At 36.0% G+C, this 72,089-nt stretch overlaps 1 protein-coding gene across 3 annotated transcripts; it reads left to right on the top strand.

Annotated features, from left to right (window-relative positions):
- The first annotated feature begins 18,198 nt into the window (after positions 1-18,198).
- ZC2HC1A (zinc finger C2HC-type containing 1A) lies at positions 18,199-71,801 on the top strand. 3 transcript variants are annotated; one of them, XM_044928662.2, is made up of 11 exons: positions 18,303-18,333; positions 32,409-32,495; positions 33,388-33,461; positions 35,515-35,631; positions 42,456-42,597; positions 44,892-45,040; positions 50,266-50,365; positions 50,984-51,083; positions 62,598-62,666; positions 65,634-65,741; positions 69,287-71,801. In XM_044928662.2, exons 1-11 carry the CDS (start codon positions 18,318-18,320, stop codon positions 69,450-69,452), a joined length of 1,128 nt encoding a protein of 375 aa, XP_044784597.2. In that variant the 5' UTR covers positions 18,303-18,317; the 3' UTR covers positions 69,453-71,801. The 3 variants fall into 3 exon arrangements, with proteins under 3 accessions (XP_025120992.3, XP_044784597.2, XP_044784598.2); XM_025265207.3 differs by lacking the exon at positions 32,409-32,495 and having other exon boundaries at positions 18,199-18,333; XM_044928663.2 differs by lacking the exon at positions 62,598-62,666.
- The last annotated feature ends 288 nt before the right edge of the window (positions 71,802-72,089 follow it).

The raw sequence follows: 72,089 nt of genomic DNA, 5'->3' as shown, positions 1-72,089 counted from the left end.
ATGGGGTCGCTAGAGTCGGACACGACGGAGCAACTTCACTTTCACTTTTCACCTTCATGCATTGGAGAGGGAAATGGCAATCCACTCCAGTTGTTCTTGCCTGGAGAATCCCAGGGACGGGGAAGCCTGGTGGGCTTCCGTCTGTGGGGTCACACAGAGTTGGACACAACTGAAGTGACTTAGCAGCAGCAGCAGCAGCAAGATTGTGTAGTGGTATTTAATCATGGTTTGATTTTGCATTTGCCCCATGGGCTATTCAGAAATGTATTATTTAATTTCCAGGTATCGGGGGATTTTCCATATAACTTAAAAAAATTAATTTCTACTTTAATCTCTTTAAGGCAAAGATATGCTTTGATTTCTTTAATTCTTTCAAGATTCATAATGTTATCATCTATTATAGTAAATACTCCATTTACCCTGAAAAGAATTATTGTATCTGCTATTCTTGACAGAGAAGGCAATGGCACCCCACTCCAGTACTCTTGCCTGGAAAATCCCATGGACGGAGGAGCCTGGAAGGCTGCAGTCCATGGGGTAACTGAGAGTGGGACACAACTGAGCGACTTCACTTTCACTTTTCACATTCATGCATCGGAGAAGGAAATGGCAACCCACTCCGGTGTTCCTGCCTGGAGAATCCCAGAGTAGGGGGAGCCTGGTGGGCTGCCGTCTATAGGGTCGCATAGAGTTGGACCCCACTGAAGCGACTTAGCAGCAGCAGCAGCTATTCTTGAATGGAGTATCTACAAATGTCAATTAGTTCCAGCTGATTGCTTGTTAGCATTCTTGATGACTGTTTTGTCTATCTGTTCTATGAAATTAACAGAAGTTGAAATCTCCAACCCTAATTTTGAATATATCTATTTTTCCTTTCAGTGTATTAATGTTTGTTTCATGCATTTTGAAGTGCTTCTATTAGTTACATAATCTAATTATCATGTGTTCTGGATGAACTGACCCTTTAAATAATTAGGTAATGACACTCAATTTCTTGTACTTTTCCTTGCTGTGAAGTCTACTTTGCTTGTTGTCAATATAATACTCAAGTTTTTTGTGATTAGTGTTTGCTGGTTTACCTTTTCCCATCCTTTTACTTTTAAACTAACAATCGTTCTATTTAAAGTGGATTTCCTGTAAGATTTTCAGTGGATTTTCAGTGGTTTCATTATGATTTATTTTGCTTCTCTCTTCTAAAATGTCTATTTGACTCTTTTTTATAGCTTCTATTTCTCTCCTGTGATTTTCTATTGTTTCTTTTTCAATAGTACTTTTCCTTATTTCTTGGGACATGGTTAGCTGCTTTAAAGTCTTCAATTATTTTCAGCATCTAGTTCCTCTCAGAGTTGGTGTCTGTTAAGTGACATTTTCCTTATAATTTCTCAAAATGTCCTGTGTTTTTTATGTTGAGTAATTTTGAACTTTAGTCTCTCCATTCTACCATCCACTTCTGGTGGCTAAACTGGTGGCAGGTGGATAGAGAGGAAAAAACACGAAAGCAATAAAGATTCTCTTCACACTCTTTCAACCACAGTCCCTCTAGTCAGAGATCAGGATTCTCCTCCTTGAGAGGTATAAGTGCTTTCCAGGCCTCTGCTACTGCCCTGCCCCCACGGGCTGTAGTTTTAGGACTGGGGCTCACCTGAAGGCAAGATTAAGACAGAAAAAGTGTCCCTACCCTCTCTATCCTATTTCATGATAGTTTCCCCTTCTTACCTCTCAAACCAGAAAGATAATATTTCTCTTTGCTATTTTTTTGGACCATGCTGGTATGCTCTGCTGATATTTGGGCTCCTTCAGCTTCAGGTCAGAAAGTGAAAAAACAAAAATGAAACCAGGAAACCCACCACCAAGTTGTTCATACTTCAAGCATACTCCAAGTAGTACCTTTCTTTTTTATTCTTCCTGGCAGCCATAAAGTTTTCTTTGTCATCAGATAGATGTTCCATGCCTTCAGTCCAGAGCTTTTAGTTGCATTCAGTGGCAAAGTCAGGGTGGACTATCCTTACTCTATCTTAATCAGTATTAGAGGCTCTTCAAAATGTATTAAATCAGAATAAAGCTACATGGTAAGAGAGATGACCATGTATGATATATTAAATTTTATGAATGAATATGAATTTTTTTGTTTTAAGACATTCCATTTAAGTTAACAACTCATTACTTAAAACATTAGTGAAGATTATGAACTGTGTTGGCCAACAACTAAAGTATCTATAAACAAATCTATGAGATAATACAGAACAAAGTGTGCCTTGATTCAAGTTCATAATTTCATCTAACGCTTATTAACACTAGGATTAATAAGCCACTAGGAAGTGGTGGCTTAGACAGTAAAGCATCTGTCTACAACACAAGAGACTGGGGTTCGATCCCTGGTCGGGAAGATCCCCTGGAGAAGGAAATGGCAACCCACTCTACTATCCTTCCCTGGAAAATGCCATGAACGGAGGAGCCTGGTAGGCTACAGTCCATGGGGTCACAAAGAGTCGGACACGACTGAGCGACTTCATGACTTCACTTTCACTTCACTGTGTGTGTACTAAGGGCTTTACCTAAACTTCCACATTCAATCTGCATGATAATTCATGAGTTAGCTACTATTATCCATATCTTGTAAGTGAGAAATGAGTGGCTTAGAGGAACTTAATGTATTTTTCAAGGAAACAAAGGTACAAATCCAGGTTTGTGGTGCAGGAGTAGATAGGAAAACTTTTTCTTCCAGAGCGAGGTAGTAAATATTTTAGGCTGGTCAGGCCATGTAATCTCTATTGTAAATACTCAACTCTGACACTGTTGAGTGTCAGCCAGAAAATATTATCCAGAAACGGTCACTGACTTTATTACCTTCTGAACTTTCAAATAATGCTCTTTAATATCAGTACAAAGTTCCATTGAAAGTTGATATCTAGTGAGCAGCCAAATAAAATTTCTGCCTTAAGAAACTGAGAAATAGTAAAGACAATGTAAAGAAGAGAAAAAAGTGAATTCAACCTGTCTTTCCATAGAGAAAACATTTAACCTAATTCTCTTATAGTTTTCCTAAGTCCTATTATTTTCAGTAGAATTCATATCTAATCCTATCAATTTATACATTTTAAGTGTCCTGCAACTCATAAAATATATTAAACTTTGCCATATTACTGTGTCTTCTCCTGTGTTTATCCTTTTACTTAGAAAACAATGTATTATATTTCATTCAATTTTCTATTGCATATTTCTATAAGTTAATGTAAAATGTCTAGGTAGGTGATGACACTGCTGTTTAAGAGTGAACAATTACACTGAAAGGTAAAATGTCTTATAGATCATTTGGATATTTTGAAGGTTATACCCAGATGTACATCTACAACAATAAAGAGTAGATACTTATCCTTTTGTTTTTAAAATTTTAAGAAATTAATTATTTTATTTAAAATAGAAATTTCCAATGATAAAAATGCTATAAATTTACAATGTGGCTCAGATATCTGTTTTAATTTCACTTGGTTAGTCACTCAGTTTAGTCCCTCAATCGTGTCCGACTCTTGCAACCCCATGGATTGCAGCACACCAGGCTTTTCTGTCCATCAGGAACTCCTGGAGCTTGCTCAACTCATGTCCATCATATCAGTAATGCCATCGAACCATCTCATCCTCTGTCGTCCCCTTCTTGCCCCGCCTTCAATCTTTCCCAGCATCAGGGACTTTTCCAATGAGTCGGTTCTTTGCATCAGGTGGCCAAAGTACTGGAGTTTCAGCATCAGTCCTTCCAATGAATATTCAGGAGTGATTTCCTTTAGACTTGACTGGTTTGACCTGCTTGCAGTCCAAGGGACTCTCAAGAGTCTTCTCCAACACCACAGTTCAAAAGCATCAATTCTTCTGCACTTAGCTTTCCTTATAGTCCAACTCTCACATCCATACAGGACTACTGGAAAAACCATAGCTTTGACTAGACAGACCTTTGTTGGCAAAGTAATGTCTCTGCTTTTTAATATGATGTCTATGTTGATCATAGCTTTTCTTTCAAGGAGCGAGTGTCTTTTAATTTCATGGCTGCAATCACCATATGCAGTGATTTTGGAGCCCCCACCCCCAAATAAAGCTTGTCACTGTTTCCATTGTTTCCCCATCTATTTGCCATGAAGTGATGGGACCAGATGCCATGATCTTAGTTTTCTGAATGTTGAGTTTTAAGCCAGCTTTTTCACTCTCCTCTTTCACTTTCATCAAGAGACTCTTCAGTTCCTCTTCACTTTCTGCCATAAGGGTGGTGTCATTTGCATATCTGAGATTATTGATATTTCTCCCAGAAATCTTGATTCCAGCTTGTTTAGTAAGTTTGCTAAAAATTGTTATTTAAAAACCAAACTTTAATAGTTACTGTATATCTAAATTGGAGAGACTTGGAGAAGAGTCTTCAACTATACCTTTAATATTTTAGTTTCTAAATTTTCTAACAAAACCTTGTGAGTTCAGTATTATTTTCTTTTTTAGTGCTTATGAAAATTAAAAATAATTTATTATAGTATGCTTGATTTATAATGTTGTAAAAAAGTTCAGGTATACAGTAAAGTAATTCAGTTATTCATATATATAAATGTTTATTTTTTAAACATTCTCTTCTATTATAGGTTATTATTACAAGATGTTGAGTATATCTCCCTGTGCTATACAGTAGGTCCATTTTGGTTATCTAGTTTATATATAGTAATATGTGTATTTTAATGCCAAACTCAAATTATCATACTAAGAAAGTCAGAGAAAGACAAATTTGTGGAATCTAAAAAAAAAAAAAAAGGATACAAATGAACTTATTTACAAAATAGAAACAGACTCATAGATGTAGAAAATGAACAAGATTACCAAGTGGGGGAAGAGGGATAAATTAGAGATAAATTCAGTGTATTATTCTTAAGACTATGTATATGTGCTCAGTCATGTCTGAATCTGTGACTGTAGCCTGACAGACTCCTATGTCCATGGAATTTTCCAAGCAAGAATACTGGAGTGGGTGGCCATTTCCTACTCCAGGCAATCTTCCCGACCCAGGGATTGAACCCACATCCCCTGCATTGGCAAGCAGATTTTCTTTACCACTGTGCCAAATCTACCATATTATATGTGCAGATGTTTGGAATGGGAATGGAATACAGCGATTCAAAGGAAAGAGTCTGACTTCCACAAAGTACCAAGGATAAAGTTAATTTCAGCAGAACTAGGTCCATAAAGTCAATATGACCAAGAAAATATACAATCTATAAATTGGCAATAGTCTTGGCCTTCCCACAAAAAAAGAAAAAAAAATTCAATTTAAGTAAACTTCCAAAGGACAGAATGACCTTGAATAAATCAATTCTTTTCTAAAGCTGTGTAGTAAACACTGTGATGCTGCTGCAGTTTTTAGCCAGATTTCACAGAATTCCTGAGCAAAGTGCTCATTATTCAGTTAGGGCACAAGAAGTAATTTTGAAATTTCTTCCTGTTTTGATCTCTAAGGAAATGCTATAAAGTATTTGCTGTAAAGATGCTAAATCGTGTGTTAAGGAAACAAATTTTAAAAATTATAAAAAAATTAAATGCCTCTTTTCATTTTTGCATTTCTAAGATTCATCTGTAAGTATTTAAACTTCATTTTAAATTTTGAAATATATTTTACTTTACTTTAAATGTCTTAGCTACATTGTTACTACTAGGGTATTTTTGGAAGTGTGCATTTTAATGTGTGTTAAGGTTGAATCTTGTGTTTTAAAAAGGTGATGAAATTTACCCACCAATCTTGTGATAATTAACTCAGTAAGACCTTATTATCTTTATTCTATAAACCCCCAAATACACATGGTTTGACTTGTTAGTTAATAAGCACCAACACTTTTACGATTTCATATCTTGCCACAGAAACATCTGCAAAAAATTCAATGACTTTAACAATTCATTTCTAAACATCAATACAAACTGAAGTTTACTTTGACAAATACATCTTGTATATTATAGAAAATGTCATATTTAGTTTTATTTTTCATTTTGTAAAACTTCTCATCATTATAAATTACCAAATGTATATTTTTGTTTCCAATTGACCTCTGCCAATTTCCCTTTTCTTTCATTAGAATTTTTATTCTTCTAATCCTCCAAATTAGTTATCTTTATTTTCTGATTTGAGTTTTGTTCTCATGTCCTACCATAAATTCAATTTTAGGAGAAAGTTTCCTGAAGGATCAAAATATATCTTAGTATCTGATAAAGAGATCATGTGATTCAGTTTATTTCTTCTCAGTTGGCATTAACCTTTACTATTAGAAAGTCATGGAGTTTATAGTGCCATACATACTGTATGTCACATTTTATTTTTTAATATTAAATAGCACGTTGGAAAATATGCTGCTATAGACTGAACCGTGTCTCTCTCTCATTCCCAAATTCACGTATTGAGCCCGAACCCCACAGTGTAACTATATTTTGGATGTAGGAGGCAATTACGGTTAAATGAAGTCCTAAGTGTTGGGCCCTACCCCAATATTATTGGTGGCCTTCTAAGAAGAGGAATAAAGAGATCTTTTTCTTTCTGCCATATAAGAACACAGCAAGAAGCTGGCATTTGTCAGCCATGAAAAGTGTCTTCACCTGAATTCTCCAGCTATCCCGATCTCAAACTCCAGCCTCCAAAACTGTGAGAAAATTATGGTATTTGGTTGCAGCAGCCTGAGATAACTGACATAATACTTATACTATAAAGTCCTACCAAGCTTTATTATAGCTCTACAATGGAGTTATTGGACATTAGCCCAGCTAATAATAAAGTGACACTTTGTTTTATATTTTGCTACTATTTTTCATGTATAATCTACTTCAGGTAGCCCAGTGGTGGCTGGAATAATGGATGAGGGAAGATTCATAAACTTGTGTCCTATAGAGTGATAATATCAAATGTCATAAAACCACATCCTTGAATCTACCAACTCTGTTACCAGCAATATGTGGAACTATTATCATATTACGCTTAGGTCATTTCAGTGTCCTTCCAAGAGATCACCTTGCTCACTGTCTTTACCAGATATACTCTTCTTAATTACACTTTAAAAAATGTTTAATCCTGTTCAAAAATCATCAAGGCTGAAGATTCTTCACTGTCCATGAAGTAAATTTTAATCTGAGACCCTAGCACTCATGATCCTCTGTAATCTGGGCTCAATTTAAGTTTCCTACATATAATATTAATAAATGCTCAGTAAATACTTGTCTAATAAATTTTCCATCCTCAACAGGTTCTCACTCTCCCCTGAACTTGCATTGTCATTCCTGCTTTTATGACCTTGGCTCATCCTGTAATTAACTGCCTACCCAAAATACCTGTCATAATCCTACCCATCTTAAAAGAACAAATACAAAATCCATTTACTATGATCCATTTTCCAATTCCAAACCATAGGAATATTCTTTTCCTATAACTCCTCTGCCTTTTTGACCTAAATTTTTAATTCTAGCATAGTACATATTCTGTATGTAAGCATATATTCCTAGCATTTAAAAAAAATATTATTGCCTCATCTAGATTGTAAACTTCTGTAGGACTTTAATTCTTAGTACCTCAGTTCAGTTCAGTTCAGTTCAGTTGCTCAGATGTGTCTGACGCTTGGTGACCCCATGGACTGCAGCACGCCAGGCCTCCCCTTCCATCACCAACTCCTGGAGTTTACTCAAATTCATATTCATTGAGTCTGTGATGCCATCCAACCATCTCATTCTCTGTTGTCCCCTTCTCCTCCTGCCCTCAATCTTTCCCAGCATCAGGGTCTTTTCCAATGAGTCAGTTCTTTGCATCAGGTGGCCAAAGTATTTTTGCAGTTTCAGCATCAGTCCTTTCAATGAATATTCAGGAGTGATCTCCTTTAGGATAGACTGGTTGGATCTCCTTGCAGTCCAAGGGACTCTCAAGAGTCTTCTCCAACACCACAGTTCAAAAGCATCAATTCTTCAGCACTCAGCTTTCTTTGTAGTCCAACTCTCACATCCATACATGACTACTGGAAAAACCATAGCTTCGACTAGACAGAACTTTGTTGGCAAAGTAATGTCTCCACTTTTTAATATGCTGTCTAGGTTGGTCATAACTTTTCTTCCAAGCAAGCAAGCATTTTTTAATTTCATGGCTATAGTCACCATCTGCAGTGATTTTGGAGCCCAAGAAAATAAAAGTCTGTCACTGTTTCCACTGTTTCCCCATCTACTTGCCATGAAGTGATGGGACCAGATGCCATGATTTTAGTTTTTTGAATGTTGAGTTTTAAGCCAGCTTTTTCACTCTCCTCTTTCACTTTCATCAAGAGACTCTTTAGTTCTTCTTCACTTTCTGCCATAAGGGTGGTGTCATCTGTATATCTGAGGTTATTGTTATTTCTCCCAGAAATCTTGATTTCAGCTTGTGCTTCCTCCAGCCCAGCGTTTCTCATGATGTATTCTGCATATAAGTTAAATAAAGCAGAGTGACAATATACAGCCTTGACATACTCCTTTCCCTATTTGGAACCAGTCTGTCGTTCCATGTCCAGTTCTAACTGTTGCTTCCTGACATGCATATAGATTTCTCAAGAGGCAGGTCAGGTGGTCTGGTATTCCCATCTCTTGAATAATTTTCCAGAGTTTGTTGTGATCCACACAGTCAAAGGCTTTTGCATAGTCAATAAAGCAGAAATAGATGTTTCTCTGGAACTCTCTTGCCTTTTTGATGATCCAACGGATGTTGACAATTTGATCTCTGGCTTCTCTGCCTTTTCTAAATCCAGCTTGAGCGTCTAGAAGTTCACAGTTGATGTACTATTGAAGCCTGGAGAATTTTAAGCATTGCTTTACTAGCATGTGAGATGAGAGGAATTGTGCAGTAGTTTGAGCATTCTTTGGCATTGCCTTTCTTTGGGGTTGGAATAAAAACTGATCTTTTTCAGTCCTGTGGCCATTGCTAAGTTTTCCAAATTTGCTGGCATATTGAGTGCAGCACTTTCACAGCATCATCTTAGTACCTAGAATTCTTCATTAATCTTTCCCTGGAAACTCAGCCTGAAATAAGCTGTCTACTTTGACTAGTTCTTATTTTCTATAGACTTCATTTATCCCTAGATTATATCCAATATGTTATTTGCTATTTGTCATATATTATTATTATTACTATAGCCTTCATAGGTTCTTGCTCAGTGAAATAGAACTTAAGTTCTTTGAAGTCACAAGCTTTTATTCTTACAATGTCTAGAACTGCAGTATGTAAAAATTTGTATATAAAGAGACACAAAGGGCAAAGGACCAGAAGTCAGAAGACCTGGGTTCTAGTCCATGGTTTAGTTAACCAACCATCCATGTTGGGCAGTCTTTTAATAAACCTTTCTGGGTTTTTTTTAGAGTAAGGTTGTTGTGGGAGATTGTTAAGATATTTTATAGATTTATTTTCTGATATTTGGGCCATAGTTTGCCTCTTTCTATGGTGTCCAAATTGAGACACAAAGAGAAGCATCTACCTCTGAAAAGAGGATAGGAACAAAGGAGAATTCTGACATTTGGAAGGTGTCAGTGGGATATCTGAATTGAGTCAGGGTTATATAAATGTTTGAATTCTTCCAGAGCATATTTTTGGTTTTACTTTGCTGCTTTCCAGGTGTTGATTACTCAACTACCTGGGCAAGCCTAGTATATTAATTAGGGTTCTCCAGAGAACAGAGCCAATAGGATTATATCTATATCTCTAGAAAGGGAGAAAGAGATAGAGACTGATTGATTTTTAGTAACTGGCTCCTGTGATTGCACAAGCTTGGCAAGTTTAAAATTTTTAGGTCCTTTATTGCACAAGCTTGGCAAGTTTAAAAATTTTAGGTCCTTCTAGGCTGGAGACCCAGGGTAGAATTGCAGGTTGGATCCAACAGCACTCTGCTGCCAGATTCCTTCTAAGGGGAGGTAAACTTTCAACCGATGGGATTGAAGCCCACCCACATTATGGAGCTGTTGTTGCTAAGTCCTGTCCAACTCTTTGCAACCCCATGAACTGCAGCACTCCAAGCTACCCTGTCCTTCTTTGTCTCCCAGAGTCTGCTCAAATTCATGTTCTTTGAGTCAGAGAGCAATTATGGAGGGCAATTTGCTTTACTCAAAAATCACCAATTTAAATGTTAATTTCATCCAGAAAACACCTTTGTAGTACATCTAGAATAATATTTGACCTCGCCAAATTGACACATTAAACTAACCATCACACATGGATCCTGTCATTGAAGAAAATAAAGAATAATTCAGATGACTTCCACTTATTTCATTCCATGGACAGTTTATCAGTCCTCTCTTTCATGATTTGAGAGAGAACATAAATCTAGTGCTTTCCCTTTTGTCATTCTCATCAGACTTAGTGTCCTTGCTTAGAAAAAGCAGTTATGCTACAGTCATGTACCTCAAGTTACAGAATCTATTTACATATTCTAATCCTGCCACTTCCCTGGTGGCTCAGTGGTAAAGAATCTGCTTGCAATGCAGGAGATGCAGGTTCAATTCATGGGTCAGGGAGATCCCTTGGAGAAGGAAATGGCAACCTACTCCAGTATTCTTGCCTGGAAAATCCTATGGATAGAGGAGCCTGGTAGGCTGCAGTCCATGGGGTCTCAAACAGTCGGACATGACAATGACTAAACAGCAAGAATCACCACGACCTGCCACTTACTCACTATAAATTTTAAAAAGTCACTTACTCTAATTGACTCTCCATTTCTTTGAAATGAAAATCAAAAGGATAAGGCAGGTTATGAGGATCACATGAAACTATATGGGAAATGGTTTTCATATTATAAATGGTATTCATATTATATATTAAATGGTCTTCATATTAACTATAACCATTGTGTATTAAATAAATACTCTCTGCCCACCTTGAGTCAAAGGTTAACTTGTGTTACCCCAGAGTCAGTCAGTCACTGGCTGTGGGCTGCCTCCCTAATGGTGAGACCATAGCCTCTCAGGGGAAGAAAGTAGTCATGGGTTATCAGCTTACATAATTAACAAGTGGGGCTGGGTACACCTTCCGGTATAAAGGGAATCTGAGAACAGGGCAACAATAACCTTTAGTACAAAGGGCCAGTGATGTTCATAAAAAGAACAGAAGCATTGCAAAGGTGTTCAGGGCTTTCTGACTCCTCAAGTCAGACTTACTAACATCTATATAGTCTTTTACATAATTCAAATGCTCTGAAATCTGCTTCTCCTTAATATATAAAAATTAAATTCCTATGAATACTAATATCTTGTTATATGGAATTTCTCTTTCTTATATAAGTTTTATTATGTTTTGAAAACAGAACCAGAAGAGATTCTTATTTCTGTTTTGTTGATTATCTGTCAGCTGCTAAGAAACATAAATGTGAATCAGATCAGATCAGTTGCTCAGTTGTGTCTCACTCTTTGCGACCCCATGAATCGCAGCACGCCAGGCCTCCCTGTCCATCACCAACTCCCGGAGCTCACTGAGACTCACATCCATCGAGTCAGTGATGCCATCCAGCCATCTCATCCTCTGTCGGAATAGGCTTAAGCAATTCTGTTTCTTGGAAACAGCAAGCAAACAATTGTTGGATTTATATGATAAAATTAGGTCAACAATATACTCAACTTATACTTTTGAAATGCATTCTAAGGAAAAAGTAAGTAAACAGAATAATGTACTTTCATTGTAAAACTGTAAAAAGCAACTTTTCTAGAAACATAGGTCTGCACAAGTGGGCATTTGTATAAATAGCTAAAGGCAGATAATTCTAATAACAAGTGTATCCACAATGAAAATTAGAGCTTTAGTTTTTTACTTTTACCTGTTAATTCTTAAGGCAAAACCAAGTGATCAATTATATTAATAATTAGCATGTTTTTATAGGGTGAATTCGTAAATAGTTGTTTCCATTAAAAGGCAGCTGCGGAAACTAGAGGATCTAATAATTGTTTTAAGAAACAGAGCTTTTAAAATAGTAAAGGAGTGCCAAGGTATTCATTTAGGTGATTTAAAAATTTTCCTTCTTTGTTCTTAGTATAAATACTCTGACATCATCATCATCATTAAATAATATTTATTTGTAATACTTTACAACACTTAAAGGAAACTGTTTTAAAAGTTGTGAGAAGCTGCTATGATTAATAATAAAGCAAGGGGGAAAGGACTCAATATTTTTCTTTTTCTTCTGTTTTTCTTCCTTTAGGTGGGAAAAGGAGCATCTAAAAATACTTTGCTTTCCTGGCAACAAAGGGCAAAACTGGATAAAGCTGAAATTCACAAAGTCTCAAAATGTTCTGGGCATTGGTTCCTATTTGAATTTTTAGAGTTACCTCATAACTTAAAAGACACTAGAAAAAAATGTTGTTGTCCTCTCTACTCTGAATTTAAATTGTCTCCATGTTCTTAGGATTAGGTTTGGCTACACTCAGAAAATCATGTAAACAAATACCCTCATAATCTAGAGGTGAAGAGAACTTTCATAAAACCTCAAGTGCACATTTCATAAAGAAAATATATTGATGGACTTGACAAAATTAAAGTTAAGGATTTCTATTCAAATGACAGGCATCATAGACAAAGATATCCAATATTTGACAACCTAGAAAAATATTTTTGAACTAATCAAAATTAGCAAGAGCTTAAAATCTAAAATATACAAAGAAACTTACAAATCCGTAACAAAAAGATAAGAATCACTACATAAAATAGGGATGCATGTGTGCATGCTCAGTGAATAAGTCATGTCCAACTCTTTGGGAGCTCATGCACTGTAACCTACCAGGCTCCTCTGTCCATGGGCTTTCCCAGGCAAGAATACTGGAGTGGGTTGCCATTTCCCATTCCAGAGGATCTTCCTGACCAGGATTTGAACCCTTGTCTCCTGCATTGCCATGTGGATTCTTTACCACTGAGCCACCAGGGAAACCTCATAAAACAGTGATTAAATTAGACAATTCCTTGAAAATCAAATATGAATTACAAATATATGAATACAAATTATTCATATATTTATATAATTGTATAATATTCATATATTTGTAAGACAAATATTTGTTACAAATATAGGAATACAATTACAAATATATGAATACAATTACAAATATATGAATTACAAATATATGAAGAGATTCCCAATTCTTGATTCTCAGTAGACTGGCAAAAATTAGACCTAAGCCAGTATTAAATAGACACAGGAAGATGGGTACTCTAAACAGTGCTGGTGGCAGGATACACTGGTACAGACATTGCAGAGAACAATCTGGGCATACTTACTGGAAATGAAGGTGATCCAGCAATCCATTATTCCAGGGATGCATCCCAGAGGAACTTGATCCCAGGTTCATAAGGGGACAGTCACAAAGATGTTCATTGTAACTGCAAGTTAGAGGAAGCTGGGTGCCTATCACTGCTGGAAGGAGTAAATAAAATGTGGTATATGTATTCAGTAAAATACATTTCAGCACTTGGAAGCAATAAACTAGTGTTTTATACAGTAGCATAGGCGAATCTCTAAATGAATGTTTATTTAGAACCAATTACTTTTATAAGTTGGACCTCAACTTAATAGTCCATTGAATATATTGTCCTCTATTGCTCTGTATTATGTCTTGCTCAGGCTTCCTCTACTAGATGTTATCTTCCTGGAAACCAAAGAGACTTCTTCGGAGCTCCCTGTTGTGCCTAGAACAGTGTTACACATGTAGGAGTATCTCAATATGAATTTGAATTAATAGATTTTAATTTCAGATTTGGAATGATGGTGGCCGGAGATGGAGAGATGTGATCATAATTGAAGGTTTAAAAAAATTCATTCTTTTGCAGCTAGGAATTAGTTTTGAAAGTGGAGGACAGCAGAGAATCCTGAAAGAAATGGAGTTCTTTATAGAACTAGAGGAGAAAGAAGTAGAATAATCACTTTCACACTGTGAATGGAGTAACCCTCCAATCAATGAAGGCAATAAAGTCTGCCTTAGGATCTTCTTTTCTCCTTTTCTTAATGTTTTCTTGTTCAGTACTATAACTATGTCCCTGAACATAGAACATAAAACTTTTTGTTTCACTTCAGTCTAAACATATAACTATGTCCCTGAACATAGAACATTAAACTTTTTGTTTTACTTCAGTCTAAAAATAAAACTAAATAAGCTAATAAGAGCTAACTCAGAATATGGTTCTTCAATCTAGCCATTTCTCCCCAGATTTAAGAAAAAATACGTCCCTTTTGTTTTTGATGAAAAGTTATCATTTTCGTTATGGTTGCTAAATGTATAAATAAATTTTTATTTATTAAATTGTGGTGGGTCATTTCCTTGGAGACTGTGGAGGGTATACATAGTGGGTATATAAATTGAGATTCAGAATCTCATTCAGCTGTATTCTGAAAAGGATTTGAATGAGGGCCAAAGGATATCTCTGAAAGGGAAATTGATCTTTGTGTTAGATCCAACAGGAAGTTGGAGCTTTGAAACAAGAAGATATATGTAGCTTGCTCAGCTCTTTGGAAGGTGCAAATGAGATGTGGATGGACTCCAGGGAATGGTGGTTGAAGGGAAAGTAATGTGAAGTGTAAAGAATCAGGGATATGATGTAATCAGACAAGGGTGCAGTATCTATTTCAGCTACTTAGTAGTTTTGTAATCTGGATAGAGTCAGTAAACATCTCTGAACCTTTGTTTTCTTTTTTTTATGATAGGGATATGGGAAGACCTTTAATTCACACTCCTCTATGAATGTTATCATTAGCTTAAAAGATCACTGGCAAGATAAAAAAATTATGAATGATAAAAGCTTTGGAACATAGAGGAGAGACTGAGCTTTGTTCATTTTAATGACTGGCTCGAAATGAAAAGGGCCTGAAGCATAGTAGGTACTCAACAAATATTTGTTAAATGAATATGTCACAGAAAAATGGAGTAGATCAAGAAAAAGAAAAGCCAGAAGAGTGCATTAAGACCAAAGAGATTTTTGGGCCAGGCACGTAGGAGGCAGAGGAAGGAAAGGCAGATAAGAAATTGTCTTATTCACCCAGGGGTCGAAACCAGGGAAAGCTGAAGAAGCCAGGGTAGATAAGAGTGTTGAGAGAACATTACTCCTAAAGATTGGCAGGCACATTTTAGAGAGTTAAGATTCACAGTAGCTATGCCTACACAAATACACCTTGAATAACCAATCTGAATTATCTGAATTTACATTTAAGTAATTAGAAAGCAAGATGAGGAGGAGGTGAGGAGTCATATGAAATCATCCATTACAGGTGGAATCAGACAGACTAGAATTTAAATCCAAGTTAATGTAGCTCAGCTGGTAAAGAATCTGCCTGCAATGCAGGAGAATCTGGTTCTATTTCTGGGTCGGGAGGATCTGGTGGAGAAGGTAATGGCTACCCATTTCAGTATTTTGGTCTGGAGAATTCCATGGGGTCACAAAGAGTCAGACATGACTGAGCAACTTTCACTTTCACCATTCACTAAGAGCATAAATATTAGCAAAAATTTAATCTCTGAGACTTCTAGAAATTCAAGAATTGTAAAAGATGAAAATTATATCTACTTTGTAGAGTTGTTTTGAAGATTAGATAAGTGTCTATATGAAAAGGACCTAAAACATGCCTGATATAATTTTTCAAAATAATTACTATTACCATTATTATTGTTTTTACTGTAGCAGATGTTGTTACTGTATTGTTGTTACTGTAGCAGTTATACCCAATAGGGTGTGTATCAGCCAATTCCATTTGTGACTTGACTTCAGTTCAAGAACTTGTGATTTGTAAAGTAAGTAAGTTTTTTCTCTATTTTGGGGGTTTTTCCAATGGTGGTTTTTCCTTTTTAGTGCTTGTTTAAAGCACTCCCATCCCCCACCCCTCCCTGGTTCTAACTTTAGTCTTAGCAGCACCAAAGGACCTTTCCCCACTCACTCCCGGGTGACTAAATGGCAGGCAAGGCTGTGGGCTGGCCAATTAGGCCTAGGATCTCAAATCTCAGAGGAATCAAAGAACCAGAGCAGAACTAGGGGGAGGGGAGGAGTTGAGACAGGCATGTCTCAAGAGTCCATATCAGAGATAGACTGCACCACATTCACACATACTAAAATCACCTTCCCAATAAGAGATGGTGTAGTCCTCAGTTGCTTGTTTGTGTCTGCGTGCTAAGTTGCTTCAGTTGTGTCCAACTCATTGCCACCTGTATTGCTGATCCTGTTCCTGCACTGGTTGTCTCTCTGTTCACACTGTTTGCACTGTTTGCTGAACCCAGGGTAGGCAAGGGGACAGCTGAGGCTAGAAGGAGACTCGAGAAGCCATGGAACTGCAGACAGGTTTATTCTCGCCTGTCTGGCACGGTAGCCATATCACAGTCTCTCTCCTGGCTGACTCAGCAGCCATAGCAACAGCCACAACAGAACCATAATGAAGCCATAACAGAGTCGTAACATAACCTCATGTAACATAACCATGACGTTTCTCCAATGTAGCCCCAGTGCAGCAGCAACCAGGGCTTTCATGTTGAAGCTCGCACAGGCCCACCACACAAAGTAGCCCAAAGTGAGTACCTCCTGAAGCAAATGTGCAGTGCTATATGTGATTTCAGCTGTTACATAATCATGCAAAACCATTGTTTATAGAACATGGGTGAGAAGGCCCTGAGAACATGGGGCGAGAGGGCCTAACTGGCACCATCTTGTTAATTTCCCACACCACCCTATGGACTGTAGCCTGCCAGGCTCCTCTGTCCATGGGATTCTCCAGGCATGAATACTGGAGTGGGTTGCTGTGCCCTTCTCCAAGAGATCTTCCAGACCCGGGGATCGAATCAGAGTCTCTTATGTCTCCTGCTTGGCAGTTGGGTTCTTTACCACTAGCACCACCTGGGAAACCCCACGTACTTAGATTACTCCTTTATAAGGCATTCTTGGATGGAGAATAGAACTTTTGCTTCATAAAGGCTTCTGGTTTGTAAGTTACATACTTTTATAAGCAGACAAACTTTAGATCTGATGTCAACATTTTGCAACTGAACGGAGTAATAGGAGAAGGAGAAGGCAATGGCACCCAACTCCAGTACTCTTGCCTGGAAAATCCCATGGACGGAGAAGCCTGGTAGCCTCTAGTCCATGGGGTCGCTAAGAGTCAGACACGACTGGAGCGACTTCACTTTCACTTTTCACTTTCATGCATTGGAGAATGAAATGGCAACCCACTCCAGTATTCTTGCCTGGAGAATCCCAGGGACGGAGGAGCCTGGTGGGCTGCAGTCTATGGGGTCGCACAGAGTCAGACACGACTGAAGCGACTTAGCAGCAGCATGTAAGATTTGTTACGGAAATCACACTAATACAAATTGCCAAGACGTATACTAGAGTTAGCCAATGAGATGGCTTATTACCATTAAATCAAATTTTCAAAGACATTTAGTCCTGGGGAAATGTGTTAGATTGTTAAGCAGAGGTTTTAGCTAGTTTTGCAGTTACCTTCATCCCAAGAGGTTTTGACAGAAACAGGCTTCCATCTGTCATATATAGATTAGTTTCGCCCCTAAACTCCCCGATCAAACCTAGTTTTATGTACCTCCTTAGTTGGGGCGCCGACCGACTACTTTAGTTCCAAGTCTGGGGCCCGGGAAGGCCAAAAGTAGCCGAAGAGGAAGGCAGCTCTGGGTTTCACTTTAATTTTCGGCCCAAGCTTTTCTGCTGAGGAAATTGTTTCTGAGGGCCGAGAGAAATCTCAGTTCTACAAGTCCAGATAGAACGTACGATTTCTGTAGGAAAACGGTCCGAAGACTCACATATCCGTGTGTGCAGAGAAAGTTTAGGAAATACACTCCGGTGAAATGTGACTACACAGCGGGGAATGGAGAGGGTGCTGCTCAAGAGTGTGTAAGACGCGGGGTTTGTTTGCGTGTTTGCTTCAATTCCTGACAGGGACAGATGGCAATTCAGAATTGCACTTGATTCAGGGACTGCTGACGGGAACCCTGAAGTGCTGAGATATTCTAAACAAAAGGCTAAGGCGTGAAAAAAACAAGGCGAGAGTCGAACAAAGGCCGCCGTACCGCGGCAAGATACAACCCAATGCGGTGCATGCTCACCGAAGAACCGCTGCTGAAGCGCGGAGCTGGGCGGCCTCCGCGCAACGGCGGCAGGAGGCGGGCCACCTCGAGGCCCCGCCCCTTCGTAACTACCCGCCCCTCCTGCGCCGGACCAATGGGAGCTCGGAATATTAGCAGGTGGGAGGCGCGGCCGGGTTGCTACAGCCGGAGCTGGGCGGCGGCGGCGGCGGCGGTGGCGGTTGCAGCTCAAGGAGTCCGGCGGATCTCGAAGCGTTGGCGCAATGGAGGGACTGGAAGGTGAGGAGAAGAAAGGATGTGGGCGGGGCGCCTGGGGGTCGGGTGGCGGGGGAAGGGTCTACCCTGGACCTCCGTACTGGGGAGGCAAGGGCAGATTCTATAGCGGTGGACCCCGCCGCTCCTTCGGAGGCTGGGATGATTGGGCTCTCTGCAGCCCCAGACACTGTCGAGCTGATGATCCTTAGGCTACCCCTCCTCAAACTGTTTATACCTGATGCGCTCCTCCGCCCTACCCCACGAGCCTGATCTGCCTCTGATAAACGCCTGCAAATCCCTTCCTACCATTTTCTGGTCTGCCTCACCACCTGAGTGTCCTATTGGTAATAACAGCCTCTGACCAAATTTTATTTTCTTTGCAAAGTGGACTCTCCATTCATGTCTGCCGCCTCCCCACCGCCAGCCTTTGCTGGAGCCCCGGGGTGTGTCTCCAGCCTTGAACTGCTGATACTTTCCTTGGCCACTTTCCTTGGTTTCCCTAGGTAACCGTTTTTCCATTTCTGCAGCATCTTTTATGGGAAGGGTGCCGAGAGCATCTCCCGAGGAAGTGTCACTGGCCAGTTTTAGAGCCGGGACAATAGGTTAACAGAAGGGTTTAAGGGTTTATTCACGAGGACTCTGTAAGGAAAAGCCAACATTGATTCTTTATCTTTGGGTTTATCTTTGTGCTGTACCAGGACGCCAGATTTTGCTTTGTTCCCAATTCTTTTCACTTGTCTGTTATCTTTACCTATGTTATCCTGGTGTAATACAGCATTCGCTTATAGACAACAAAGGAAAAAAAGAAAACAGCATTAGCAACAGCGGTTTCAAGATTCCTTTTCAAATTGTGCTTAATCCTTCTGAAGAAGAATAACCCTAACACAACGGAGGGATACTGGTGCAATCATTTAGCTTTTTTTCCTCCTCTTAATTTACATAGATTCAGGTGGAATTAATAAACAGAGGCATTGAGCTCTGTGTATTGTTGTATGCTGGAGAGTAAATTATTTTAGGTTGTGTTATGAAAAGAAAAGTAATAACTGATAACTTTCTGCAATGACCTAGTCTCACCAAAAAGCAAATACAGTAATGAATATGATATTTCATGCTCTTGCTCCTAGGTGACGCTCTCATACTAACCATCTTGAGGATGATAGATAATCGAGCCCTGTGATGATTTTCTATTTGTGTGCAGCTGCAGTGTACTATAACAAATGAAGTTCTCGTTCTTTGCTTATTTATTTTAGACAGATCACTCAAAAGTTTCCATGAAGTAGGAATTGTAATGATATTCCTTACTCAAGGTGTTTTTGTTTAGAGAACTCCTGGAGACAGCTTATTATTTTTTTTTTTTAATGAATTTTCAAACATATGATGGTATTTTAGCATAGGATCATGGGTCCTGCATTTCTTATGAAGTTATTTTAATACACATACAGTGCTTTAGAATGGTTTTTCTGAAGCTTTATTTTTCTATTATTTTATTTAGCATTTGTAATTGAGGCAAAGATCTTCATCTGACTTTTCATTTATTTATGCTAAGCATCTAAAACAATGTCTGACACAAAGTAGGTGTTCAGTAAATATTTGTTAGATAAATGACTTTGTCCATGAGAGGCCCTGGGGATGCAGGAAAAAATAAAAAGTCAAAGTGCTCTTCTCACTCAGCCTACATTTTAGTGATTCTTATGTTTTGGCAGTGCTGACATTACTTTTGAAATCTTACCACGAATGCTTTTAAAATACAATGAAAACCTATTATGATACTCAATTACATGGGTGAAGAAAAACATGAATTCTGCCGTAATATGTTATATTATCATGGGTATTTGTTTTAGGAGTCCAACTTGTGATGTTTCATGTTAAACAGTACTTCTTTACTCATTTAATTTTTTTAAAACAAAATTAAGTTGCTATCATTAACAATGTTGTGTGTTAATTGTAATGAATTATGTTACAATATATGAAATTATTCTTTTTCTAGGGCAAAACAGTTGAATATTGGTAATTTCAAATGGTAATAAAAATTTTTATTTTAATAAAAGAAAAGCTCTCAGAGACTTTTGTTGAAGTTAGTGCCTTTCTTTTTCTCCTCCTCCTTTTAAAAATTTAGCCCTTGTTAAGTCATACTTTATAAAGAAGAACTTTGAGTCTTAATGAGGAATTCATTAATTCATTCCTCTGTGACTTCATTTAATAAACAGTGATACATTGGTACAGTGAAAGATAGAGTTTTTCCCTGTTGGAAATTAAAATCTAGCATATCAAAGGTGTCTAATGAACCTCATATTGCAGTATTCAGTAGAAAATCTTTGAGAATTTGCTTAATACATACCATGTGTGCTTGTGTGGTTAGTTACTCAGACATGTCTGACTCTTTGCGACCCCATGGACCGTAACCTGCCAGGCTCTGTCTAAGAAATTCTTCAGGCAGGAGTACTGGAGTGGATTGCCATTGCCTTCTCCAGGGGATCTTCCCGACCCAGGGATCAAACCCCAGTCTCCTGCATTGCAGAAGGATTCTTTACCATAGTAATTGAGCAAATATAGTACTGCTTGGCATTAAATTAAAAGGAATTAAACCCATGTTTTTAATTGAAGCCAGTTAGAAGACTAAACTTGATTGTAAAATCAGAAAACATATGGACTCCTGAAAAATTTTATTGAAGATTATCATACTCTTGGGGCTTCCCTGGTAACTCAGCTAGTAAAGAATCTGCCTGCAATGCAGAAGACCCCAGTCCGATCCCTGAGTTGGGAAGATCCCCTGGAGAAGGTATAGGCTATCCACTCCAGTATTCTTGGGCTTCCCGGGTGGTTCAGAGGGTAGAGAATCCAAGTGCAATGAAGGAGACCTGGGTTTGATCCCTGGGTTGGGAAGATCCCATGGGGAAGGGAACAGCTACTCACTCCAGTATTATGCTTGGAGAATTACATGGACAGATGAGCCTGGCAGGCTACAGTCCATGGGGTCGCAAGAGTCGGACACAACTTAGCGATTAAACCACCACCGTGCACTATAGGTATGTCTAAAGGAAATAAAAGTAGTTCTAGACCTGGGAAAGTTCAATCTCTTTTAAGCTTTTCATCTGTAAAATGGAGAGAGGACAAACCCTAAGCAGGTTTTATCCATATGTATTGTCATTCCTTTCATAATATGTTGATAAGTCATTATTAACCATTGTGACAGATCTTCCTGCCTAGTCCCCTTTTGGACTGCTAAAATTAGTAGGGCTTAGGGTATTGCCCTCTAAAACTTGATTAAAGTTTGATTGCTCTTTTCTAATGTAGCTCTTGATGTAGTTGAAGAAAGCCATGCTGTCCCTTTAGGGGTTTTTGTTCGTTTTTCCCTAATCTAAGCACTGGTTTAACTGATAATTAATTCATCATCTTTACTAATTTATCTTGATTCATTTTTTTTTGGGTACTGACTTTGATGCCATATTATTTTAATAGCCAATGTATTGGACAGATGTGTGCTTGGATCCTTGCTTTGTTTCTTTTTAGCTTTGGAGCTAATACATGCCAATCTACCTGAACTATATTAAGTATTAAATGATGTAACATATATTAAGCATTTGGCAAACTGCCTAGTACATAGGAGACCCCCTTTAGTGCTTGTTTATTGGATGGATAAAAATCCCAGGAAGTGTGTTAGAACCTTAAGAGTAGTTCAGTGTAGGTAAAACATAGCAGACTTGGAAGGGGTTGTGGGCAATCTCACTAGATAAATGTGGCAGCACAATAGACTGGAGAAGGGAGAGGCTGGAAATGTGTATATGTGATAAAGATTTGAACTAAGGCAAAAGCAGCAGAAATTAAAAAGGGGAGATAGGTAGAGAAGACATTTCTGTGATGGAGAGATGAAATAGAACTGCTGGATGTGGGAGGGAAGAGGAATCAAGGATAAAGCAGTTTTGTAGCTTGGACTAAGACGTAATACTATCTTTAACCAAGAGAAGGACAAGTTTGGAAGATGAGGTAATGATTTTGGCTTTAGCAATGTTGTATTTGTATGGCATATCTGGTGGAAAAGTTTTATAGCTGCCTGTAAATATCTATCTGGAGTTTTTAGTAGTCATTAGCTTATTAGTGACAGAAAAGAGGTATGTTTGCTCAGCGAAGCTATATTTAACAAGATGAAGAAAAAAAAAACTTGGGGGAACTGATGCTTTAAGGTTGAGCAGGAAAGGAAACTAGAGTAGGGGGCAGTCTTTAAAAAGGCTTAAAAATTGTCAAGAAAGGGAAGAGGGGGAGAATGAATATTTACTGAGTATGCTGGAAAAAGCCTGTAGCACTTGGTGTTCTTAGAGACCTAGGTACTAACCAGTTGCAACCCTGCTGGCTTCTGAAATCCGAAACACTTGGGCTTAGGAGAAAGAAATATCACTGACGCTGAGAGAGAAAGGGCTTTAAAGGTAGAAGGGATTGGTCAGCAGTGTCTCATGATATAGGAAGGTCAAATAAGGTGAGGATTCAAGAGGCATTTCAGTTTGACAATTAATAGATTAATGGTAATCAGTTACTTCTCTTTCTCAAGGTCTTTGTCTCCTTATTGAAGAAACTTTACCTGATCGTATGTACTTCCCAGACACACACATAATATTACGACTGTCTTCTCTCTCTTTACTCTGTTCTGTTTTTCTGTCGTTGCACTGTGCTTTTCACTAAAAAACATTTTATAAACAGTGTTAGTAGTTCAGTCATGTCTGACTCTGCGACCTCATGGACTGTAGCCTGCCAGGCTCCTCTGTTCTTGGGATTCTCCAGGCAAGAATACTGGAGTGGGTAGCCATTCCCTTCTCCAGGGGATCTTCCTGACCCAAGAATGGAACCTGTGTCTCCCACATTGCCGGCAATTCTTTACCATCTGAACCAAGCCCGTATAAACAGGTAAATATATAAAATGTCAGGTAGTGAAAAAAAGTGATTTTTTTTCCCCCCAAAGAGTAGAAGCTTGGTAAGATCAGGGTCTTTGATTCATCTTGTTTGCCTAATTTCATCCCTGTTTTCATCCTATTTTCATATTTCATCCTATTTTCATCCATTTCATACCGAATTTCATTCCTGTTTGCCTAATTGCTAGAATAGTTCCTGTCTCATGGTAGGTGCTCAATAAGTACTTGTTGAATCAACATGTGTGTCTATTTTAATACATTGTTTAGTCCTGATAAAGCTTGCCTGTATTTCACATTGGGAGTGAATGAAAGGTAGAGAGGAGTTAGTAAATGTAAGCCAGTGTTTCAAAAAATATGCTACTCAGGATATTGGTCCTAAATAACTTCTAGGCACAGAAAGGATTTCTGTTGGGGAAATAATGCATACTAAATCTCTCTCTCTTAAGACTGAGGAAGTTCTACTCTAAGAAAACCTATTTGTTTAGCATTTTCCAAACATTTAACCATAAGTAAAGGATTTGAGGGTGATTGGTAGAAGTAGTGGAAATGACTAGTCAAGTTCAGAATGGATAGGAATGGAAGTACCGCCAGGAATGGCTTATCAAGAAAATGCAAGTCACTCTGAGATCAAGAAAGTGACCAAGAGGTAGATTGTAGAAGCCTGTCGTTAGAGCGCTTGTGTATTTTAAGAGTCCAGAGGTGGAGCTTTCTAAGTTGTTTTAGCAGTGGTTTTTCCTGGAGTGCAGGTCACTAAAGTGAACGAAGGGTGAAGACTGTGTGCTGAGTAGGTTAAGGGTGACTGTGAAATATTGAAATCTAGGATGAGCTGAAAGACGAATAGCTTACGAGATACTAGAGATCATTGACCTGGAAGTAATTCAATTTTTAAAAAGGGTTGTAGGGGGAAAGTAGGAAAACAGCTGCCATGTGCTTCAAAAGAGAGGTTTATATTGGAGTATGGCTGATTAACAGTGTTATGATAGTTTCAAGTGGATAGCAAACAGCCTCAACCATACAGCTTTTGCCACTCAAAAGAGAGTAGTAGAGTTTGCCTCATGCCCTGGAGAGTAGTATTTTTTATTTTATTGCTTGTTGAGCATTTTTATGTATAACATCTCAGTTGATCCTCTTGAATTTTAAGGTAGATGAGCAGATATTATCTTCATTTAACAGATGTTAAACTTGAGGCTACCTATATGACTACTCCTACATTTTCTTATAGTTCATTTAGTGAAAACTTTTCCAACAAGGAGAGAGACATCATGTTCTTTGCTCAAGGTCCTCGCAGATTCTCAATTCTGTGTATAGACAAGTGGAAGTCACTTCCTCGACATCTTGCAGTTGGTCAGTCGGTTTAATCATTCTTATTTATGACCAACTTTCTTTTTTAAATATAACATCAGTAAGGGAGGTGTCTTATTATCCATATACTTTTAAGGTAGATTTTATTAAATAAATATGCTATATTTATTATGGTGTATTAGAGTTAGAAGGGGTGCTCCTAGGTCATTTAATCTAATATCCTTATTTTATATAAGAGGAATTGTGAACCTTAGAGAGGTTTAATGTCTTGCCCAGCAAGTCATAGTTCTAAGTGACAGAGCTGAGACTTGACTTAGATAATATGAGACAGATTCCAGTGTCTTTTCTATTGTAAAGAATATTAGAACATTGCCATTAGGGCAAATTGTGGCTTCGTGTTCTTGCTCCAGTGTTCTTGCCTGGAGAATCCCAGGGACAGGGGAGCCTGGTGGGCTGCCGTCTATGGGGTCGCCCAGAGTCAGACACGACTGAAGTGACTTAGCAGCAGCAGCAGCAGCAGTGGCTTCGTGACTAAAGCCTAAGCTGCTTATCATGACCTGTTGGTAGACATTCTTTCCAGGGGATGTTGATGCCAACACACGTGACATATTTTGTGGATTATAGGGCTATGCTGTATAAGAGAAAACTAAATTTATATATCTATTTATTTTGAATAACGTAATGGCTTTTGATTTTTTCTTGTTTTTGGAAATAATTTAAAATGTTTTCTCTGTAATGGTATTTCCTCTTTTTTATGCCTTTGGTGATAATAATTTTCTTTTTCTTTAAATACAATTTGAACATGTTTGATGACTTGTAGGAATTAATCCCAGGAGTTGATTTTATGGTAGTATTCTTGTTGCTGTTATATTAAGTTTTAAGCTTTTGTATTAAAAAAAAAAAAATGGAAGAGGATTTGGTTCTTCGATATAGAACCAAAGAAGTAAATCGTGTAGACTGTTGGCTTTATCAAGCAGTGATTGTATGTCTCTACCCTTATGTCACTATTGCTTGGTACATGCTTGGCAAGTAGTAGGGACTCAAGTAGGCACTCACGTTATTTCCATGTGTTAACTGATTTTTCTTAACAGTTAATTTTCAAAAGATTTTGCTTTGTTATCTATTTAACAAGGAAATACTAAAATATACTTTGAAGCAAGTAACATGTGGTACTATTCAGCATTTTATATTGATACATTTTTAAATCATTGTTTGGGATTTGAAGGAAGACAAGAAAACTATAAACAGGCAAGTAGTATGTGGTATCACTTTGACTGTCATTATGAAGACATTCTAATCTTCATGTTTCTAATGGATTCAGCTACCAGCAACTGCCTCAGCTTTCTGGATAATTAATGGAATTAAGTGATCCAGATAAATGAAGTTGCTTTGATCTCCCTAAATAACCTAGTCTTTGGTATTGGAAAGGACAAATCAGGCAAAGCTTAGCTATGCTTTTGTACTGTTCACAGCTTAACTGCCACCATCCAGGCATTGACTTCCACTTGAAATGACAAATAGTTACTCTCTGCCACTGAAATAGGGCAGAGGGACACCTGAAGTATGCAAGAACAAAGCATTCTTCTGTTACTCTTTGATTGTGTTCCCACCAATGTCTGTTTTGATTCTCCTGATAAGTTTTCTGTGGACTCAATAAATGCCTTGCAACAACATATATATGAAGTCAATAACTGTACTTTTATCATGAGTTTGTCACTTCTAAAAGATAGTAGTTTTCTATAAAAGTTTTAACCATCAGTAAAATCAGTTCAGTCTCTCAGTCATGCCTGACTCTTTGCGACCCCATGGACTGCAGCACGCCAGGCTTCCCTGTCCATCACCAGCTCTTGGAGCTTGCTCAGACTCACATCGTCCATCGACTTGGTGATGCCATCCAACTGTCTTATCCTCTATCGTCCCCTTCTTCTCCCACCTTCAGTCTTTCCCAGCATCAGGGTTTTTTTCCAGTGAGTCAGTTCTTTGCATCAGGTGGCTAGAGTATTGGCGTTTCAGCTTCAGCATCAGTCCTTCCAATGAATATTCAGGACTGATTTCCTTTATGATTGACTGGTTTGATTTCCTTGCTGTCCAAGGGAATCTCCAAGAGTCTTCTCCAACACTACAGTTCAAAAGCATCAGTTCTTCAGTGCTCAGCTTTCTTTATGGTCCAACTCTCACATCCATACATGACTACTGGAAAAACCATAGCTTTGACTAGATGGATCTTTGTTGGCAAAGTAATGTTTCTGCTTTTTAATATGCTGTCTAGGTTGGTCATAGCTTTTCTTCCAAGGAGCAAGCATCTTTTAATTTCATGGCTGTAGTCACCATCTGCAGTGTTTTGGAGCCCCCCAAAATAAAGTCTGTCAGTGTTTCCATTGTTTGCCCATCTGTTTGCCATGAAATGATGGAACCAGATGCCATGATCTTAGTTTTTTGAATGTTGAGTTTTAACCCAGCTTTTTCACTCTCCTCTTTCACTTTCATCAAGAGGCTCTTTAGTTCTTCTTTGCTTTCTGCCATAAGGGTGGTGTCATCTGTGTATTTGAGGTTATTGATATTTCTCCCGGCAATCTTGATTCCAGCTTGTGCTTCATCCAGCCCGGTGTTTCGCATGATGTACATGTGAAACATACAAGTTAAATGTAGACTGTAGACTGCATATAAGTTAAATAAGCATGGTGACAATATACAGCCTTGATGTATTCCTTTCCCAATGTATTCAGCAGAAAATATGATAAGGATACTATGTCATCTTAATGAAAATTACAGGTATAGAAGTAAATTTAGGTGTGGTATTTGGCTAGAAAATAAAATGACAAATTGACTTAGTTATGTAGATTCCAAGGAATGCACTGAGTATGTATGTGTGTGTATGATGAAATTTGTTATGTGAAAGTACATGAAAGATGCATTAGGGTAACTTGATTTTGTGAAAATTGCAGAAACTTCTTTATTTAATGAATTGTGTCAGATTCATTAATGTCAGATTATCTCAATCTGCTGGTCCAGTGAATCTTAATATTATAAGTATGAAAAAAATCAACAATTCACGTAATGCATAGTAACTAGGTGATCTTTTCCTTAAAGCATAATACTTCTGTGGTTTGTAGGGACAACATTCTTTTTATTCGAGACTCCCTAATCATATTAGGAAGCCACCTCACTAATCTTCACTATTATTTCTTCCCTTTTTTTTTTTTTTTTTAGTTTAAAACCATTATATTGTGGAAAATTAGATATAACATAAAATTTACAGTTTTAACCATTTTTAAGTGTACAGTTCAGTTGTATTAAGTACATTCACATTGCTGTGCAGCCATCATCACGGTCCATCCCCAGAATGGCTTCATCATCCAAATTGTAGCATCTGTTTTCATCTTATTTTCCTTCCAGTTTTGTATATGTAATTGACATAGAGCACTTGTATAAGGGATACAGGATAATGTTGACTTACATACATCATAAAATGATTACCACAGTAAATCTAGTGAACATCTCTCGTCTTACATAGATACAAAATGAAAGGAAAAGAACAAGTTTTGTTTTTTTTTTCTTCTGGTGAGAAACTCCCAGGATCCAATCTCTTAACTTTGATATACAATATAGAACTTTTAATTATCTTCATCATATTGTCCATTGCATCCCTAGTACTTACTTATGACTGGAGATTTATGCTTTCTGATGACCTTCATCCAGCTTCCCAGCTTCCTTCGTCCTCAATTCTGGTAACCATGCATCTGATCTCTTTTTCTATGAGTTTCTTCGGGAAGTATAAAATTATTGGGAAGGATAAAGTACTGGGAAGTATAAAGACTATAAAACTATTTCTGTTCCTGGTGCAAGAGTATAGTGATTTGATGCTTCTCTACATTTCAAAATGATCACCATGGTAAGTTTAGTTACCGTCTGTCATCATGCAAGATATTACAGTATTACCGACCATATCTCCCATGCTGTACATTTCATACCTGTGACTGATTTATTTTGTAACTTAGAGTTTGTAAGCTTTAATTTCTCTCACCTATTTCCCGACCCCCCTCACCACCCCCCACCCCCGAAACCATCTATTTGTTCTTTGTGTCTATGACTATGCTTGTTTTGTAAGTTTGTTCATTTGTTTTGTTTTTTAGATTCCGCATATAAGTGAAAGTATACAGAATTTGTCTTTGTCTTATTTTACTTAGCATAGTACCCTCTAGGCTCATCCATTTTGTCACAGGTGACAAGATTTCAGTATGAACACTGATTCAGTCTTGGGATATTATATTTGTCCATATATTCTAAGTTGTCCATTTTATTGGCATTTAATTGTTCATGGTAATCTCTTATCCTTTGTATTTCCATGGTGTTAAGTATAACGTCTCCACTTCCATTTCTTTTTTTTTTTTTTTTTTTTTAATTTGAGCCCTCTTTTTTTCTTGATGAGACTTGCTGAAGTTTTATCAATTTTTTTTATCTTTTAAAAGAACCAGCTTGTATTTTAATTGATTTTTTAAAATTATTTTTAGTCTCTTATTTAATTCTATTTTCTTTATGATTTCTTTTCAGCTAATTTTTGAGTTTTGTTTTTCTTTCTCTAGTTCCTTTAGGTGTAAGATTAGGTTGTTTATTTGAGATTTTTCCTATTTCCTGAGATAGGTTTGTATTGCTATAAACTTCCCTCTTAGAACTGCTTTTGCTGCAACTATAAATTTTGGATCATTGTGTTTTTTGTTTTCATTTGTCTCCAGATATTTTTTACTTTGGGATTTTTTCAGAGACCCATTAGTTGTTTAGTTCTATGTATTTGTGGTATTTTGGGACAGTTTTTTCCCTTGTAGTTGATTCCTGGTCTCAGCATGAAGTTTCTTGATATGATTTCAGTCTTCTTAAATTCATGGAAACTTGGTTTGTGGTCTACCACAAAACAACCACTTGTTACGTGGTTTGTGAATATTTATGCGCACTTGAAAAGAAGTATATTCTGATGCTTTTGGATATAATATTCTATATATGTTAAGACCATTTGGTTTAAGGCCAGTGTTTCCTTATGAATTTTCTCTCTGAATGATACGTTCATTGATGTAGGTGGGGTGTTAAAGTCCCCTACTGGTATTTGTGTTATTGTCCATTTCTTTTTTGCTTGTTTGTTTGTTAATATTTACTTTATGCATTTAGGTGTATCTGTTGAGTGCATATATATTTACAATTGTTATAGCTTCTTGGATTGATCTCTTTGTTAGATAATGTCCTACTTGGTCTTTTGTTACAGACGGTGGTTTAAAGTGTGTTTTGTCTGATATAAGTCTACTGCTTAGGTTTTTTAATAAATTTCTATATGTGTGGAATACCTTTGTCCATCCCTTCACTTTCAGTCTATGTTTTCCTTTAGATCTTGATTGAGTCTCTTGAGCAGCAAATATAAGGTCTTGTTTTTGTTTCCATTGAGCTACTCTGTGTCTTTTGATTATAGCACTCTATGTCTATATACATTTAAAGTAATTGTTGATAGGTATGTATTCATTGACATTTTTGAAATTGTTTTCAGGTTTATTTTGTAGTTTTGTTTTTGTTAGTCTTGTTTTCTTCTTTGGATCTCTTTCCTTGTGATTTGATAACTTGAGTATTATGTTTAGATTCCTTTCAGTTTTTTGTGTTTGTGTCTGTTATAGATTTTTCAGTTTGTGGTTTCAATAGCAATCTGTCTATGGCTATTTTAAGTTGATGTGATGTCCTCTTTAGTTTGAATGTATTTTAACAATCCTGCGTTTTTATTCCCCTTCTATGTTAAATGTTTTTGACATATTCTAGATCATTTGATTTTTAATTTCTCAGCTACTTATTCTGTCTATGGAAGAGATGACTAATTCTGTCTTTTACTGGCTTTATTAGTGGTTGGTCTGCCACCTTTACAGTGTATTTGCTTTTACCAGTGAGATTTTTCCTTCCCTAACTTTCATATTTTTAGGTGAGGCTTTTTGTTTTTTGGTTAGAGAAGTCCATTTTCATTTCTTGTGGACCTAGTTTCATGGTACTGAACCTTTTAACTTTTGCTTGTCTGGAAAACTTTTTATCTTTCTTCAAACCTGAATGATAGCTTTGCTGAGTAGAGTATTTTTGGTTGTAGATTTTTTTTCCTTTCATCATTTTAAATGTATCATGAACATTCCCTTCTGTTTTGCAGGATTTCTACTGAAAAGTCAACTTATGATCTTATGTACATTCCCATGTATGTAGCTATTTACTTTTCCCTTGCTGCTCTTAGTACTCTTGTCTTTAATTCAAGCTATTATAATTACACTGTTTTCTGGTGTGGTCCATTTGGGTAGATTCTGTTTGGGGCTACTCTCTGTGCCTCCTGAACCTGGATGACTGTTTCGCTTCCCAGGTTAGGAAAGTTTTCAGCCATCTTGTCTTCTGATATGTTCTCTGCACCTCACTTCTTTTTGAACTCCCATAATGCAAATGTTAGTGTGCCTGATGTTGTCTCAAAAGTATCTTAAACTGTTCTCATTTTTTAAATTCTTTCTGTTCAGCTTGAGAGATTTCTACTACTGTCTCTCATCTTGCTGTTCCAGTCCTCTGTATCATCTTAATCTACTGTTGATTCCTTCCAGTATGTTTTTATGTCACTTAATTGCAGTCTTCAGCTCTGTTTCATTCTTCTTTGTATTTTCTAACTCTTTTTGAAACTTCTCGCTGTGTTTTGCCATTCTTCTCCCAAGTTCTTTGAGCATTTTTGTGATTGTTATGTTAAACTCTTTACTGGATGAGTTTCTTAGCTCTGCTTCCCTTAGTTCTTCTGGTGTTTTATCTTCCTCCTTTGTTTGAAACATATTCCTCTGTCTCCTCATTTTGCCTAACTTGCTGTTTTTATTTCTATTTATTTGGTAGGTTGGTTACATTTTTTGATCTTGTTGGAGTGGTCTTTTGTAGGAAAGGTTCTGTGCCTCCCAGCAGCTCACTACTCTGGTCACCAGAGCCTTATGTTTCAGAAGTGCCCCTTATGTGGCCTCATAAGGCCCTTCTGATATGGTGGGCTGATTGCTGTGAGTGGTCTAGTTGGCAGTGATGGTCCCTGGTCCAATTGACTGGTAGGCTTGGCCTTTTGTGGATGCAGACTGCCGCTGGTGGTAGGCCCAGGTTATGAGGTGGCTGTACCCTGGGCTTACAAGGCTAGTGCTGGTCCACTGGTGGGCAGAGCTGGGTAGATCTGATGTGGCTGGCTGGAGGGTTTTCACAGATGCTGTCAGCCCACAGATCTACAGCTTTGGGGCCAAGGGAGTCCAGTGGCTGATGCCTGCCCATTGGTGGGTCAGGCCAGGTCCTGAAGTTAGTGCCAGCCCTCTGGTGGGTGGAGCTGGGTCTTGGGTTCTCTGGTGATAGGTCTGGGTCTGTGGTAGGCTGGGGGAATCAAGGCACCTAGTGGTCTCTGTCAGCCTGCTGTTGGGTGAAGCTGTGTCCCTGCAGTTAGCTGCTTGGCCTGTGGGTTCCTGGGACTGTAACAGACTGTAACAGGTGGGCAGGGCTGGGTCCTGGCACTAATAAGCTAGAGGTAGGACTCCATAAGGGAGAAGGCAATGGCACCTCGGACACGACTGAAGTGACTTAGCAGCAGCAGCAGCAGGACTCCATAATGTTTCTTGCTGGCATTAGCATTCCTCCTGGTAGAGGGAGCTCTAAAATATGGTTGCCACTGAGTGCTGATTGCCTGCTTCTCTCTGGGAGGCTCTCCAAGATGCGTATGTGTGCCTGCCCAAGACAGTTTAAAATGACTGCTTCTGCCGTGTGTTTTGGAGCATGCAAGTTTTGTGTGAGTCCTTTAACAATGGAGTCTCTGTTTCCTACAGCCCTCAGGTCCCTTGAAAGTTAGCCCCCAGCCTTCAAAACTAAACTCTCATCTTCCCATTGCAGGACTCTCTGGATTGAGGAGTCCAGTGTGGGGCTTGGACCTCTTGCTCCCTGGGGAGAACCTCTGCAGTTGTGATTATTCTTGTGTTGGTGGGTAGCCTACCTGAGGGTGTGGGTCTGGACTGCACCATGTCCCCTCCTCTCCTGCTCGTCTCATTATAGTTCCTTCTTTCATCTTTAGTTGTGGAAGATTGTTTCTACTAGTCTTCGGGTTCTCATGGTAGCCGCTCTGTAAATAGTTGAAATTTTGTTGTGCTCACAGAAGGAGGTAAACTCAGGATTTTCCTACTCATCTTCTCTAGCCCACTGTAGCCACCAATGTTATTTTTTAATGCTTTGAAGATAAATAATATACATTAATCTTCAGATAAATTTTGTTTTTAAACTTTAGTAATTTACAGTAGAGACAGCCTGTAATTAATTAAGAGACTATGACAAATTGATTTGGTTAAAGTAGAACAAAACCAGTTTCAGCAGTATCGGTTTGTTTCTTTTTAAATTACAAATTCTGTGTTCAGCATTTGCCTTTTGACCACTGATAACTTTAAGTCTTGTGCATTTTAATTGGTAAGGTTGCTTATTTCAAAGTAACAAAAGACATTTTCACAAGAACTGACCACTTATATTGGAGAAGGAATTGGCAACCCACTCCAGTATTCTTGCCTAGAGAATCCTGTGGACAGAGGAGGAGCCTGGTGGGCTGCTGTCCATAGGGTCTCACAGAGTCGGACACGACTGAAGTGACTTTGCATGCATGCATTGGGGAAGGAAATGGCAGCCCACTCCAGTATTTTTGCCTGGAGAATCCCAGGGACAGAGGAGCCTGGTGGGCTGCCATCTGTGGGGTCGCACAGAGTCGGACACAACTGTTTTTCGGAAGCAGCAGCAGACCACTTGTATATGAAATTAAGTAAAGACTAAAATTTAGACGTTTAACAATAAGAGCCATTGAATATTTTGACTACATTCTTTTCTATTCTAGAAAATGGAAGTGTCCAAGTTGGAGAATTGTTACCTTGCAAGATTTGTGGAAGAACATTCTTTCCAGTGGCATTGGTGAGTACCTTTTTCCTTTGGTGTTTGATAGAGCTTTAGTGGTTTAATACTTCAGAACAGTGGCAAGATATATAAAGAGACACTGGCTAATGTGCTTTGCTCAAGAGTACCAGTTCCATCTATTCGTTCTTGCAGAGTACTCGCTTTGCTTCAGAGATTGATTGGTCTTTAAAACTCCTCTGTTAGGGTATTTAAGTATTCCTTCCCTTGTGTGGCTGTTGATGAAACCAAAACAAAATACTCTTAGAAATACTCTTTAAAATAATGTATTTAAAGAAGCAGAAGGATATGATGTTTTGGATTTGGTTTAAACCTCAGACAAAAAGCTGGGGCTTGAGATAGATGAAATAAGATTGCTTAAATGTTGGTAATCATTGAGGCAGGGGATCAGTAAATGGAACTAATTATACTATTTTATCAGTTCTTATGTATTTTTGAAATATCCCAAAGAAAAAGTATTTTAACTAAAACTTCCTAAAACACATTATGCATTCTTTAGAATGCAAATACATTTGTATGCAAATACAAATAGAAGCACATCTTATGTTAATATAAAATATCTAGCTAAATAGAGATAAGAAAAAAATCAATATATCATATATTCTGTTTTAACTTCAAATATAAATAGTTATTTATGAATATTTTCATTTAGAATGAAGATTTTTCTCTGAGTATGGCTCTGCTGTTTAGAGTTCTGTCACATTTTATTTTACATCCTTACTATTTCCAGTTTTTCTTTAAAGCAGTGAGAAGGAATTACTGATCCAAAATGGCCACCTGACTACAGACTTCTCTTAAATATTAACAGCTCTTTAATCCTTTCTTCCCCATACTTACTTAAGTAACTTTTTGTTGTCATTGATTCACTGTTTTACAAACCATTTTCAAAACTTTAAGCTGAGTTTTCACGGGGGGAGGTGGTGGTATATCTTTTTTGGCCCTCATTTATTTAATATTTAAATAATCACTGTCAGTTTGTATAATATATCAGTTTTTGGAGTAGGTGCTACATTCTTTTGATATATACTGCTCAGTATGAGGACAGCCATTTCTAGAAAGTTGCCTGTTAACCATGCTTTTTTTTTCAATATATAAGAAATTTTGTTCTAATAGTTATAATTATTGCGTTTGTCAGAATGAAATCCGAAAACAAGTGTGTTTTACAAGTATGTAAAACAATTGAGTATTGATTTTGTATTGAAAATATTAGAGGCTCTATAACATGGAATCAAATAGTTCTGTTTCCTGTTTTCCTAGATAAAGCTTAATATTTCCAACTTGTTCATTGTTTATCAAAACAGAAAAGAAAAAAGTGCATTTAGTATAGTCTCTGTTGTTAGTCAACATGTTTTATTTAGGGGAAGGAGAACTATAATTTATCCAGTTAATTTGAGATCAATTAAGAGAGCTTCCATTGTAATGGCTTTAAATGAGTTGGAAACCATATTTTTTAAAAATTACACATATAAAAGAACTATAGGAATGGACTATAGACTAGATAGCACAAGAAAAATCCTTAATGAGTTCCAGAAAGGGGGAGAGATGATTGTGGAGAAAAGACAGAAAACATGACTGACCACCTTGTCTTGTGCTGTCTTAACAAACTACTGTTATGTGAGCTTGAGTAGAGTAAGCCAAATTATTATTATTATGTTAGCTTTTGTAATCCTATTGCTAAAACACTTCCATTTACATTCCTTTTTCTAGTATCTATTTTCAGGTATTTAGTAATTAAGATAACTTTTTTGCCCCCACTTAAAAGGCTGTGTCTTACATGCATTAGCTTCCATATTCTTAGCAGTGTGAAAACCAGGAGAATATTAAATAACTTGCAATAAAATTTTGGGAGAATATTTATATTTTCTTGTTGTGAGAAAGATGACTTGTAGCATGTTTTATATATATATATATTTAGCTATTAGTTAAGCAATGTCTTATTTATGCCTTATTATTATTTATCTTCAGGTTTTAAACTGATCTCTAATGACAATTAAAATTTTATAGTCTTTTTGTAGAAAAGAAAATGATGTGTTGTATTTCTTTATTTGAACAGAAAAAACATGGACCTATTTGCCAGAAAACTGCCACTAAAAAACGGAAGACTTTTGATTCAAGCAGACAAAGAGCTGAAGGAACTGATATTCCAACAGTAAAACCTCTTAAACCTAGGGTAATTCTATGACCTTTTGAATAGTATAAACCTTGCTGCTATGTGTAATGAAAAAAACAATTATCTGTTATGCTAAGATTGAAGAGTAAGCAGAATTCTGTGTCATGTTCTCAGTTTAGAAGTTATCATAAACTTGTTTATTTTGAATTTCAGCAAAAGCTCCCTTTTGCTGTACCAAAAGTACTAAAGTACTGTCCAACTACAGTGAGGTTTTCGTAGCGTTGGAGAGTCAGTTCCTGAGCTATAGGCTGGAAATAATTGAAAAGTCTTCACATGTTCATTGGAACTCATTGTTCATTACTTTGGCTATAGTTTATGTCTCTGTTACTAGTAGTGTAAGCCATATAGTATACAAAAGGAAAGCTGTTAGTTACAAATGCTTTAGCCTAATAAGTATTATCTTGATTGATTTTTCAGCATTTGTGATCTTAGTATGCCTTCCAGGGAGAAGTTTTATCCATTGCTCAATTGTCCACAAATTGACCACTGTCAGCTTACTTACTTCTTTGAAACCAAGCAAGGAATCTCCTATGCTAGCTAATCTCTCCTTAATACCACCTGTCATGATATTTTATTTGCTAAGAATAAATCACATAAATACTTTGACATATTTTTAGAGAGTCATTTTAGTGTAGTAGTCAAAATTTGAGTGCCTGATTTATATGTTTTTGAAATAAACTGTTTTCAGTAGTAATAGCTTTTCCTAGTGATCAGATCAGATCAGATCAGTTGCTCAGTTGTGTCTGACTCTTTGCGACCCCATGAATCGCAGCACGCCAGGCCTCCCTATCCATCACCAACTCCCAGAGTTCACTCAGATTCACGTCCATCGAGTCAGTGATGCCATCCAGGCATCTCATCCTCTGTCGTCCCCTTCTCCTGCCCCCAATCCCTCCCAGCATCAGAGTCTTTTCCAATGAGTCAACTCTTCGCATGAGGTGGCCAAAGTACTGGAGTTTCAGCTTTAGCATCATTCCTTCCAAAGAAATCCCAGGGCTGATCTCCTTCAGAATGGATTGGTCGGATCTCCTTGCAGTCCAAGGGACTCTGAAGAGTCTTCTCCAACACCACAGTTCAAAGGCATCAATTCTTTGGCCCTCAGCCTTCTTCACAGTCCAACTCTCACATCCATACATGACCACAGGAAAAACCATAGCCTTGACTAGACGGACCTTTGTTGGCAAAGTAATGTCTCTGCTTTTGAATATGCTATCTAGGTTGGTCATAACTTTCCTTCCAAGGAGTAAGCGTCTTTTAATTTCATGGCTGCAGTCACCATCTGCAGTGATTTTCGAGCCCAGAAAAATAAAGCCTGACACTGTTTCCACTGTTCCCCCATCTATTTCCCATAAAGTGGTGGGACCGGATGCCATGATCTTCGTTTTCTGAATGTTGAGCTTTAAGCCAACTTTTTCACTCTCCACTTGCACCTTCATCAAGAGGCTTTTGAGTTCCTTTTCACTTTCTGCCATAAGGGTGGTGTCATCTGCATATCTGAGGTTATTGATATTTCTCCCGGCAATCTTGATTCCAGCTTGTGTTTCTTCCAGTCCAGCGTTTCTCATGATGTACTCTACATAGAAGTTAAATAAACAGGGTGACAATTTACAGCCTGACGTACTCCTTTTCCTATTTGGAACCAGTCTGTTATTCCATGTCCAGTTCTAACTGTTGCTTCCTGACCTGCATACAAATTTCTCAAGAGGCAGATCAGATGGTCTGGTATTCCCATCTCTTGAAGAATTTTCCACAGTTTATTGTGATCCACACAGTCAAAGGCTTTGGCATAGTCAATAAAGCAGAAATAGATGGTTTTCTGGAACTCTCTTGCTTTTTCCATGATCCAGCGGATGTTGGCAATTTGATTTCTGGTTCCTCTGCCTTTTCTAAAACCAGCTTGAACATCAGGAAGTTCACGGTTCACATATTGCTGAAGCCTGGCTTGGAGAATTTTGAGCATTACTTTACTAGCGTGTGAGATGAGTGCAATTGTGCTGTAGTTTGAGCATTTTTTGGCATTGCCTTTCTTTGGGATTGGAATGAAACTGACCTTTTCCAGTCCTGTGGCCACTGCTGAGTTTTCCAAATTTGCTGGCATATTGAGTGCAGCACTTTCACAGCATCGTCTTTCAGGATTTGAAAGAGCTCAACTGGAATTCCATCACCTCCACTAGCTTTGTTCGTAGTGATGCTTTCTAAGGCCCACTTGACTTCACATTCCAGGATGTCTGGCTCTAGGTCAGTGATCACACCATCGTGATTATCTGGGTTGTGAAGATCATTTTTGTACAGTTCTTCTGTGTATTCTTGCCACCTCTTCTTAATATCTTCTGCTTCTGTTAGGTCCATACCATTTCTGTCCTTTATTGAGCTCATCTTTGCATGAAATGTTCCTTTGGTATCTCTGATTTTCTTGAAGAGATCCGTAGTTTTTCCCATTCTGTTGTTTTCCTCTATTTCTTTGCATTGATCGCTGAAGAAGGCTTTCTTATCTCTTCTTGCTATTCTTTGGAACTCTGCATTCAGATGCTTATATCTTTCCTTTTCTCCTTTGCTTTTCGCTTCTCTTCTTTTCACAGCTATTTGTAAGGCCTCCCCAGACAGCCATTTTGCTTTTTTGCATTTCTTTTCCATGGGGATGGTCTTGATCCCTGTCTCCTGTACAATGTCACGAACCTCATTCCATAGTTCATCAGGCACTCTATCTATCAGATTTAGACCCTTAAATCTATTTCTCACTTCCACTGTGTACAGAAAAGCATTTCCCTATGGGACGGTTAATCATACTAGTAAAGTCCTTTGATAATAAAAAAGAAGTCAGTTCATCTTTGTTTTTCAGTCTATGAATATTTAAGGGGAGGATGGAGAAGCTTGGACAAGGTTTTATTTAGTTTTCCCTGGTAACCTGCCAGATATGTGATTATGTTAACTTTAATTAGCCTACATAAACTAATTAAATCTTTGGAGGCAGTATAAAGTAGTGAGTTGGAAAGCTGGCTCAACAGTCAGACTGTCTGGATTTACCCCTGGCTCCTGTTTTCTGTAAAATGGTGATAGTAGTTATCTGTCTTGTGGAATTATTAAGGGAATTACATTAAGTTTATCCATGGTGATCTCTCAGTAATTTTGTTTTTTAATTGGAGGACAATTGCTTTACAGTGTTGTATTGGTTTCTGCAATACAACAATACAAATCAGGCATTGTGTGTTTGTGTGTGTGTGTGTGTATCTCCCCTCACTCTAGAGTCTCCCCTCCCCACAGGGCTGGGCTTCCTGTGTTATACAGCAGCTTCCCACTAGCTCTGTTTACACATTGTAGTGTATATATGTCAGTGCTGCTCTCTCAATTCGTCCCACCCTCTTCTTCCCCTACTGTGTCCACAAGTCTGTTATCTGTTCCTGCCCTGCAGGTAGGTTCATCAATAACCATTTTTCTAGATCCCATATGTGTGTTAATATGTGATGTTTGTTTTTCTCTTTCTGACTTCATTCCATGTATAACAGACTTGAGGTTCATCCACCTCAATTCCACTGACTCACATTCATTATTTTTTGGGGGGGCTGAGTAATATTCCATTGTTTATATATACCACAGCTTCTTTATCCATTCATCTGTGGATGGACATCCAGGTTATTTCTTTAAAGAGGAGGTTTGTATACTTTAAAAAAATTAATCTTTAAGAAAAAGCCAAGTAAAAACTTACTTTACGATAAGTAGTTTTATTTTCTTGCTCTTTTAAGTGCAGTCCATAGAGCAGTAATAGTAGCACTGTTTTGGAGACTTGTTAGAAATGCAGAATCTCAGGTTCCTCCCAGACATACTAAATTAGAATCTGCATTTAACAAAGTCTTTGAATGAGTCATCTGCATATTAGTTGGAGAAACAGTGTATTAGAAGATTTTAAACATCATAGTATGGGCTTCCCAGGCACAGTGGTAAAGAATCCACCTGTCAGTGCAATAGATGCAGGAGATGTAGGTTCGATCCCTGGTTGGGAAGATCTCTTGGAGGAGTAAGTGGCAACCCACTCCAGTATTTTTGCCTGAGAATCCCATGAACACAGCAGCTTGGCATGCAGCAATCCATGAGGTCAAGAGTTAGATTCAACTGAGCATGCGTGGTGTGCTCACGGTGTGCTCAAATGTCACGGTGAGGTTCTCAATACAAAGATCACAAGCAGAGTGGAGCAAAGTCAATACAGACTCCCATTTTTGGAGAAATTCAGGCTTACTCCAGGGACTACAAACAAAGTATGTCTCTTTCTCCTCTCAAAGTCACTTTGTCATGTCTGTAGCCATTCCTTCTCCAGGGGATCTTCATAGCCCAGGGATCAAAACTGGGTCTCCCACATTGTAGGCAGTTTCTTGACTGTCTGAGCCACAAGGTTATCTCAGAGCTGCCCAAAGAAACTGAGATCCAGGAGAAACTACCACAGAAGAAGAGCAGGAAGTTGCTGGGGAGCCCGTGGCCTGGAATCTGAGAACCTGCCACCTTACAGTTGAGGGGGTCTCCTCACCCTGAAAGGTGACTCCTTAAAGATGAGGGTCTTATCTGAAAGTACATATCCCTTGTTTATCACAGCAGAGGCAGGAACTGGGGTAAGCTGCAGGAACTTTGAATGAGCTGAAAGTGGAATGAGCCTGTCTGAAATTGGACAAAAGCCAGGAGGGAGGAAGTAGGGAAGAGGCACGGAGATTTGAAGAGGTCCAGAGCAGAGGCTCTCAGAAAGCACTAATGGAAAAGATAATACTCTTTCTGAAGGTGAGGGGCCCACTTTAAAGTGTCCTGTGTTTGAAGTGATCAGTGTAAGAATTGAGGGAGTATCGATGGCAGCAGCAGGCCTCCTGGACACGTGTTGATTTAGAGAAGCAGAACAGGAATGTCTGTGTAATCAGTTTTGTTGCTTTCATAATGACTAGTTCGAAAGTTATTTTCTTGTTTTCTATTTTTTGAAAGAGTTTTTAAAAGATTGGTGCTTTTTCTTCCTTAAACGTCCGCATGTATTTAACAGTAAAGGCAGGCATCTAGGCCAGGGGTTTCCTTTGTGGTTCTTTTAATAATAGATTCATTAAAAAGAAGTAAAAGGCTATCGTTGTTGTAATGGGATGTAATGTTAATATGCAGAAAGGTTTCATATTTCAACAAACAACTCATTGAAATATAAAAATGATTAAAAGATTCTTAAGAAAGAACAGCACAAAATATAAAATATTTAGGAATTAGTGTTAGTCATTCAGCTGTGTCTGGCTCTTTGTGACCCCAAGGACTGGGGCTCACCAGGCTTCTCTGTCCACGGAATCCTCCAGGCAAGAATACTGGAGTGGATTGCCATTTCTTTCTTCAGTTTAGGAATAAATCTTATAGTAATAAAGGTGGAAAACTTTCACAAAGAATACTTTAAAAAACTACTGAAAGACCCAAACAAACATGTCTTCTAATGGAAATATATCACATTCTTAGGTAAGTAAATCTCAGCTAAATAGAGATTTTAAGTTAAGTTGTATATGAATGTAATGTTTAGTTTTTCCAGTTAAAATGTAGTTTAAAAAAACAAGCTGAATCTAAAGCTCAAATGGAAAAATACACATGTAAGAATAACCAGAAAAGATTGAAAGAGAAGCACAATAAAGTAGAGTTAACCTTTGCTGTTTAGTTGCTCAGTTGTGTCCAGCTCTTCTGCAACCTCATGAACTGTAGCCTGGAGTGGGTTGCTGTTCCTTCTCCAGGGGATCTTCCCAATCCAGGAATTGAACCCGCATCTCCTATGTCTCCTGCATTGGCAAGCGGGTTCTTTACCACTGAGCCACCAAGGAAGCCCTTACTAAATATTAAAATATTATAAAATCTCAATATTTAAAACACGAGTATTGACACATGCAGTTGAAACAGTGGAACACAGAGTTCAGAAATAAGCCCAAATGCCAAACAGAATATGATAAAGGTGTTGTCTCAGTTCAGTAGGGAGAAAAGTCAGTAAAGGATGGTGAGACAGCTGCATAGCTATGTTAGAAAACAAAAAATAAAGTTGAGTCCATATGTCACTCCATACATCAAGATAAATTCCAAATCAATAAAAGTTTAAAAATCTTAAAAATGAAACCATGAAAGGACTAGGCAGAAACATGGGTAATTTTTATTTTACCTTGGTGTGAGGTTGGACCTTGCTAAGTGACTACAGATATGAAGACAGTAAAATAAAAAGTAAGTTAAACTGCATTTAAATAATAATTCTGCATATCAGAGGACACTTAGACAAGATTGAAAGAGATATATTGTGGGGGAGGGTTGAGGCTAGTCTATAAAAAAAACTACTTGAAGTTGTTAAAAATAGAAAAAAGGCCAATAACCCAATAGATATGTTGACCAGGCTTTATAAACACACCACAGAAAAGGCAATACAAATAATTCATGATGATACAAAAAGATGTTTGTTTTCACTCATTATAGGGAAAAAGCCAATTAAAAACCACAGAAAGAACTGTTTTTCACCTCTCATCAGTTAAAAAAAAAACAAAATTTCACTATCATACATTGTTGGAGAAACTATGGGAAAATAGGGAAATACATCCTGAGTGGTGGGTTAAATGTTTGTAACACTGACAGACGGCAATTTAGCAGTGTCTGACACAATTTACAGTTGTATTTAAAAATTGCATATAAATACAATTGCCTAAAGTTTCTTTTTAAAATTATAACTTTGGGAAGAAGATCATTTAAGGACTCCTGATAAGAGAACATTTAAAATATTTTCTTGAGTTTTGTTTTAATATATTAACTGTTTTTGAAAACTAGTTTTTTGTGGTTTTTTTTTAATTTGTTTACAGCCTGAACCACCAAAGAAACCATCTAATTGGAGAAGAAAGCATGAAGAGTTCATTGCCACAATAAGAGCAGCTAAAGGCCTTGGTCAAGTGCTGAAAGAGGGTGGCAGACTTCCCCCACCTCCTCCACCGTCTTATGATCCTGGTATATGGCGTATTTTGACAGAAAGTGTTCATATGGGGACAAAATATTGATAGTATTGATAGAATTCTTAAAATTTTTAAGGTATTATTGAATTTAATTTATAATAGTTGAACTTGATGAAACATAATCTTGGTAAGTTTCCTATAAAATAATGGTGATAGTCCAGGCATTTAGGCTTATGAAGACATAGCAGTATTCAACATAGAAATGCATTATATTTTTATGTCAGTACTTTGATTTAAACTTTTTCTCTCAGTACTTTTTGTAAGGCATTTAATATAATTTAAGAATTATTGTAGTCATGTAGTGTTAGTCGCTTAGTCGTGTCCAACTCTTTCCAGCTACATGAACTAGAGCCCACCAGGCTCCTCTGTCCATTGGATTCTTCAGGCAAGAATATTGGAGTGGGTGGCCATTTAGTATTTAATATAATTTAAAAATTATTGTAGTAACTATTAAATGTTCCAGGAAAACATTTCAGTCATGCATACTGTCAATTGAAATGTAGACATTCAGTAAGATTCAGATAGTTACATTGCTTAGTTCTTTGGTATCGTCTCATCTAGAAAGGGGAATTAAATAATTTGCTTCTAAAAATGAGTTATTCTAGTGGGATAACCACCATATAAACAGATACTACTAAATTTGTGCTAAATTCATGTATTTTTATATTTTCTTCATTTGGTGGGTAAAAGTTGCTTGTTTATCCTTACCAAAAGCAAGGCAAGATGCTGGCAACCATATATGAGATAATTGAGATACTGAAAGATTTAAAATAGCACCATTGACATATTGCCATTGGGTACAGAGTAGCCTCAAGAAGTAGTTATTTTAATATAGCAAGTTAGCTGCTTTAAAATTGTGTTAGTATTCTAGATTGGGATTAATTTGTTAGTAAAGGGAAAGTTAGATATGATCCTTTATAACATTTTATTGTAGAAGAGAGGTTGATAAGCAATTTCTATAAAGGGCTTAGGTTATTGAAAGCCATAAGGTCTCTGTTGCAGCTGCTCCTTTTTGCCACTGTTTGTAGAAATCAGCCACAGAAAATATGTAAATGGCTGTGTTCCAATAAAATTTTATGAAAACATGTTGCAAGCAAGCTGTATTTGGCCCATGGGCCCTTGTTGGCCAATCCTGTTTGAGTCTTAGTAATTAACTTTAATGCTTTGAGTAACTCTGGAATGTTCTATCTGGGTGTGAGTCTCTTCTATTTCTACCTTAATTTTCCCCATGAAACTGAATTCTCTCTTTGTTTTAGAGGTGTTTGTATATTTTATCTGATTGAACCAACATGGGTATATTTCTCATGTTTGCATAAGTCAATGAGAGAGAGAGAGTGGCAGTTGTTCAGGATAATTTGAACTTTAGAGATTTTTTTTATCTCTCAGCCCTAACAAAACAACTTCTTTGTTATTAGAGGTTTTAGATGTCTTTCAGTAGTTAGCAGAACAAATTTCTGAGCTTGAGATGAGTGTAAATTCTAAAAGGCAAACTCCATCTCAAAAAGTAAACCTTTTGAAATAAATTGATTTTTTTTGTGTGACCTTGCTAAGTTATATTTATTTATTCTTGATATCTCATAGATTTTAAATCTTTTACACTGCTACAAAATTTGTTTTTTTCTGGGATAACTTTAAGATTTAATTTTATAAGAAATTTTGTTTATAATGTGCATTACATTTGGGAAGCATATTTAATCTTTGAAGCATTTGCTGTTTCTTAAACTTGAATTAATTATGTTAATGAGATATATTTTTATCACTTGTTCCATCTGTTGGGACCTCTAAAGAAAATAAAACTATATAAAGTCTTTTACATTATTTCTTTTTTTTTTGTTTTGTTTTTTTTTTACATTATTTCTTGACAGCTTTCATCTAACCAAAATTAAAGATTTTAACAGATGAGCCCAATTTTTAATGTAATGTGTTATTACTACTTAACCTAGTCTACCGTATAAAAAAGATATGTATGATGAAAACATATAGTATTATAGAGGCAAAAATGAATTAACATTTTTCCTTATTTTTTCGTAGTGAGGATTTATTGTTTTTCACCCCTCAAATTTGATTCTAAGCTGGAAGAAAGTTGTGATTTAGCATATGCTAGCAGACTTTTTTTTCTTAAATGTCTTTACTAAGTTCTGATAAGTCAGGTTGGGTGATTATAAAGAAACAAGTTTTTGCTTCGCAAACAGGGTGTATATGTCTTAAGTTACTGTTTATAAAATTTATAATTCTTTATGTCTCATTTCAAGTATTTTGTTACTTATCTGTTTCTTTTTTCTATTTTAGACTATATTCAGTGTCCATATTGCCAGAGAAGATTTAATGAAAATGCGGCTGATAGACATATAAATTTCTGTAAAGAACAGGCAGCACGTATTAGTAATAAAGGCAAATTTTCTACTGATACCAAAGGAAAATCAACTTCTCGGACACAGGTAATCCTTGTAATCATTCCTGCAAGTAAATAATGAGGTGATTTAAGTTCACGGTTTTGTGTTTGTTCTTTACAGAACATTTAACTACAGTTTTCTCACCTGCTAAAATTTATATATTAATGTTCAAGGATTTAGTAAGAAATTTGAATGGCTATTTGAGAACAAAATTTGAAGTAGACTTGATTTAAAGAGGTATTAGGGGAAAAAGGGAGAAAGGGTTAAAAATCACTACAGCAGATGCAGAGGAAACTAGAGGGGTTAGATGAATGAGAAATTGGCAGTAAAAATTCATGTTTGAAAATCATGTGAATAATGAATATTTTCATGTGATATGTGAGTAACACATTTCAGGAAATGAAAGCATACGTTCAGATCCAGACTTCTACTTTTGAACTTTTAGGCAAAAGTGATGTTAATATATGTAAGCCTTTATTTCTTCACCTGTGAAGTAATCTGTGTAACTATTGTGAGAAACAAATGAAATGATGTATGTGAAAGCAGTTAGAGAACCATAAATCATCAAGAGAATTTTGTAATGTGTACTTTATTTTTGCACTACTGTTGTTTTTCTTTAAGTATATTGTTACATAAAAAAAAAAACTGGTGGTTTAGTCGCTAAGTCGTGTCCGACTCTTGCAACCCCATGGACTGTAGCCTGCCAGCCTCTTCTGGAAGCAAATTTTATTTTTCACAAAGCTTTCGTTTGTTAACTTTTCTTTTGGACTGTAAATTTAGCAAATGGGAATAATCAAATTCACTTATCTTGTTACTTATGAATAAAATACTGGATTAAAAGATCCCATTGCAATTGAGACCTCCTTGAGAGAATCCTGCTATTGAATTTCTGTAAGTATTTTTGGAAATAGAGCATATGATTGTTATCATCATCATTGTGGGGAAAGAACAGCAAAGAGAACTCATTTTGAAGAATTTCCAAAATAGATGGCAAACAAAGCATATCTTTTAAACAGTTTAAGAACACCCAACAAGATCTTTAAGAATAAAACAGAAGAGTAAAGGAAATATAATAAGATGTGTTTATTTCAACACCGTGGTGCCAAATGATTCATACATGTAAAATCCAGATAGTTTTTAGTTCCCACCTTAAATTTTCAGTTCTGATTCCATGCCCAGTCATATATATTTATTTCAGTCTAATTCTATATTTTCTCATCTGTGTTCACTCATTTTTGAGTAACACTGTACCAAGTACTGGATCTATATTAGTAAACTAAGTAGAATACTTTTCCTAAAAATGCTTAAATGCTTCCTTATCATATTTATCAACTATAATCTGGCCTTATTGCAGCCCACTACAAATACAGTAAAGATCAGGTTCTTGTAGTTAAAGAAAAAGTTCTACCATTTAAGCTTTCATAATTCTTCTTCATTAGGAATTTTATCAAATTCAAGGATGGTTGTATTAAAGTAGACCCATGAAGACATAGCAGACCAAATAATGTTATCTAATGTATGCTAAAATACATATTGTTATTTTAAAAGAACAAATTAAATAACCCATGCATAATTTAGATTCTGTATCAGATTAGGTTAGGTTGAGTTACCTTATGAGTTTCAAGCAACACAGTAAATATTTTGTGTTTAGGAATTTTCAGTATTCTGATTGATTCTTACTTACCCTACTTTTAAAGTAGTGAAGTTTTAAGTCTGAAAATGTGCCATTCAATTGTTAATAATGTTTTCTGATTATTAAAGGGCTTTCTATTCTCTATGGAAAATTAAGTATACATGTATATACTTTAAAAGTTATCACCATAGTTAATATTTTAAATATTTATCTCTAAGCTCTTATTTTTTACAACACTTTTATTCTGACTTTTTTCATATAGTTTTCCCTTTTTTTTTTTTTGGTAAATTATATGCAGAAAAAAATGCACAACACATAAATTCATGTGTAACCACAAGAACATTGAGAAATAGACTATTCTTAGTCTTACAAAAGCCTCACTGCACTATTTCAGTCCCAGAATGTAATGTTCTCTCACTCTCAGCCCCAGGCATTCATGAAGTAGTCACTATTTTGATTTTACATAAAATCAATTTTGGCCTTTATTTATAGTCTCCAGACCATGATGTTATTTTTAATCTATGATAGCTTTATAAATATTTTTCTTAAAGTCTAGTTGGTTTCCAGCTTGTAGCTCATCCAGCCTGGGATTTCTCATGACTTCTCATTTTTCATGATGAAGGTTAAACAAACAGGGCAACAGCAGACAGCCCTGTTGTACTTTCTCGATCTTGAACCAATCCATACAGGGTACTAACTGTTGCTTCTTGACCTGCATACAGGTTTCTCAGGAGACAGATAAGATGGTTTGGTATTCCCATCTGTAAGAGCTTTCCACAGTTTGTCATGATTCACACAATCAAAGGCTTTAGCGTAGTCAGTGGAACAGAGAGATGTTTTTCTGAAATTCCCTTGTTTTCTTGATAATCCAGTGAATGTTGGCAGTTTGGTCTCTAGTTCTTCTTCCTTTCCTAAACTCAGCCTGGACATCTGGAAGTTCTTGGTTCATATAATGCTGAAACTTAACATGCAAGATTTTAAGCATGACCTTACTAGCATGGGAGATGAGTGCGATTGTCCAGTGGTTAGCACATTCTTTGGTACCATTGGGAACTGGGATGAGTATTAACCTTTTCCAGTTCTATGGCCACTGCTGGGTCTTCCAGATTTGCTGACATAATGAATGCAACACCTTGATGGCATCATCCTTTATGGTTTTGAATAGTTCTGCTGGAATTTCATTGTATCCACTAGCTTTATTAACAGCAGTTCTTAAGGCCCACTTGACTTCACACTCCAGAATGTCTGGCTCTGGGTGACTAACCACACCATCATAGTAATCTGGTTCATTAAGATCTTTTTTATACAGTTCTTCCATGTATTCTTTCCATCTCTTCTTGGTCTCTTCAGCGTCTACTAGGTCTCTACCATTTTTATCCTTTATTGTGCCCATCTTTGGGCTGAATGCTGCCCTGGTCCAAATAAATAAATACCTTCTCCCATTTTATCAGAAATGAAAAGTCTTTGTGAACATAAATATTTTCCCAAGGAAATGTATTAGGTTTGTGATCTGTATAAAAACACATGAAATAATCACCTCCTTAATACGTGGTAATTGAAACACATATTGAATATAACTGTAAAAATAGATTTTGTTCTTCTAATCATTAAAATGAATTTATGCGAAATCATTGCTGCTGCTGCTGCTGTTGCTGCATCCTGAATGCCTAGCAGTAGAATTTCAGCTTGGTGTGTAGAACAGATAAAATATAGCTCATTAAGGAAGGAGTCATATTATCTAGGTCAGGGGAACAGCTAGTTACTGAGAGATATATGAGTATGTTTTAAACAAGAAACATTCAGAGTAGTATGAGGAGTCAGTAAGGAAACTACCCTGACTTGTTCTGGTTGAAAGTAATAGGAAATACTGTAGGAGATAGATACAGTTGGGCTAGGTTCTCATCATCTCAGAAAATCTGACCAAAAAACTGAGTAAAATAATAGGCGGTCTAATACAGAGCAGAAAAACAAAGCACTTTTTGAAGGAGATTCTGCCTTTTTCTGTTTATAAGCCGTTAAGTTAATATACAGATTCCTAATATATACATAAAAATCTTTATTCCCAGTGTATAATGCTGCTGGGGCTCTTCCTGCCTAATACTTGACCTCTCACTGTATATTGTTCTCTGTTTTGATAAATAGCAAAATGTAAATGAGTCACCAGTCCTGTTTCTTAATCCAATTTTATTGACCATATTTTTAGTAGGCATGCCTCTAATATTTTGACAAGTCTTTGTTAGGTCTTGTTTTCCATAGTGTTTTAAAATCTTTCCTAATGTATTCAATAGTATTGATATTTTCATGACAAAGACTGATACTACAGGAAATACCTCTTAGGTTTTCCAAGAAACAGTATATATATATGGCTCCATATACATTTCCAAAGTCTCCTAGTCATTTTGTTCATTTGATGGACAGTTATTAAAGGTTTTCTAGTTGCCAAGTGGTTAAGAAATTGGAGTTTCTGGCATTATAGTGTCAAATGTGCTTGTTATTTGTGTGTGTGTGTGTGTGTGTGTGAGTGACCCTTTTACAAGATTTATTTTTGTAAAAGGTCAAATACTGAATTTTGAAGAGTTACAATGTGTGACTTTAATGTTTGTGCTTAGCCAGCAGTTTTTAATAGCAGAGCATCTTGAATTTTATACTGATAATAGGTTAAAAATATGATTTGATTTTTAAAAGTTGGGCTTAAAACCAGTTTTCCTCATAAAGTCCTAAGCATAGGGCTCAAGTACACAGGCAAGTACAATAATCAGCTTATAGTTGGCGTACAGGGCTAGTACTAAGACAGTATGAGTCTTAATTCCTGTTCCGTTAAGTTGGGTGTAACCCTGGGCAAGTTTCCTTCTTTTTTTTTTTTTTTAGTTTCCTTCTTTATACTGGAGTGGGTGATCAATGAGATGCTTTTATATTCAGTAACAGAGACCATTTTTGTTTAAATAAGAGACAGTAAAACAAACTTGATGGTGATATTTCTCCATAGAGAAAAAACATGAGAATAAATGAGATAAGCTGAAATACCGTATCTTTTCTCAGCCCATATCCCATTCATGGAACATGTTCTGGTGAGGTTAATGAAGAATTAGCTCTTTATTTTCACATTGGGGCAATAATCCGTTACACAGCTATTTAAAACTTGTTTAGGCTTATATGTGCTCTTAGGAATTTTCATCAGTAAGATATGTGCCTGGATTATATTATGAAATACAAAACCATACCAAGGAACATACAAAAAGCTTGACCTGTAAAGCTGTACCCCCAAGTGAGCATCTTTGGGCAGTTTTAACTTTTTTTTAATAATATGGTTGGCATTTAAAATCTTAACATTGACGAATTTTTTTTCCATTTGATCCATTATTGTTTTCTTTGACCTGGGAAAAGTTACTCTTACTCTCTATTTTAGCAGTAGGACATCTGAGCCAAAATTTTAGTACGCCAATTAAGAGAAGGAACATTTCTTGGGAAACTTCTCTCTAAGGTGATATATTTTAACCTGCTCTTTCTAAATTTGGATAATTTGAGTAGGTGGTGAAACATCTGACTCATTGAAGGGAATGTGTGCTTTTGAAATACTGGTTTGTAATCCATAATCAAAATGTGATGTTGATAAAACATTGTGTTTTCATTATTTTAGTATAAGCCGCCTGCACTTAAAAAGTTTAATTCTCCTGGGACCACCTCATCAGGATCATCACGATTACCACAACCAAGCGGCACTAGCAAAACTGTTGTAGGTAATGAGATCTGTCAAATAACTTGATTTTTTTTTTTTTAAATATCAGAATCAGTAGAGAAGAAAATGAAGACAGTATTCTGTTTTGGATTATTTAAAACTAGGTTTATTAGGAGTTGATGTGGAAGATAAGTAATTATTTTGGGTAAAAATAGAGTAACTTTCAGTAGTTTCTACTTTAGATGTTCTGTAGTCCTTTTTTAGCCTAAATGTCTGTCCTCAAGGTAGTTACTGATATATCATCTCTTCAGAGTAGTCAACCAAGGTCCTTTTCTTGATTCTTTGTCCACAGTATTTTTTTCCCTTGTTTCTGCCTAAACCTGTCTGAACTTTATAATTATCCTTAATAGGCAAATATTTAATGGTTTAAAGAAGATCTTGATTGCTGAAGTGTACCTTCATTTGTATGTAAATTGTAAGAAAGAAGTACAAAATTAGAAATGAAGGATGCTGTATGTTGTCCCATAAAAATTTTATTTAATTTTTGATTTGATAATTCATTTTGATTTTTTGCCTTGAAGATTTATTGCCATGAAAGCATTGTTTTGTCAGATGCTCTGGTTAATGTGATTTTTCTTTTTCAGAGTGTTGTTAAAACTAATACCTTTTGTATTAAAAGGTGCTCCTTCAGGTAAAGTGTCTTCAGTTAGCAGCTCTTCGGGAAACAAACTTCAGACCTTGTCTCCCTCTCATAAAGGGATAGCAGCCCCTCATGCAGGGTAAGTCTACATAGAATTTATTTTTTTAGTGATATGTATATTCATATATGCTTGATACTAAGATTTTATTTTGTTTAGGTAACATGAGGTCACACAGAGTCGGACACAACTGAAGTGACTTAGTACACACAAGCACACACACAGTTGGCTTTTTCATTCATCTCAATTTTCTAAGTTTGACTTTTAATATATTGCTGATCAGGAGCTTGCATACTGCTCTTGAGAGTCTAAATTAGTATAACCAGTTTGGAAGAGGTTCTGGTGGCATTTATCAAGAGCCTTAAACATTCATATTTTCCATTTCATAATTTTACTTCTGAGAATCTAGTCTAAGGAAATTGCTTAAAATACAGTAGACCTTTTGTACTAACAATTTTTTTTAAGCATGTATCAGGCACTGTGCTAGATATTTAACATTATTATTTTTTTGTGTGAACTATTTATTGTATTTAATTTTATTTGCAATAGCAAATGATACACTAAACAATAATTTCTCATGCATACTTAACTAAAAAATTATGACATAACAAAGCCTTTGTAAATCAAAAGAAATTTAGAAATAGAAATGGATTATTTTTCCTTCTCACTGGAATATAGCCTTGTCTCACCAAGGCCCAAATTATTCTGTTTTTTGTTTTTTTTTTAATTTTATTTTATTTTTAAATTTTACATAATTGTATCAGTTTTGCCAAATATCAAAATGAATCCGCCACAAGTATACATATGTTCCCCATCCTGAACCCTCCTCCCTCCTCCCTCCCCATACCATCCCTCTGGGTCGTCCCAATGCACCAGCCCCAAGCATCCAGTATCGTGCATCGAACCTGGACTGGCAACTCGTTTCATACATGATATTTTACATGTTTCAATGCTATTCTCCCAAATCTTCCCACCCTCTCCCTCTCCCACAGAGTCCATAAGACTGTTCTATACATCAGTGTCTCTTTTGCTGTCTCGTACACAGGGTTATTGTTACCATCTTTCTAAATTCCATATATATGCGTTAGTATACTGTATTGGTGTTTTTCTTTCTGGCTTACTTCACTCTGTATAATAGGCTCCAGTTTCATCCACCTCATTAGAACTGATTCAAATGTATTCTTTTTAATGGCTGAGTAATACTCCACTGTGTATATGTACCACAGCTTTCTTATCCATTCATCTGCTGATGGGCATCTAGGTTGCTTCCATGTCCTGGCTATTATAAACAGTGCTGCGATGAACACTGGGGTACACGTGTCTCTTTCCCTTCTGGTTTCCTCAGTGTGTATGCCCAGCAGTGGGATTGCTGGATCATAAGGCAGTTCTATTTCCAGTTTTTTAAGGAATCTCCACACTGTTCTCCATAGTGGCTGTACTAGTTTGCATTCCCACCAACAGTGCAAGAGGGTTCCCTTTTCTCCACACCCTCTCCAGCATTTATTACTTGTAGACTTTTGGATCGCAGCCATTCTGACTGGTGTGAAGTGGTACCTCATAGTGGTTTTGATTTGCATTTCTCTGATAATGAGTGATGTTGAGCATCTTTTCATGTGTTTGTTAGCCATCTGTATGTCTTCTTTGGAGAAATGTCTATTTAGTTCTTTGGCCCATTTTTTGATTGGGTCATTTATTTTTCTGGAATTGAGCTGTAGGAGTTGCTTGTATATTCTCGAGATTAGTTGTTTGTCAGTTGCTTCATTTGCTATTATTTTCTCCCATTCTGAAGGCTGCCTTTTCACCTTGCTAATAGTTTCCTTTGATGTGCAGAAGCTTTTAAGGTTAATTAGGTCCCATTTGTTTATTTTTGCTTTTATTTCCAATATTCTGGGAGGTGGGTCATAGAGGATCCTGCTGTGATGTATGTCGGAGAGTATTTTGCCTATGTTCTCCTCTAGGAGTTTTATAGTTTCTGGTCTTACGTTTAGATCTTTAATCCATTTTGAGTTTATTTTTGTGTATGGTGTTAGAAAGTGTTCTAGTTTCATTCTTTTACAAGTGGTTGACCCGATTTCCCAGCACCACTTGTTAAAGAGATTGTCTTTAATCCATTGTATATTCTTGCCTCCTTTTTCAAAGATAAGATGTCCATATGTGCGTGGATTTATCTCTGGGCTTTCTATTTTGTTCCATTCTATATTTCTGTCTTTGTGCCAGTACCATACTGTCTTGATAACTGTGGCTTTGTAGTAGAGCCTGAAGTCAGGTAGGTTGATTCCTCCAGTTCCATTCTTCTTTCTCAAGATCGCTTTGGCTATTCGAGGTTTTTTGTATTTCCATACAAATTGTGAAATTATTTGTTCTAGCTCTGTGAAGAATACTGTTGGTAGCTTGATGGGGATTGCATTGAATCTATAAATTGCTTTGGGTAGTATACTAATTTTCATTATACTGTATAAGTACAAACTGACTTTTCATTTTGATAAACAAGAAAACTAAGGGATGGCCATATGATTATTAGAATGTAGCCTTGTTCTTTGTATTTACAGATACTGTTTATAAAGTTGATTTAGGAAGCATGACACATGTTATTTTCAGATCTAGAGTCTTAGTTTGGCTTTTATATAGGAAATATATAGGATGGTATCTATCAATAGAGAGTTAATTGCCTTTTGTTTCCTAATTTGGACTACATGTAAAGTGTTTAAGATCTAAAGATAATTTATTGTATTTTCATTGTAGAAAAAAAACAAGATCAGCTAACAAGATCTGATTAGTTAAATTCTTTCTTTTTGTCATGCTTCCAAAAAGAAGAGACAGGCTATTCTTTTTTTTTGTTTTTAATTTTATTTTATTTAACTGTACAATATTGTATTGGTTTTGCCATATATCAGAATGAATCTGCCACAGGTATACATGTGTTCCCCATCCTGAACCCTCCTCCCTCCTCCCTCCCCATACCATCCCTCTGGGTCGTCCCAGTGCACCAGCCCCAAGCATCCAGTATCGTGCATCGAACCTGGACTGGCGACTCGTTTCATATATGATATACATATTTCAATGCCATTCTCCCAAATCATCCCACCCTCTCCCTCTCCCACAGAGTCCAAAAGACTGTTGTATACATCAGTGTCTCTTTATTCTTAAAGAGACAGGTTATCAGTAGAACAGGTGTTTGAAAGAAAAAGGTTCTCATCTCCCAGTGCTAAAAAAAAACTCATCTGATTTTCTTTTTATAGCTGCTCTACTGAGTTGACTCATTAGATACGTAAATATAGAAATATCAGTATGTTTTAAGTTTATAAGTGGAGGTTTCATTTATGGTTGACTGTGAATTATAGGTTGGTAATTTTTTTAGTACCTTTCCTATCATACTGGTAATCTTAACCAGTTGGCAGTATTAAGTTATACTGACACTCTTTTTAAGAGGGCATGTGAAGCTGGCTGGTAAAAATGAAAAGGGTTACTGGATTTTGGATTAAAATACTAGATTTCTAGATCCTACTTTGCCCCTAACTAGTAGCTACCTGACTTTGTTCTTATCTGTTTTCTCTTTCTTGCTCTGACAACTTTTACTCTGCTTATACCTTGACAGCTGATGAACATTTATTAATCTTTAGGAGAAAATGTTTTTACTAATGAGCAAAAACTTGGGGCACAAGAATTTTACAAGTTTTGCACTGCTGTAATGCTATAAAGATTTAAAAATTTTTGTTTGTCCCATATTAAACTGTCAGGCATGAGTGTTTAAATCTCATTTATCCATGCTATATATGATGCTTATGTGTTAAAGGACTGTTTCTAACTGCTGGAAAGAGAGTGGTGATGTATGCTTCTGACCAATATATTACTATGTTAATATAATTACTGTATTAACTGATAGTAATATGATTATTATACTGAATAGAATCATTCATAGCTGTCCAGTTAGTGACAGAGCTCATTCCTTTTTTAGAATTACTGAGGTAATGGTTTGTCTCTTTCCCTTACTAGATTATAAAATCTGTGATGGCAAAGCTCTGTGTCTGCTTTGCTTACAGATATAACTACAAAATGTAGTACAATACTTGGCATACAGACACACAAATTTTTGGTGAATATATGAAATAATAGTGAATCAATAAATTCAGATCCTGATTTGTCAACTTTTTGCAACATCACAGAATCATGGTTCTGGTACTTGTAATTACTTGAGGTTTGTATGACTGTTCTTTTGTCTTTTCATACTAAAAAATTGAAGGCAAAAAGAGAAGGGGGTAGCAGAGGATGAGATGGCTAGATGGCATCACCGACTCAGTGGGTCTGAATTTGAGCAAACTCCAGAAGATAGTGAAGGACAGGGAAGCCTGGTGTGCTACAGTCCATGGGGTCAGAAAGAGTCAGACATAACTTAGTGACTGAACAACAACAAAAATGATTATCATGATTTTTATTGACACAGATAATTCAGAATTGAGTAAAGACAGAATTAAGACATCTGGTTAGCTATAATGTTCAAGAAGTTGAGCATCTTTTGAGATTAGTAAAATGAGTCATTTTAATGGTTTGAAATTATTTAAAGCCTGGTGTGTATAGTCTTTATTGTGTTTGCCTGTAATCATACATATCAGTGATCGATAATATTTAGCATATATTGAAATCACACCATAGAAAAATTTATCTTTTTACTTGGAAAAATTCAGATGATAAAGCGTCTGTCTACAGTGCGGGAGACCCAGGTTCGATCCCTGGGTCGGGAAGATCCCCTGGAGAAGGAAATGGCAATCCATTCCAGTACTCTTGCCTGGAAAATCCCATGGACAGAGGAACCTGGTAGGCTACAGTCCATGGGGTCACAAAGAGACATGACTTCACTTTAGCTTTCACTTTCTTTTGATAATTCTAGACAACCTGTGATTCAGCTGATTTTAACAGAATTTTTTAAAGCAAAATACATCCTAATAGAAAAATTTTTCTTGTGCCAAAAATAGTTTTATTTATTCCTAGAGATATTAGAAGTATGATGAAACCCAGAGTTTTAAATAAATATTGCTGTACTTGAATTATGTCAGAGACTTTACACAGTTGTACCTAGAGAATTGTTTTCTTAATGGTTAATTACTAACTTAAATGGTATTTCAGCTGATAATTTTCAATAGTTAAAGTATCAAATTGCAGAGATTTACTTCTGTTCAATTACTCTAAGAACTAGAAGTTTACTTTGGAGATAGGATATAGTAGGTGTGGTAAAACTAGAGAAACAATGCAGATAAGGAGCATTTTTTTTTTTTATGAAAAAATAAATTGGTTTCTCATGCTTTATATTAACAGGAGTGAGAAATGAATGTCTAGGTTTTGAGTATATATTTATATGAGTGGAAACAAGCTTTTCTTATAAGCCAGTCATTTGATGTGTGTGGTTTGTGTGTACCATTATTTAGATTTTTATGAACTTCTCTGACTTTCATTATTGGTCTAGAAATGCCTCAACCTAGAATTGCACAGTTTGGCTTCCTATGTGGATAAAAATTATTTCAACTATTAGACTAAGGAAGCTCACTTTGCCATGGAATTGAGTTACTATGTTATCTATATAGAATTTAATCAATGAGTTTAACCAATAGTAGAAGTATGGAAGGCTTTGAAACTTTGAGTGCCTTGAAACATCATAGCTATAGATGTCCACATAGATACACAATACCTCTTGGTAAAATTTATCCCCAAATTAGGACGACCCAGAGGGATGGTATGGGGAGGAAGGAGGGACGAGGGTTCAGGATGGGGAACACATGTATGCCTGTGGCAGATTCATTTCAATATATGGCAGAACCAATACAATATTGTCAAGTTTAAAAATAAAATAAAATTAAAAAAAAAGTCATCTTTTTGTTTTATCTCTTCTGCTCTGTTATAGTGTACAGGACTGAGTGGCTTATTTATTTCCTAAAAATTCACTCTCATGGTGTCAACAATAAACAGGGACCTTTCCTAGGTTAAAGTTTATCTCAACTCAGAAATAGATGGATATGTTGCCAAATATTTGCAGCATTGCCAAAAACGCTCATTCAGCAATGAATATTTGGAAAGTCTGCCAAAGCATTTTTCCTTTCTAGATATACTATTTATATTATGGCAGTTACATACAACTAGAGATAGCCCGTTTAAAAACCCTGGGTCCATCATTTATATAAATGTATCAGCTTGACAAAAAGTTACACATTTTTGTCTTGGACTATAAGATAGTGATTTTGATTGTAACTCTTTATGGTAAAATTTTAGATCATCATTGAAATCTTCCTTTCATTTCGATTTTAAAAAATTTAAAATAGTTAGCATCCTCTCAAGTGTGGAATTTTGATGTTTTAGAGCAGGTGATCTTTTTGAACTATGGTCTGAGGGCCAAATCCTGCCCAACAGTTGTTTTTATTGGAACATGGCTACACATGGCCACTGGTGAATTGTCTATGGCTGCAATCATGCTATAGAGGCAGAGTCGAGTGCGGCAGAGACCATATAGCCTACAAAGTCTGAAATATTTACTTTTTAGCTTTTTATAGGATAAGTTTGCCACTCCCTGTTTTAGAATGGGTAAGTAGGAATTTTATTTATAATTTGAAGGTAGGGATTTTAAGGATTCTTTATTTATTCCCTGTTTTTAAAGTTATGTGGACTGTCTAAGAAGTTGGACCATATATTAGTGTCCAGTGAACCAAAGGGTTTTTATTTTTTTGCACTTTCATTAATCCATTCAAACACATTTGTGTGGTTGAATTAAAAGAGTAGTAACAGATTAAAAGTATACTTTCATGTTAATCTGACCAAATCTAAGTACCAATGTAAGGGTATATCCTTGAACTTCATTTGGAAATTCTATGTTTTGTATATCAGATGGGAATTCTGTTTTGTATATCAGATTGCTTAGTCTACACCAAATTTATGCTGTGTAGATGTGCTTGGTTGGCTTTAAAATATGTTCCTTCTTTTCTTTAACAGCAGCAACAGTGATTTTACTGCTAAATGGATTTCTTTATTCCTGCCTTAATATCTTTCAGACAATGCTACCTTTCGTGTAGCATTGTCATTACTGAATTGGACCCTTTAAAAGAAAAACGGCATAGAGGCACTCTGAAAACATTGATGTTGATATTTCTGTAATGATTACTATCACATTGAAATTACAATTGTCAAACTTTGTAAATAAGATAAAAACACATAGTACAGTAGATTTCTCATTGTATGTTTCCAAAATTTATTATCAGAGTAACCCCAGATGTAGATAGATGTATAAACTAAGTATTAAAATCACCAGTGGTGATGTTTTTCATAATCTGAAACATCGAAGACCCCTGAGGGCAGGGCAAAACGTATAGTAGAGAATTCCTGCTTCCTTTACTTGTTTTATTCACTTCCTTAAGTCAGTTATCAATGGTTTGCAGACCAAGAAACACATCGAGAAGAAACTTCAACCAAAGTGCAATCAGTTGGGCTTAAAACTTTAAATTCCTTTTGAAAATATGTCGCCACTTTTGCAAAGAATTCAATTTCTTTCCAAATATCCCTTTAATCCTGTTGCTGCTTTGACTTATTTTTAATGCTACTGAAGGGAGGAAGGAAGGGACAGAAAAGAAATGGTTTAATAGAAAAGGAAATGTGGATAAAGAAGCATTCTTGTTCACTAAAATAAATGTGAAAATGGTACATGAGAGCTGTTCTGGATCCAAGTCAGTTAAGGAAAATATTTAAGTATTTGAAAGATCTTTTGTTGTAAACTGATAATTTTAGCGTTTAAAATTTTTTATTGATGTATAGTTGATGTACAGTATTCACAATTTTTAAAGGTGATAATACATTTATAATTCTTAGAATATTTGCGTATATTTCTTGTGTTATTCAATATATCCTTATGGCCTAATTATTTTATACATAGTAGTTTAAACCTCTGTGAGCCCCACCCCAAATTGCCTCTCTCTCCTTCCCTCTTTACCCTGGTAACCACTATCTTTCAGTCAGTTTCTTTTTTGTTACATTCATTAGTTTATTTGTTAGATTCCACATATGTGATGTAATAGTATTAGTATTTGTAATTTATATACAAATAATAGTATTTGTCTTTCTCTAAGTGACATACTTCCCTCCAAGTCTATCCACGTTGTTGCAAATGGCAAAATTTCATCTCTTTTTATGGCTGTGTAGTATTCCATTTTCCATTTGTTTGGTTGTGTGCGTGTGTGTGTGTACATGTATATATATATACACCTCATCTTTATCCATTCATCTGTTGATGGACACTTAGGTTGCTTCCATTATCGTGGCAATTGTAAATAATGCTGCTATAAATGTTGGGATGTGTGTATCTTTTTGAGTTAGTGTTTTTTCAGATGTATGCCTAGGAGTGGAATTACTGGGCCATGTGGTAATTTTATTTTTAGTTTTTTGAGAAATCTCCATATAGTTTTCCACAGTGATTACACCAATTTATATTGTCACCAATAGTATAAGAGGGTTCCCTTTTCTCCAAATCCTCACCAACATTTGTTATTTGGGTCTTTTTGATGATAGCCTTCTGACAGTTGTGAGTTGGTAGCTCATTGTGGTTTTAATTTGCATTTCTCTGATGATTAACTACAATGAGCATCTTTTCCTATGCCTTTTGGCTTTGGAAAATATCATCTTTGGAAAAATGTCTAGTCAGGTCTTTTGCTCTTTTGATGTTGAGTTGTATGATCTGTTTATATATTTTGTATATTAACCCCTTATTGATCATAACATTTGCAAATATTTTCTCCCATTCATTTGGTTGTCTTGTCCATGGTTTACTTTGATGTCCAGATGGTTTACTTTCATTTTAATTAGGTCCCAGGATAAATTCAAATTTATTTAAAACCTTAACACTGACTATCATTTCAAGGTTTTTCAAATATGTAAGCAAAATTTTATATGTAAAAGCACTTATCATTAATTTATATAAAGATTATATTTATTAAAATCATATAAAATACATTTATGTGTAAACTTATATAACCTTGATTTCACTGAGCATTTAAAATTTATTTAGTTAGACCTTAAAAATAACATAGCATAACAATAGAAATCTACAGTGGAATGAAGTGATTTGAGCTTAATAACAACATTTACTAACATTTAGCCTAAGTAACATTTGAATTGTGATACACATACATATACATAGGTAGACCTAGACCTGGGTCTCCTGCATTGCAGGCAGATGTTCTACCATCTGAGCCACCAGGGAAGACCAGCCTAAGTAACATTTGAATTGTGTGTATATACACACATTCATATACATGGGTAGACAAACCGATTGAGTTGAATTTCATAACACAGGTATGTGGTAGTAAAATCATCATTGAAATCTGCCTTTTAAAAAATTACATTTTTAAAATCTGAAAATACTAGCAATCCTTTCATGTATAGAAGATATGTAATATTCCCAATAGAGAATTCCCTTTACATTTTTATTAGATTCCACTCACCTCCTTTGTTTTATCATTTGTTAGATTTTAGTAGTTCTTATCATATTAGAGGAATCCGTGTTTTAAATGTTTCTAAATTTTAATTCTGAATTTTAATTTCAGTAACTTTTTTTTCTGAGGAAGAAAGTAAAATCTTTTCTTTTTCCAAATCCACAGATACCTTTTGTAAGAAAAATACTATTTGGAACAATAGTGCTTTGATTGTTATTATATAATTTAAAGAAAAATCTGATTTATTAATTAAAATTCTAAATAGGTTAATTTTCTACTGATTGCTCACAAATAAAATGCGTAAAATGTTAATCTTAAAAATTTTAGAAGTTTTGTTATTTTGTATATAATAAATATACAATGTATTTATTGGAGGCATTTAAAAAATTCTTTAAAATGTTTTACTGAGTGTGATGTAAACACCTAATGTAAAGCAGCACCGCCTGCAGAGTATTGATATCAACTTTTACAACAAAATGCCGGCTGTGTATACGATATTGAAGGAAGAGAAACTGAATAAAATGTTTCCATCTGTAGAGATCCTTATTATCTAGAGGGATGACCAGATTCTTTTGAGACACTAAACTGTGTAATAAGAACAAAGAAAGCATCAGGTCTGTCTTATTCACCACAGTATTCCCAGAATTTAGCACAGTGCCTGATACATAGTGGGTGCTCAGGATTTAAATGAGTAAACAAAAATCCCTTGAAAAAACTCTTTGTTATCAAGCAGTGATGTGTCCTTCAGTAGTCACTGAAGGTAGTACTCCTAGTTTATTAATTTAATTTTCCCTGCTCCCTACTTTGAATGGATATTGATTGGTGATAATATCGTTTGTTTGATATAAAGTAATGAAATCTCTGCAAACCTGCAGTTTTCTGTTATTCAGTAGCTGAAAATCCTTTATAATTTTGGTTAAAAATATTAGCTTGAGATGGCATGGCCACTTCTAATTTTTCCATGTAGTTTTTAGAATTGCCATCAATGTTTTCATAGGATCATGCTTAATGTTTCTCTGGATAAATTTGAGAAATAGGAAAGTTCTGTGAATTCAGGGAAGGGGACAATTAGATTATTTGTGAGCTCCATAAGAACAAGCATCCTGTCTGTATTTATGTACCAGAATAATAACATGCAGTTCACTGCTAGCTTCACAAATTTTAAACAGTTGTTGTCCTTCTTAAGTTTTTTTTTTTTAATTGATTTCATTGCCCTGCTATGTGTAAGTGTGGATTATGTTAATATGTTTGTCAAAACTGGCAGCGTGGCCTGTGTAATCAGGATTTTCATATTTAATAATGGATATTGTATGAACTATCTGAGGATTCTTTTTGACATTAGTCCTTACCCTGGCAGTTAGATAATTATGAAAGAGCTTGGGGGGGTGGATTTCTAATGAATCAGAATAATGTCTTAAATTTTTTTTTGAATATAAAGAAACAGTAGCATTCTCCTTATGTGTACACCTTTATATATTTTAATAGTAAGATGGACAAGTTAGGCCCTCCACTTTGAACTGGAAGACATATGCAAAGATTGTATGAGAGCGATACAAAATCAGACAGTGCCATCAGAAGACATGAGTTATTACCCATTTACAAGCAAGTATTTATAACTCAGTTTGGTTAATGTTTTTCAGCTATTTCCTTAAAGGCTTTATATAATGAAATACTATAAATTTGTATATTCCTATACTTAAAATTTTTTATTTTAATCATTTTTAAGCCAAGAAGTGCTGAATAATCTTCTAGGATTTATAACACTTGATTTTTGATGAGCATTTCTATTCTATGTCTATTTTTAGAGCATTCATTGAATAAAATTTAAATTTTAAATTAAATTTTAATTTTCAGAGGGTTGAAATGAGTCACCTTAATAATTGTTATTTTTATTAAACTATTTTTTAGGAGTAATATTATTTAAAAATGTATAGGGAATATTATATCATATATTATATAAATATAATATTGCTAGAATATCTTTTAGTTAAGTACATGATAAATTATCAAAAAGCAGGGAAGAGATCTTAGAAAACATTCAATCCAGGGATCCTCAGTCTTTGTGTTAGATAGTTACAAGTTCCACATAACACAGGGAAGTAAACACATTCCCTTCTCTGTACTGGCCTTTCAGACTGAGAGGAGAAGCAAGAGTGGCAGTGGCAGTCTTGGACCTCTCCGCACAAGTCTTCAAAGCTTACAGGTTTGTGCCCCCAAAGCAGGTCTTGCCCTCTCATCGTAAAATGATGAACTGAGGGTCTCATAAGTTAAATTACTTAATACAGCTCACCTAATTAACCTTTAAACCAAAGTCTACCACAACAGTCTCTTATCCATAAATAATAATACATTTAGCTAGATATATAATAAAACAAAGATGGGAAAAGTCTTCATCATTAACAGCCATCTTGTGTTGTTTTTAAGTAGAACAGTGATAAATTCTAGAAGGAAGAATTTGTGCACTGAGCTTTTTTTCTTTGCACCATTCCTGCTATCTGTACCCTCCAAAGCAGATCTCAGAGAAACAGGGATTAGCAATGGGGTAGAGGAAGTGCAATTGCAGTTAGACCTTCTTTTATTATTGAACTGTAGCAGGCAGATTGTATCAATGGACACATAATAAGGTAACACTTTCAGACTCTGACCAGGAAGAAAAATGTGTTGACGGTGTGAGACTGGAGTATCACATTTTAAGTACTGATCAAAATGGTTCTTGGCATTCCAGTTCTACCTTATAGATGTTACTAAAAATACACAATAGGCATTGAATAATGACAGCTGTTGTTGATAACTTATATTTTATTATTTTTTATTATTTTCTAATTATTTGAATAACGATATGAAGTTGTATGTGTATATGCATGGGTATGTTTGTACCGTGTATATATCTCATATGTACATTATATGAAGGTGATAGTATTTCTAACAAGTTTTTGTTCTTGAGCCAAAAAAACCAAAAACCCTGTCCATCCTGTTCCTCTATGACTCTCACTTGGAGGAACTGCCACCATTTGGCAGGGAGTTTTCAGAGACTGAATTCCTAAAAAGGCATGTGATAGTTCTACAACATCCCTAGAGGGGCCGTGTGAAAGTAGAGTAGCATACACCTCGTGGGTGGACTTGCAGTGAGCGTTTGAAGGCCATTTGAAGAGGTGCAGGGTAACCCATACATGCACCAGGGTGATTCTTGTCAAAGTTTAGAAATAGTTTAAGTATTCAAAGTTGCCTCCCTTTGAATGACATCATTGCATATTGAATATAAGATTTGGAATGAGACCCACATAAATTCAAATTCAAACACTCTGACCATGTACTGTGAGTGAAAGTTGCTCAGTCATGTCTTACTCTTTGCGACCCCACGGACTGTAGTCCATGGAATTCTCCAGGCCAGAATACTGAAGTGGGTTGCCTTTCCCTTCTCCAGAGGATCTTTCCAATGCAGGGATTGAACCCAGGTTTCCCGCATTACAGGAGGATTCTTTACCAACTGAGCCACAAGGGAAGCCCCAAGAATACTGGAGTGGGTAGCCTCTCCCTTCTTAAGTGGATGTTCCTGACCCAGAAATCAAACTGGGGTCTCCTGCTTTGCAGGCAGATTCTTTACCAACTGAGCTATCAGGGAAGCCCAGCCATGTAATAGCTTTGCACTTAATCTCTGTGACTGTGAGTTTTTTCAACTTTAAATGGGAATAATATCTTCAGGGATTTTTGTGAAGATTAAAGAAAGCGAAGTATGTATAGTACCTGGTATCATATCTGGCATTTGGAAAATAATAGATGTTGTTACTCCCTGCATGTAATTTGGAGACAACTGTTTAAAATTTTGGGAGACTCTCTCCAACTTTGCTATATAAGTAGGGAAGGAAGAATTTCTGCCAGAGTTTGAGAACTTAAAATATACAAAGGCATTTTTTAAAAGAGGATTCTGCTTGATCATGTAACACAGTATTGCTTATCTCTGAAATGAAAAGATTTGACTAAATTTCTAAAGAGAGGGAGGAAACTAACACTAATGAACATCTTACACCTAGTTCTGCAATGACTTATCTGTCACCGTGGGGAAATTACTTAACTACTCTTTGCCTCAGTTACCTCCTTTGCAAGATGGAATTAGTAATCCTTACTGCTTCATAGGATTATTATGAGGATTAAATAAATTTTATATGAAGGTGATTAGAAATGTAGCTACAGGAATTCCCTCGTGGTCCAGTGGTTAGGACTCTGCACTTCCACTGCAGGGGGCTTGGATTTGATCCCTGGTTGGAGAACTAAGATCCCTCATGCTGTGAGGTGTGGCCAGGAAAAAAAAAATGCAGCTACATCAAATGTAGTAAGCACTGTTAATGTAAGTGTTAACTTGTAGTAGCAATACTAATAGTAGTAAAACCATCATCACCCTCCGCTATGCTAAATGTAGTATCAATTACATTTTATATATTTGACTTCCTATAAGTGATGATGGTCACATGTTATACATGAGGGAACTTGGACTCAGATTGCCAGACCCAGAGTTGTTCAGTGGCAGTTGGGATTTGAATCCAGATTCATCTGAATTCCAGAGCCTATACATTTTACCATTTTTACCTCATATATAAGCGTTCTTTGATTCCGGAATTTTCAAAAAGGTATGATCAGCCACTTTACTGGTAACAGATAGCCCAGGTTGTATAGTTGGTGAAATTAAAATCTTTAGAGGCAAGAGTATATTAACCAATTCATTCCAGTTGCTTTTTCTAAGAACAGGCTTTCATAAATGGAATATTATTCTTTAAAAATGGTTAGCAAAATTTTTAACCACATCTTGTACATCTAACATTATTATTTAATTCTAGGCACTCAACAAGACTTACCTCTAGTTTGAGGGGACTGTAGATTTAAACTTTAAAAAATTTGAAATGTTAACTTATAAATTTCATGTCAAGAATATATATTTATTTTTTTTTAATGATTTTATGTACCATCAAGATAATCTTAGTCAATGCAAAATGCTTTGGCTTATACTTCATATTAAGGATTTCGGTTGTGAAATAATTATTTGGATTTTAATCTTTTGAGTTTACCTTTCTATAGCTTCTAATTATTTTTCTAATCATTCTAATAAACAATTTGTGAAAGAAATGCTTACTATTCAGTAGTTTTTTTTCATCATGCCATCTCTTCTGTCTTCTAGGACTAACATCAAACCTCGAAATTCCACGCCACCTAGTTTGGCCCGAAATCCTGCCTCAGGTGTGCTTACAAGCAAAAGAAAAACATACAGTGATAGCTACATGGCCAGGTATGTTTAGCTCTGATATTGTAATAACGAAAAATAGGTCCAAAGACCATGTAAAAAATTTCTATCAGGTTATTAATAGAAAATCTAATTTTTCCTGTGTGATTTAATTTGACTTTAATGTTATACAATAAAGACCTAGTTTTGAGTGTAAATAGTATTTTCTTATACCTTGTAGATGCAATTTTTATGGTAAATACTCAAATACAGTTTGTTCAGTACCACTGGGTGCATTTGTGTTTTTTATGTCTTAATTGTAACTGCAGCATGGTTATTTTTACCTCTTCAAATTGAATAATAGACTTTTTACACTACTGCTATTATAATTTTCAGCAGCATTTTATTACATTTAAATTCCTCTGATGAGATTGTGATTATCCATGTACATCCCTTTCTAATATGTCACAATATTTGCACAGCTTTGACATTGGCTCTGTTTTGCAACATATAATGAAATCATTCCAGTTATAAATATTTTATTTTTCATATGTATCCCAACTTATTCCATAAAGTTTTAAGGAAAGGTACAGAATGTATAGTGAAATACAACATTGTTTTTTAAATTAAAGAAAAATAGGAAAAAGAAAGATGAGATTTAAAAGATAAAGTGGAAAAAGAGTGGGGTTAGTTTACAAAGTTTGTGTCATGAGACCTGTAGATAGGCCAGCCCTGGGCCACAAAGTGGCATATACACTTTGTTGTAGTAGCCAAAGTACAGGAGAATAGAAGAGTAGTTACATGATTCTTGTTGTCTGAAACAGAAAAGTAAATCACTTTTTCTGAGAAAGTAAAACTAGTCCTGAGACCTTAGAAGTTCTGCTCTGATTTCTCATATAGAAGCACTGTGTAATTTAGTGGTTAACTTATTAATTAACATCCTACTGAATGTGATTGGTTGTGTTATATGAAACTATATATATTGTCTGCTTTTTATAAGTATATAATAATGTACAGACATTCATTATTCATATTTAATCCAGGAATAGATTTTTAAGTATCTAAGATGCTAGCTCTCCCTCCTGGTTTTGCCCATTAGAAGAAGCATCTGTGGAGCTTTCCAAAACCAAACAGGTGGAGATCTCTCCCAGATGGAGAGTGGGGTCTGGGTGTCTGCCATTTAGAAAGTTTTAAGAGTGATGCTTGTGCTTAAGACGAGAACCATAGAGGAATTGATAAGTTGCTGTCTTTTCAGCTAGGTTCTTTAATAAGTATTGTTTGTCTCACCTGAGGCTTTGATATGTATTTTTGATTCATATAAGGAAGTGAACTTCTGTTTCTTAGAGTCCTGGATTATGGCTGTACTGTGTTCTATATGTGTGGAACCATGTGCTTTGAATCAGTGCTGAGTGTAAGATTAACATTCTGTTACAGAATGGAAAACTTAATACATATGCTTGAATAAATGAATAATTTTATCTTTCCAAAGAAGTAGACAAAGTGTTAACAGGCAGGAGCAAAAATCACATTAAAAAATGTTTGGAAAAAAAAAAAATGTTTGGGATATTCTCCCTTTTTTTTTTTTTTTTTAGAGCTTTATATCTGATAGGAAGCCCTGAGCCTTACTCATCTGAAGACTCAACCTCCATCCTAGACAAAAATACTTATAACCAAAACAGATGGAGAATTCTCAGAGATTTCTTTTTCTGAAAGTCTGATAGACTACATTTCCTGGACAACCCTTCCAAATAGAACACCTGGAAATACTGGATAAAAGAGAAAATATATATATTTCTGAATGTATAGCTTAGTTCTCAACAAACAAAGGAAATTTCTAAAGAAAAAAATACGAAGAAGGTTAGAGATCAATTTGGTAAATTAACTGTGACACTGCAGCTACTTTTGAGGTTTTCAGTGGTCTTCACTATATAGAGAGTTGGGTTTTAAGGTAATTTGGGGAGAGAGGAATTGACTTCTAGTACTTATACAAAATAGTGTTAAAAACAACTTTTCCTCACCCTTCCCACCATGCCTCTTGCTCTAAGCCAGGATTCTTGAGAGGTTCAGCAAAGATTCTTCTTAGACTCAGCCAGAGGCACTTATATGACTGTATATTATATTTGTCACTGGGATTGTTTTCAGAAATATGAGAGGATAGCAGGTCAGTGTTGGGTGTTTTCTCTTTCATGGGAGGCTTTGCAGCATTCCTGAAGCTTGTCTTCCTCAGCTATCCAACTGACAGCCCAGGTATAATAGAATAAGATCTCATAGGTGGGTATAGGGTCAGTTTAAGTAGAAGTCTTTTTTCCCAAAGGGAATTGGCATCTCATAATAGCAGTATCATAGACATAGCTTCCAGGTATGTCCAGTTTCAGTGAACTGCTTGCAAACACTGTTGCTTAGAAACATCGCTGGCATTTCACCTCTGTTGGGTTTTTATTAAACAGAGCTGAGAAGTTATCTCAAGGTCAACTGTGTCCACAGAAGAGGAGAAAGGTTGTGTTAACCCTTCTCTCACAGTATTCAGAGGGTTATCTCTTGAGTGAAAGCTGGACTAGGGGAAAAAAAAAACAATCAGGAATAAGAGTCCAAGGATACTTGTCTGTCTTAGCCATGGCTCAGAGAGATGTGAATTCCCACTGATAATTCATAACTATAGGTGGGCCTTCATATGAGTTTAAGGTTTGAAAGTAAAACATCTGCATATTCTAATAAATTCTTAACTTGGATACTCTTGGTTTAAGGGCTTCCTTGGAGCTTAGAAAAGCAAAAGCAGAAAGAACCATCTTATGAAATGCTGTTAACCCAGGCCTCCTGATTCTCACAGGTGAACACACATGAGCTTGCAATTCTGAACTACAAAACAAACAAATTTCAAGCCATACAGAGAAACAGGGAATCAGTCATGAGTGACAGCAGAAAACAAACACATGTGCCCAAGACTTAAGATACTGAAATTCTTCAGACATTACTTATAAAATAAGTCAGGTTGAAGTATATAAAGGAATAAGACAGGGAATTGAAGTCATTAACAGTGACAGTATATTATCACAGAAAGATTAGAGATCTTTACAGAAGAATCAAACAACTCAATACAAGAGGGAAAAGTTCAATTCAATCGCTCAGTTGTGTCCGACTCTTTGTGACCCCATTCACTGCAACTCACCAGACTTCCCTGTCGTTTAGTTTCTCCTGGAGTTTGCTCAGACTCATGTCCATTGAGTTGATGATGCCATCCAAACATCTCATCCTCTTTTGCCCCTTTTGCCTTCTGCCCTCAGTCTTTCCCAGCATCAGGGTCTTTTCCAGTGAGTCAGCTCTTCTCAGCAGGTGGCCAAAGTATTGGAGCTTCAGCATCAATCCTTCAAATGAATATTTAGGGTTGATTTCCTTTAGGATTGACTGGTTTGATCTCCTTGCTGCCCAAGGGACTCTCAATAGGCTTCTCTAGCACCACAGTTCGAAAGCATCAGTTCGTCAAGAGCATTAATGATGAGATTAAGAAGTTTTTAGTTTTACTTAATAGTATTATTTTCTGTTTCCCAAGGCTTACAGATTGAAAATTACTGTCATGAACTTTGTGTTTCTACTTTCTCTCTGTACCTCTCCAGGCCAGATGGAGACTACATCTCTTCATTTAATGGTGGAAACACTAAAGGCATTGAGGGAAATTCAGCGGGACACTTACCAAAATTCTGCCATGAATGTGGGACTAAATACCCTGTAGAATGGGCAAAGTTCTGCTGTGAATGTGGTGTTCGAAGAATGGTTCTGTGAACAGAATCCAAAAAAAGAAAAAGCTAAGTCCTGAATTTTATGATTATTGCTGCTTGGACATCTAGAGCACTTCCTCTAGTGATTTCGTGCTAAAATTACTCAAAATACTTTTTTTCAAGTTTTTGGAGCATAATTCTTTGGCTGTGTAATGTGTGTGTATATATGTGAGTGTACATATACTGTATATAATAAATACCTGATAACCTAAGCTGTGCCATTCAAGGACATACCTACTTATCAGTCAGAAAATAACTTTAGGTGGAATCATTTAACTTAGGTATTCCTTTTCTGTTGTTAAAGTACATTACTATACTTCGACAAACAATCCAGCGTTAATGCTTAGCGCTCTAAGCTTTCAGATGATCATTACTTTGAGTAGGACATCAGAATAAACATTTTTATTATTGACCTATTTTCAGATAGTATCATTGTAGGATGGAATGCTTGAACTTTTGAAACTGAGAGAATATTTTAGTTACAATTAGTTGTGTCGTTTTCCTGTAGAGCTCTTTAATAATTAATTTTATAAATATTTTTTAAAAAGAGAGGGAAAAACCCCAATTGTGTATGTTGCTGTTTACTCAGTGTATTATTGATTCTATAGAGGTTTTTACTCAATTCTTTAAAACAATTATGCAGTTCCCTTTTCAGAGACACAAAGCTGAAAATACAGCTGTTTCTTTTTCTAGTTATAACTGAATGATTTTTTTTTTTTTTGCTCAGTGTGTATAAGTTTACCACACATTCTTTCTACTTCTGATTGTCTTCAGATTTCACTTTTGTCCTTTTTTCCCCATTATCTCATGCCTGAAGAGTAGTTTGCTACTTCATTTTTGCAAAGCTGGCAAGTTAATTATTTAATAGAAGGTGCACCAAGTTCCTTGCAAAATCTTGCATTTATATCTATGTATTTGAATTTAGAAGAAATTAATGGATTTTAAAACAGATCATCTCACCTAATAAACAGTTAACTTCGATAATTAATCCTTAGTGCAGGGCATGCAGGTAAAAAGAATTGAATTTTAGTCACTTGAAGTATAGTTATATGTATTTATGGGTAGGTTAAGAGAATGTTAATATTTAATTTTTCCTACTCATGTTTTTCTTCCAGTGTTTCGTGCTGAAGCACTATTTACTTCACAATAAAAAGCCTCTGAAAATGCATTGCTGTAATGGATAGCTGCTTTATTATGTAATTAAACATTCACAAAAATGTAATTATACTTTCACCTTTACTTTGACTAAAATACAGCTTTTAATCATTGTCACTTTCAGTGTAACATTGTATTTACTAGTAAATACCTTTGGTTGCTTGTGCAGCCAAATTCAGTAATTCAGTAGTTATTTTTGTTGAATCAAACCTAACAAACCTTGATCTTATTATAAAGGTACAGCAGATCATTTATAGGCAATCTCTAACTTCTTGTTTATGATTCTGATCAATTGTGAGGATCAGGGTAGAAATTTGTGGCTTATAGCTTTCTCTGAAATTCATTTATACTTAACTTTATAATTTTATTCATTAGTTTTTTTGTTTTGTTTTGTTTGTGTTTTTCATTTGGTCAGAGGATAACTTAGTGGTAATGGAAATTAATAATTTACATTATAGTTCCTTTCCTGACTTTCAATAATTTTTTTTTTCTGGTTGCCTTTATTTAGTCATATTGGCCAGAAGGAAGGGTCAGAGTTCAAAAAAACTATAGTACAGCTTATTCCATCAACTAGAATAGCTTTAATAAATTTAGGAGAATAATGTACATATCAGAGTTCCATTTCAATTGTTTATGTTCTTCTGTTCTAATTATTAGAAACCATATAAAGAAAGAACTTTAAACTCTTGCTTTATCTAGAATTGAGCACTATTTTCTTCCAAGTATATTTTTAAAGATCACATAATTTTTGTCTGCCCAAGGAAGGGATAGCTAAGTGATCTTAGACAAAGTGGCACATGTTTGTTTCTCACTGAATTTTACTGTGGCAAGTAAATGTTATAATGTATACTATATGGAAATGAGTTGGTAAGAAATCATCTAATTCCAAAACCCAGAGATTGTTACAAACAGTAAGTAGGTGAAATATATTAATTAATTATGAAACATATCGATGCAGTGTATTTAAATGCATTTTTATATTACTTGCATATATTATTTTCATGTTGATTTGTTGTGCAATAGTTCAGTTTTTAAGAAATTTTCCTAGATCTATGCATCATTTATTTTATTTTTATTTATTTTCACAAGTATTTTCCAGTGTGGTAGAATGAAAAGATGATTTAAACTTAAATTAAAACTGTAAAAATTGCTTATATAATATTCTGAAAGTTATTAGCTTGGAAAAGTAGGAGTAGTATGGCTGCTGTTGTCTCTTGTTCACTCTGTTTTTTTAAATTACAAATAATGTCTTCATTTTTGAACCTATTCAATAAAGACATGAAGCAAAAAAATGCCACTTGGTTTTCATTGATGTCGTATCTTTTTTCCAGACACAGGTAGAAAGATAGCAATCTACTGAAATAGTAAGAATATATTCAAAGTAAAATACAGACTTTTTTTAATGAGAAAGAGTTTTCACTGGCAGTTTTTTTATGTGCTGTCAGCTTTCAAAAGGAGTTACTACTGTTTTATTTTGAAGTGTTTT

Source organism: Bubalus bubalis, chromosome 15, assembly GCF_019923935.1.
Source record: "Bubalus bubalis isolate 160015118507 breed Murrah chromosome 15, NDDB_SH_1, whole genome shotgun sequence".
In the NCBI taxonomy this organism is placed as follows: domain Eukaryota; kingdom Metazoa; phylum Chordata; class Mammalia; order Artiodactyla; family Bovidae; genus Bubalus; species Bubalus bubalis.
This window is presented reverse-complemented; position numbering and strand designations above follow the sequence as displayed.

Coding starts and splice junctions, on each gene's coding strand:
- ZC2HC1A (XM_044928662.2), top strand. Junction 45,041..50,265: donor AATCAACTTCTCGGACACAG/GTAATCCTTGTA, acceptor TCATTATTTTAG/TATAAGCCGCCTGCACTTAA. Junction 62,667..65,633: donor CAAGTCTTCAAAGCTTACAG/GTTTGTGCCCCC, acceptor TCTGTCTTCTAG/GACTAACATCAAACCTCGAA.